Genomic DNA, 72,089 nt, shown 5'->3' on the forward strand with positions numbered 1-72,089 from the left:
AAGTGATTAAGTGGTTGCTCTGTCCATTTTGAGGTATGCAGGAACCTGACACATGGAAAGACATTTCAGTCTGAAAATTTCACCCAGTATATCCAGGTGATATGCTAATGTGCTGGTTTTGGCTAAGATAGAGTTAATTTTCTTCACAGTAGCTAGTATGGGGCTCTGTTTTGGATTTGAGCTGGAAACACTGTTGATAACACAGGGATGCTGTCATTCTTGCTGAGCAGCACTTACACAGCATCAAGGCATTTTCTGCTTCTCATTGAACCTCAACAGCGAGTGAGCTGGGGATGCACAGGGTGCTGGGAGGGGACACAGCCAGAACAGCTGACCCCAAATGAACTCGAGGATGTTCTATACCATATGGCATCATGGTCAACATACACAGCTGGGAGAAGTGGCATCTGTCTTCCGAAGTAACAGTAACAGATGATAGAGCCCTGCTTATCTGGAGGGGCTGCACACCTGACTGCCCATAGGAAGTAGTGAATGAATTCCTTGTTTTGTTTGCCTATGCATGCAGTTTTTGCTTTTCCTAATAAACCGTCTTTATCTCAGCTCACAAGTTTTTTCACTGTTACTCTTCTGATTCTCTCCCCCATCCCACCAGAGAAGGAGTGAGCGAATGGGCTGGTGGGGCTCTGTTCTGTCTGGGGTTAAACAGTGACAGCTAATTTGCATGTTCAGTTAATACATGATGGCCTCAGAATAATGGTCTTAATAATAAATGTCCTCAAGAGTTTGAAAGACTGCAATTCTACTAGGTCCCAGCTTTGGAGTACATATGGTAATTGACTGGTTCTTTCTCTCAGCTTTTAAGGACATGTATGAAGTTTCTGTGAAGCTAAATTCATAAGTTGTAAAACAATATTCTTGAAATAACATTGCCATATGTTAAGAAACAGACAGTGTTTGCTGATATCTACCACTTTCTATAGTGAATCATGGTTCTCAGACAGAAAGTACCTTACATATTGTCAAGTCCCTTTCCATGTTGGCATGCCTCCTCTTGCCAGAGTTTAATGATGTTTCTCTATATCTTTGTCCCGTCTAGTGCCTGTATAAAGATGCTGGAGGCTTTAATGCTGAAAATCACTGTGAATACACACAATATACAGCTGTGAATACGTACAACATGCAATTGTTGTATGTATACAACAATTAGTTTTTCACGGTGTTACTTTGCAACCCTTCATTAATTATGGCCATCTTAATCTTTTCCATACTGGACTTAGGTGGCTTGTTTCTGCCCTGCTGTAATTTTTACCTCAAATGACAACACTTGCTTTGTGGGTGTGCACACACTGGAAATTGCAAGCGAAATTGTAGGACTGAATAGTACAGATGGGGTTTTCTCTCCCATATTGTCATCTAACACCCTACTGCAAGCTCAGGGAAGGTAAGTCCCTGGAGTTGGCCAGGTGATGCTTCTGGAAAGCACTGGAAAGGAACTCAGCTCTGGCAGAGGGGCAGCCCCAGATGTTTCACTGACAGTCATAGGCTGTCAAGAGCTTAATAGAGATGTATCACAGAAACAAATAAGGCCATCACATTCTGTTTTGTATTGATCCACTTTCAAGCCCTGACAACAAGGACATGCCAGAGATGGGTAGGGCTGCGTTCATGATCTCAGCTTTGGGAGCTCTCTGGTGCTGCTGTGTTTACAGATAATCTGCAAGTAAGATCTGTGGTGTTTGGATGGGGTGGTTTATTCCCTGTTCGTGTCATACTCTGGAGATGTCCCAAATCCATGACACGTGATGGCAGATGAAAACCACTGTTTCTCCCCTCTTTCTGGGTGGTTACATTTGTGTTTCTGGGACTATAGCAGAAAACTTTGCACAGATGCTCTGACACATATGTCATTAAAAAAGTATTTTGAATACTTCCTCAAATTTTTCCCTTTTTTTCTAGGCAAGGAACAACAGCTTGAAGAGGAGTCATAAATATTTTTTTATAACAAGAGCACAAATGTGAGAAAATGAAAGGTGAAAGGTAAAAGCTATTGGAAGAGAGAAGCAACAGTACGTAATCACACTTCGACCTTGCCATGGGGCTGTTTAATTAATTACTGTCTACTCTTACTAGTTTATTTCTACTCAAATATTTTCTTGTGTTAGCTCTAGGCAGGATATGCACCCAAGCGGAAATCTGTGTGAAAGAGACTAAACCTGTAAACAGTGCTTACATTCTAACTGGGAGCACATGTGCTATTATAAAACAACTTTAATTAGAGGCAACTTAGAAAAGATACCATCACTGCAACAGCAACTACTGTGTACTGAACAAGATGAAACTCAATCCCTTGGAACCAAAACAAACAGGCCATCACAAGACACTGAGGTTTTAAAACATGGGATTTAACTTGGGAAGGAAATTCCAGAAAATATGATACCAGAAAAGCATTTTCTGGGTCACTCGCCAAATCCAAAGGTTTTTAAAGGGTCTGGGGTCTAATAAATCCCTATTTTATTATATTAATAATATTATCTATTCAAAAGCTGTATCTGTTTCATGTTTTTCCCTCAGGTCACAAGACAGAGACTCTTATCTCAAAGTTTTAATAGTCAAAATCATAGAACCACAGGGAAGTTTATGTTCAGTTGGACTTTTCATCTGTTATTTATTGCCTCCTGTTGCACCCTGGTGACAGATAAAGTCACCGGAGTGCATGAGGTGCTGTCTGGGCAGGGAGAGAAGTCTCTTTCCAGCCTATGGATTTACAGTGTCATTTGGAATAAGAGGCAATGGACAGGATCCTCAAAACTGGATGAAAAAGGACAAATAAGAAAAACGTGCCATGGTACAATCATGTGGGCAACTCATTAGACAGGTGCATGTACAATAAGTGCATATATGTACTACAAATGTAATGATCGTGGGCAGCTCTGATCAAAATCAGGAGTCAGTACCCGTACTTGGAAATTAGTGGAAAGAACCACAGCACAGCTTCTGCTTGCCCTGGCTCACTTGTTTTAGCAAACATGCCACCAGCATGTGCTTGTGCTTCTGAGCATGATGACTTCCACTAAGAGATGAAGCGAGCAGGAAGCCAACTGAAGCCCTACTCTGTCATCTTTCTTACAGCCCTAAGGCTGCCTGGAGGGCCAGAGCCTCTGTGAGATATTCAGGGTTGGTGTGAATGGAGGAAAATCCTGATTGTGATCATCTATTGGAAGTCGACATATGCCCTTGAACTTAAGACTAAACATTAGGAAAAGTGAATCACATGGCACAGTTTTAAATGACTTTGCTAGTGTTACACCAAACTTACCTTTGGTCCTTAAAACTTGCTAGTTTATTTAAAAAACTCCACCAACTGCATTGTAACATGTTTTTGATTTAGGTAACTGAACATCAAGATTTGACAACCACCAAGGAAATGTGTGATGCCTGGAAGACTTTGGAAGACCTTTCTCAGTTTTTTGTACTGCCCCATTCAACTGGCTATGTGCCTGGCAGGCAACCGGGAGCTGAGAACTGGCATTGGGAATAGTTTTTGGGCATTGGGAATATTTTGCTACAACAGAGGATGATAAATACACTCTGAAGAGTGGCCAGTAAGCCAATTTCACTTCTAAACTGAAAGGCTTTGAGGGAGATTAGAAGGGAACTTGTCAATCCTGTGTAGAATTTTTAATAATGGGTCCAAATCTAATATTTTTACTACAAAGAATTGAGTGTCCTGTGAGGGTATGGACTACAATGTGATGATGCTGGCATGTGGTTGTTGTGCTAATGCTCAAAACAAGATGCACATATTTTTTCCTTGGAAATTACAAATGTGTATGTCAGGATTTTTCCAAGAGCAGTGAGGACCAGCCCCCATAGGGGCTGTCAGAACAGGACCCACCAGGCAGAGTTTGTCCCACTGCCCCAGGAGCTGCAGGACAGCCAGTAGTCCTGAACATCAGCATAATTGCGATGAGGATAGGGCAGGGCTGAGGTGCAGGTAGGAAGTCAGTCTGTGGGTCAGGGTGAGCAAAATACATGGCCACGTAAAAGCACATTTGCAGTGTACCTCAGGAAGCTTCACCAAAGGCGAAGTGAGCTAAAATGAACTCTGAAGCAAAAGGAGAAAAACCCTAAGAAACCTCCTCACACAAATCTCCAAGCAACTTGATCAGAGATCCCAGAGCTGCACTGTCTTAGGGCCAGACAGGAGCACAGGAGAGCAAAATAATGTGCTCAGGGCTCTGATGGGATTTTTAGGAAGAGAATCAGCATATATTTGTTCTGCTGAAACAAAATATCAGTGTGAATAATATCCCTCATTTTAAACCCCCATTTTAACCTCCAAATGAAATAATTTATAACTATGTTTATTTACTGTCACATAATGCTTTACAGGCCAAGTATATTTTAAACACAGTTTCTGCACATCAGTGTATTAGGAATTAATTTAACACTTTATATCTATCTCATTTAATTTCCTTCAGCTTTACTTAAACAATTAATTGCTGAGCATATAGGCCCTGCTGTGGTCAGTACTCTTGAGCTGGAACTCTTCCTCCCTCTCAAGTGGGCTTATGACAAGCCCTTATCCAAGCTAAGTAGCACAGGTTGTTCTGGTGGCCAGGGATGGACTTGGAAGAAAGCAGGCTGCCAAAAAGTTGACCTTGAAGAAACAGGATGAGGCCATTGCAGATCAATGAGATGAACTGTGGAAATCCCATGTGGTAGGGTACACACACCTGCAGGATCCCTGGATCCATCCTCTGCTGCTTCTTTCCCTACCTCTTTGTTTTTGTTCTGCAAAGTAAACCACCTCCAATTTTGATTAGAGGAAGGTGTCTATCATGCACACTTTGCAATGGCTATAGAGTTCAAGATAAATAAAAAGCCAAGGGAAGAGTGTGATGATATGAAATACTCTAGTTTTCTGAAACAGTGTGACCACAGATTAATTTTACTTTCACATCAAATAACCTGCATTTTGATTTTATGCCTTTGTGTACAGGTGCAAGCATGTGCATGTTGTAGCGTATACGGGGTCAAATTAATCATAGGTCCAATCCATTTCTCAGTGGTATTGTCCTGAGAATGAGCTTTGTGCACAGTATGTAGCAAAACACCAGCTATATGTATGTGTTTCAAAAACAACTGGAACAAGCAAGCGCAGATATTGGTGACTCTAGATCTTACTGATTTTAGTGTCCATGCTGTGTGACTGCATACTTAATTGTGGAACTACTGATTTGGAGACAATCATCCAAATGACTTGTTTGAATATTGAAAATGAAACCATTATGGGATACATTACCTTTATTTACCCTTTGCTGTTTGGATCCAATTTTTACCTCTGATGATCAATACCAGTTATGGTTGCTTTAATAAGCTCAGGGGAAAGGAGCTCTAAATGTACTATTTATCAAGTTGATACTTTTCCTTTAATAAGTTTTCCTGTTACATTGCAAATCTTATACAGCTCACTGGATTTACCCTTTTTCAATTAGCAATCAAAACTCTCCATATACATGAGTGTTGCGAATCAATACCCACTGAGCCAATTGCTCTTTATAGTGATAAGAATAAAATAACTGGGAGTTTATTTCAAAAAATTGATATGCAATTGGAAAAGGCACATGGCTTTAGACTAGCTATCAGTCCATGTGCTGATAAAACTTGGGTAAGCCATTCTGAAGGGTTTTGGTGCTGAACCACACCACTGCATGTCTCAGAAGGACATACGGGAGCACACTGAAAGGAACTGTCACCATCTTCATGCAACAAGATTTGTTGCAGCCCTCAATTGTTCCTGAGACCCTGATGCAACTGTCACTACACATCTTCTATGGACAAAACTCAGCAAGGCTTCCCTTTCTGAAATGTGTCAAGTTCATGTGTGCTGAAGAAATATTGAGAAAATTTCCAAAAAGCATATATTTATTTCAGCATCTTGTTTTCCAGATGATAGTTAAAACAGGATTTTAAACAGTTAAAACAGCATTTCCATCTTTATAGTCAAAGTCTGTGTTCTTCAGTCCTATTTGTCTGACTAAGAAGTATCCTATTTTTTCCAGCCTACTCATCAGAGAGCAGCAATCCATTTCTCTGAAAGGTTTGAATCTTGTCCTGTCTATTGCCTAGGGCTTGCTTATATTAAATGTTTCATTATGTTTGATTAACTCTCTCTATAATGACTAATGGCAAAACAGAGTGATCACCTACCTGCTTTTCAGAGTAGGAATATAATGGATAGTCCTGGGAGTTAATAAAACTGCTACGCCTGATATCAGCTGGTCAAGCAGACCATTATATCTTCAACTCGCCTTGTACTTTTATCACACAGAATAAGACAAATCATGTAAGGCTTGTGAATTTCTTGGCCAGGTCTGTTGATGATTTAACTCTTGCCAGTGAACTCCCTAACTTTCTCTGGATTCAGAGCTATTAAAGAGAAGTAAACACATGGGTGTTCAAAGGCTTTCTCTTCCCTCTGCGGCTCTTCCCATGTTGTTCCTAACTGGAGATGAAAAGGAGAGGGCAAAGATTGCTCTGTCCCAACAGGCATTCCAACTAATGAAATAATTATCTTACAATGTGGTTTAGTATGGGGTAATTGTAAAAGAAAGCTTCTTGGCAGTGTTTCTCAGGGCAGGCAGCTTCCGTGATGTTTCCAGTCCTTCACCCAGGGAGAAGTTCAGCAGGAGGGATGGGATTATGAAACACAGCATGTTTTGGAAGTCCCGTCACTGGGTTTTGCACAGGGTGGTGCTAGTGTGTGTTTTTCAAGCCTTTAGTTTCTCACTCAAGTTTGTGAAGACTCGAGGAGCATCTAGTGCTCCATCTTCTTCAGTAGGTAAAGATTCATTAAAATGCTTAGCCTGTATCATATATAATATCCCCAAATCCAGTAACATTTTGACAGTCTCTCAATGGATGCCTCAGACAGAGATTGAGCTATTCCTTTGTATGCTTTAAAAAGTGAGTTGCTTCAGAGCAAGGTAGAGAATTGATGGCTAGGCTGCACAGGGTAGCCCATGCTAACTCTGGCAGCACATCACATAGGTCCTCTTGGGACTGGCAGTCTAAAAGCTGATGGTCTTCAGGAACAATAACATCAAATTGTAAAGAATGGATTAGGAGGCAGCCCAAATGTCACTTGACTGTTCAATCAGACCCATGTACTTATACTCTCTTTGATGTAATCAATGGTTGCCTTTGGACAGATTTCTGAGTTTTAGGTAACAGGAGAGATTTAGTGGGGAGAGAATGTCCTGATCTTCATGAAGACACACATATAAGGATGAAGAATGAATTGAGCAGGGACAAGTTTGCTGTCAGTTTATGAATTCTGAAAGGCTCATAAATCACAGAACCACAAGCCAGGCAAACAGTTTATTAGACATGCAACCCCATTAAACTGTGCTATAAAAGCATAGCATACTTGGGCAAAATGTTTTATCACTTGTCCTGAAGAAGCTGAGAGAAATATGCTTTGCAACTCCAGAGAAAGAATTTTCCCTTAAAAGTAGAAGACTATAATCACAGAGGGAGGAAATATTAATCCATCGGGAACTCAGGGTCCCAGATTTACTCATGTATTTGAAAAATAGGAGTGGTGTTGAAGTAAAAATTAACAGGTCTGCAGAAAGCTTGGCCCTGATTAGTCTATCTGTTCAGCACTACCTCAATACACTGCTTTGTAAGAGGAAAACAAAACAAAAAAAAAAGAAAATCAGTAAGTTAACATGCATGGTGGAGATAAATGGTCTTTATAGAAATTAATTTAGTGTAATTGTTCAGACACTTTTTCCAGCACAACTCCAAACACAATCACTCTTAAGCTAGTGCTGTCAAGTAACTGAAAGTGCAATGGTTTCCAAAAGGAACTAAATTATTTACACTGTTGGACTTTTCTGGTTTTCCTGAGGTTTGTCTGCTTGTCAGTTGGCCCATCTGTCCAAAGGTCTGTCAGACCTCTGTGCCATGGCAACATTTGAGTTACTCTCCAGTTCTAAAGTAAGTCTCCAAGATGCTTAATTCCTACAGTTATTAAAAACATAGGCTTTTTGAAACAGTGCCCCAGAAAAGGCTCAGTTTGTCTGCACAGGACTTTGTCAATACTATCAGTCTCACATATCTTTGTGGAAGAGGCTTTGTTTGGGGGGATCAGCCAGCTGCAACTGCAGTGGAGTGAGGGTGCTGCTCCTTGCCCAGCCCCATCTGTGGCTTATCCCACAGTGCTGCTGGTCAGAGCCCTGAGCTCCCGGGGGCAGCCAGGAGCACTGGGATGAGGGCTTTGGCTGTTTGGGTGTTTGCAGGTAGAGTGGATGGCTGCTGGATGTGATTGGCAAGCCAACCAACTGCTTATTTTTGGCATTAACAGTTCTAATAGATGATACCGTCATATTGTCCATCCGAAGACATCCATTAAAAAAAAAGGAATTACGTATCTATAATAGCAAAAAATCCAGCTTGTAAGATGCAATTGACCTGCATGGGATAGGGAAAAAGGGAGCAGGTGTCCAGTCTCCAGCATTGTGGCATAAGCCAGAACCAGAATGTTTTGTGCTGTGAAGAAATCACTCAAAGCAGTGGGTGCAATTCCCTATTAGGGGATTACATCTCTCTGCAGCATCTGATATGTTTATTTTGAAATCAAAATGCAACATTAGATGGGTCATTAAACTTCTGCAGTGTGACTGTTCCTGTCCCTCAGCTTCCTGTATATCTGCTCCATTAATGGGTTTCAAATCTTCTGGTCATAACTGCAGGGAGTAGTGTACTATATTTAGTGAAGCAAGTTCTCAGAGCCTGAAAATGTAGCTTTTTAAACAAAGAAGCTATTCTTTAACCCTCTTTTTTTTTTTTTTTTTTTTTTGAGTTACAAAAGCTTTTCTTTATAAAGACCTGGAGCCATTCTGAGATGAGAAAGTGTTAGTTGGTACATTAAGAAAAAAAATCACAATTTCTTCTGCATGTGTGTTTTTCTGCAAAGAAAAAAGATCCATCACTAATGAGTAATGAAAGATGAACCTGAAATGAATCAGCACATTGCTAGTGAAGATCCAGATGGGCCGGAAGACCTGTTTAACGTACCAGCAATAAAAGTACCCATTGTCTCTACACTCCAATATTGACATAATTTCCTTTAGTCTTTCAGGTCCTGGAAATGACAGCATAAAAGTAAATATTTAACTCTGAATTTATATAGGAGTTCCCTGTCCTGATCAGGTTCTGCTGCCTTCTCTTTCTCCAGATTTTGTAAGGGTTTCTCGGATGCCACTGTCATTACTGAAGAGCCCCCAAGGAAATGCTAGCCCCCATGTCAGCACAGTCATCCCTTCAATCAATGTTCAGCACAGTGAGAGAGTTATACCACTTATTTAGACTTCTAAAAGTGAACTCAGTTTTAGATGGTCATTGATTACACCCATGCTGTCACCATATCTTTCCAGTCCCACCAGCATAACAGCTGAGGGTCTGTACATGATGGTCCAGCTCAGGAGAGAACCAGGAGAGCTGAGCTGGACTGAGGGTTCAGAGTTGCAGTCAGAGCATTTGCTGTCAGCAGTCAGGCCATTCAACAGGGCTGCTAGATTTTTATGACAAGACCATGTAAAAGCCCTGGATCATTGTTCAGACAGGGAAGTTGGCCAATTTATCAGGTAAGCACGGTGCTCAGATGCAGCGCTGCAGGAAAACAGTGAGGCAAACCAAGGTAGGCATCGATCCCACACAGTTCTTCTGGTAGTAAGGAACTGGCAAAAGGTGTCCCAACGTGAAGAGAAGATCGTGCTTGTTTTTCCTTCTCTTTCCAAATGAAATAGTGAGAAATTTATGCTTTGGTCAACCACAATCCCATTCTCTGACCAAAACAGTGACCCTGGTCACTGCTAATGCCAAAGACCTATACAAAATCGTAACTTGCAATCTAGTAGGAATGTTCTGAACATATAATTCAATGATTACACCAATTCAATATCAGTAAAAGTACTAAAATCTGATTTCAAATTCAGTCCTTAAAAAACAAAAGATACTTCTGAGAAAAACTGATCTGAAAATCTATTCTTTGAATTTATCCAAAATGCTAAATAAACAGCAAACCCCCACATTTTCTACATATTATGCTTTTCAAAATAAGAACAGGTTCAACAAATGGGTAAATGAGACCGGGGGGTTGCTTTTTAACAGGTGACAGCTGAAGTCTGCAGAGGTTCAGTCTACTATATTATGGTCAGAGAAAGTTTCAGAATAATTATGCTTGGCATGTTTTTACTTTAACAAAACTGGTAAAGTTTATCTGCTTTGCTGCAACAGTGCTTCTGTTCAGCTTTTTTTCTTGAGACACTAAAATGTACAGGATAGCGAATAAAAATATTTCATTCGTTTTACTGGTATTCAAACCAGAATTTTGTCATAAATGTGTACAAGCCTTATTTTGCTATAGTGTTCATACAAATGTTTACAAAAGTACATTTTAGGATCTCAAAAAAAGTTTCTTTACCTTCTACAGATCTTGTCTTTCAAAAAAAAAAAAATTAAAAACAAGGGATTAGAATTGTGTATGCAACCCAGAGCTTCAATTTTCTTCTCTTGAAACTGAAAACTGGTAGAAAATATACCTTAAATAAATAACTTTGCAATTTCAAACATTAAATTTCATATGTAGTGATAGGCAAACCACTGGACACATAAGACAGTGAATTGTGACTATGCAGTGCTGAAAGAAATATATACAGAAAGTAACTTGTGAGCTATTCAAATTTTGTAAAACATTAAACCTATTTGTAAAAGTGAATACTTCTCATTACAGTTTGTACTTAGTACTCACAAAAAGGATCAAAAAGCTAAATTAATAATTTTTGTGATTGTATTTTTGGCTAATATTTGGCTCTGTTACAGTAGGACTTTGAATCTCCGGCTATGAATCATCATCCATTTTATGAGGGACTGTTCAATAAAGGAAAATCAATCCTTGCTCAGAGTGCTTGGAAGTCTAAGTTTCTGAGAGCTGAGGTTACATTACACAAGGACTGGACAGAGAGATGGTGTTATAGGACTGAAAATGGGGTTTGAGAAAATGAGGAAACAACAAACGAACTATTTCTGTTTAAAGCAAGACTTTAGAAACAGGTATAACTGGAGGAGCTACAGTGAGTTACAGGTTAACTCATATGCATATATTAACCCAAGTATTGTCTGTAACAGGTCCTGAGGATGTTAAAAGTGCAGAGAAACATCTGAGATTGGGCTTATGTGGCCAACTGAAACCAAAGGTAATGTAAGAAGTTGTCCCCTGGGGAAGATGTATGAGGGCCTGGAGCAGATTTGTGTCTGCCTTGTGCTTCCTGGACACATTTAATTTACTAATTTAGACATGACTTTTGGTTCTTTCTGTGGATGCCTGTCTGAATTGAGCTGAGTAGTGACTGATGCTTTCCTGTGCATGTTTGGGATTGGGCACATCTTCCAGATCTGTCATTGCTTCTCCAGAGACTTTGCACATTTCTTCCCCAGTGCCTCATTCCTGTTACTGCACTGGGTAACTGGTAGGCTAATTTTCAGTCTCAGGAAAGTTTAAGCCTATCCACACAATAGATGAACCCAGACTGACAGAAGTTTCCTATTATCAAGTCAGCACGGCTGCTATGTGAGTCCTGAGAAATGAGGGACCATCCTCTTTTCCCGCCCAGACGGTGTCAATGACCTCTGTTCAATCAGAAATCTCTGACTATAATAGGCCATTGTACTAGTTGGCACCAGTCACACTACTGCCCACCCTACCAACATTACTACCTTTACACTGGTTGAGGAAAGCCCTCAGATGGTACCCACAGATGGTACCCACACCTCCTTCCTGTCAGAGACCCAACAGTCAACTTAGCAACAGCTTCAGGTGAAAAGGAAGAAAAATTGAGGAAGAAAAATATGTAGCCTACACGGGTGAGCCAGTAGAAAATAGCATATGCTTTAGGTGGCATGTGGGTGTCAGTGTTTGGGTCTTGTAGAAACATGCATGGCATATCATGGACATGATGGATCAATGTCCAAGAAAACATTATTAAACAAATCTGGTTACTCATGGAAAAAAGTGCATCTCTACACTCAGATAGTGCATAGGTTGTGTGGCAGCCAACCAGTTCTGTCATTCCAAGCTGTTTAGTATAGCAGTGTTGACTGAAGTCACCATCCCCTCCCCAGTATTACTTGAAGTGGGCATGAACATAAGCAGGAAGGAAAAAGAATAGAAAGGGTAGGAGGAAGGAGTGGGGACATCTCAAAACAACCCAAAAATTTAAGCAGAGGCAACTGGGAGAGCAAGGGATGACATGATACAAAAGCAAAGGATGACCTCAGAGAAGAGGCTACAGAAGATAAAATAAAAGGCGTACTTGGAAGAAATATGAGAAGACAACAAGGACACTTATTGATGAAGTCACACAGAGACCCAGAGGGGTGACAGAGGCAATCTGAGCACTACTTACATGAGGCCAGGCTGGAGAGAATGAAAGACCTGGCCTTAGAAGGTGAGGGATAAGAGTGAAGTGCACAAAAGTATCAGAGAGGTTAAAAAGCATATCTGGGTGGTAGGAGGAAGGTGGAGTCATTGGAGGACCTCTCATGATGGCAAATAGTAATGAGATGACAAAAACTAATAAATAACTGACTGGTATTTTTCTTTAGCTATTACTGGAGAAAAATAACTTACAATTAATTTTCAATCTCTTCTTTCATCTAATATACTCTATGTCTTTTACAAATTTTTAGTTGTGATGGGGAAACATTTGGGTTCAGCCAAAAATTTTTGCACTGAAACTTTGGACAGTTTTGGCCATTATTTTAATGACATACCTTGGAGAGTATTTGATGGTTCCCTTAAGTGTATTCATTATTTACTCAGTACATTTTCGTAGATCTATAATCAATATTCATACTCTAGTGCCAACAATGCCAAGATGGTATTGTGAGTCTTGTTATTAAGTGATTTGCATAACTCTTCAACTGAAGAGATCAGATGATTGTAAAATCTTTACCTTTCAGTAATAACCTGCAGTTCTCCCAGCTGCGGAACAAATTTTTAAAATTTTTAAAAAAGACATGTAAAAGGTTAGAAACAAGAATAAATTAGAATTCCAAATACATTGTTTGATGTATTTTGAGATTTGGAAGTCATTATTCAATATTTAACCCAATATTTAGCATGTAAAACAATACAGATTTTTAAATTTGCTATTGCACATATTTACACAGTGGATTTTACACCTTACCATCAGCGAATGTTAGTAGTCATAAAATTTAAGAGAAATAATCTCTATCTGAAAAGTAACTAAAGACGGTAAAACCAATTTGAGCAAAGGTCAGAATAATGTTCATAAGTGATCAAATAATCAAAATTCCTTAAAATGTTTGTTTAAAAGACATTTGAACTAAAATGTCATTCAAATACAGCAAAGGGGACTGTAACTGATGTAACTGGGTCACTCAGAAGTGAGAAAATCAGCTTGATGTAAAAATATTTGCAGTCAATTAAACAGGGAAACTGAGGGACAGGGTGGATGATGTACATGAGAGTAGGAAATAGAAATGAAATACTGAAAAATAAGACTGAACTTGAATCCCTGCTGCAGGCTCCACTGACATTTACAAATGCAGTCTCAACTGTCAATTTAAAACAGGAATAGATGAGTAAAATAATCCAGAGAAAAGGGCATCCATCAAGCACAGTCAGCCCAGCCACGTGAAGCTGGCTTTGCTGCTCTCCCAGTCCAGCTGGTGTGCTGTCTGCACGCACAGTCTGACTAATCTGTTGCCTGAGTGGGTTGCTGCTGCTTGTTAAGGCAATTCTTAAAATAATGGCTGACCTAATTATGTAGCATGGATCTTAAACATATATGATAACTGTTTACATGAAATGCATACTGGATATTTTGTAATAATTTCTTTTCACGTCTTATCCATCTTCCTGTCCTGAGTACAATTAAAGTGATGTGTACTTATGCTGCAAACTTTACAGCACAGATTTAGAAAGCAAAAAAATGTCAAACTGATAACATTTTACTAGTAGGCACTGAGGAGGCAGATAAAAGGGGAGGAATAGTGATAGTGTCCTTATCTGGCTTTAATAATTTCTCTGACATAGGGTTGAAAGTTTCTAGACAGCTTAAACTGTCAGTACAGTAATACTACCAACATGTTTTGATTGCTGTGTTCATCATATAGTCTGCTAAGTTTTAGATCAGAGTCATTAATTATTCAGATAATTATTGTGAAAGTGTTGGACATTGCATGGATTCTCTTGATACGGAGCCTATTTAGCATCTTTTCTACTACAGTGAAAAAGTAGCGTATTTTCCAGGTGAAATCAAGGGAGACAAACTACTTACTCACCATCTATAGATTAATAGATTGTGGGGTACTAGAAATGGATTTGCAGATGGGTGCTACCTATTTTCTCTGTACAGAAAAATGGTTCATAGGCTATAAGCAGTAGCTGTATGCTATTGTTACAGATGGTTTCTGCAGCTCTTGTTCTCTGCTGTCTTTATTGCAGCCACCTTGGATGTTCCTAGAAAAGCTGTAGTCACAACTTCAAGTGCACTGTAGACATGGTTAAATCAAGGTTTAGACTTCCCCTACTTATCTTTATCCTAGGCTCATGCTGGACAAGTTGTTGCACAGTTGTTTTTAAATGCTGCTGGAAAAGTAATGAATTTTCTTTAACATGACATCTTTTTTAGAGTGTTTGAATTTAAGGACACTTAAATGGGTTGCATCAGTATTTTAACAACGCAAGTTCAGATTTTAGTTTCTAAATAGTCATTTTCAACTAAAATTGAACAACTGATATTAAGAGATAGAAGAAAAGTAATTAAATATTACAGGGCAGTTTAATACTGTGAAAATTAACTAAGTTTGGTGAAATAGGATGCCTTGGATTTACCCAAACAATTTTTTCTTCTTTTAAAAGTCCTCTCAAAGTTTTATATTGCGTTACCATAAGACATTCATCTCTCAGATTTATTATTTATTTCAGCACTCAATTAGAAGACCAAAGACTTTATTTATCCAGGATAGTTCGCCTCTGATGTTCCCCAGGCTTTCTACCCTCCCTGACCCTATGTACTTTGACAAATCTGAGAAGATAACAGACTGACAAAGGTAAAATGATACAACTCGAATCTACAGTTAGCCATTAGTATTATAGACATTGTGATAGGCAACTAAGGTACACTGGGATCTATGCATAGACGAAACACAAGCAAAGTCTCTTGAGTATCATAGGCTCCTTGGTTTTGTCCTATATGACAAGTGACGAGTGCAGGGCCATGTTACACCCCCAAAAAGTAGAACTGTGAGAAAGCAGTGAAATTTGTGTATCATGCAAAAGAACTTGAGGATAAAGGCACTTCTACGAGTCAAAAAGAAGCAAAAAAAACCCCAGAACTCAACATAAACTTGTTCTGGGAGGAATGAATTTGTCTCACAGGTCTATGTTAGCATGTGTACAGCAGATCCCACCTATCAGCCAAGTCAGTGGTGAATCCCATGGGGGAGTCATGAGTGCTGTTCTGCAGCTCCAGTGCCTGCTGTGCCTGTGCACATGGCGGGATTAGATAGTTCCTCTGAGCTTCACAGGTAATTAATTCTCTGCTGGGGCCTTGGGGAATAATAAATTTGGTCCAGTGGTTTGATTGCAGGTAACAGAAATGGTCTAATTTCAGGTCACTCCCTGTGGTAGAAAATGGGGTCTTGTCCCTCAGATGATGATTGGATAACGTCCACATTGCATACACAAGATTGCCAAAGTGGGAGAGGAACATCAGGCTAGGATATAACTACTAAATGTTGCTGAACATCTTAAACAAGTACAAAAAATATCAAATAAGAAAGGTCATTCCTGGCTACTGATTTGACCTGTCTTCCAGTCTTATAAGCTGGACTGACTCTTCATTACCCTTTCATGAGGAGAGCCCTGGAAAGGAATGGAAACTAGAAGGCTTAGAATACACTTTCCTCAAAATTACAACAGATTAGTCCTCTTGAAGGCAACAGTTCCTAGCTTTTGTATGGTGAATATGTGTGATATGAAAGAACAGAGTTTTTATCCGGTTTATAACATAAGGCTTAAATGCCCTATTCCAGTGGTTCCAACTTTATACAATTTATAAATATACTCAGCATACTGTGCCTAAAAATAATCTGGGAACATGTGAATATATGCAAATAATTGCCCTCCCTTCACAAACATTATGCTGAAGAGAATTTAAATTGTAGTGTTGAAAAAGCATCAGAACTACTTGAATTGGTCTTCAAAAGCAGATAAATGCTCCTCAAAAAATAAAAATTAATGTTGCTGAGTCTGGACGACTGGGACACTCAAACCTAAGGTTAAAATCCCAAAAGATTTATTTCTTTAAAATTTTTTTTTATTAGTCATACAAGCGACTAACATGATTCCTGGAGGACAGAGAAGTTCATACATTCATGAGATTTATGCTTAGAGTCAAAGGGGCTAGGTTTTGCTTAGGTTTTTCTTTTCCTTTTTAAAGGATGTTCCCAGCTCAGTGAAATACTTGGGCATGTAAGCTAGATCCTGAAGTTGAAATTGGTCTCAGCAGTGTTTGGAAACATGTTTAAATTGTCTGCTGAACTGGAGACTCTGGAGAAAGTAACTTTATAGGGGTCAGAAGAAATTCTGAGGTGACACAACAGCAGGACAAACTCACTACCAGCAATAATATAACACTGAGAATGTGTGTGGCCATATTCATGTCAGGCAACACAACAAGAAGCTAAATGAGATATTAAGTGTATATTAGCCTCTCCCGCACTTACATGCTGTAGAAGCGTGTTGATAAGGAGCAGTATATTTTGCCACAACTTTCAAACTCCTTGCTGTCATGGACTCACTGCCGGCTCAGTGGCTGAGGAACTGCTGAACTCCCTACAGGTAACTTTCAGCCTTTCTCCAGGTAATGAATCAAAAATAATTTGGAAAAGTTCAACAAGTCACTCTGTACCATTTAGAAGTGAACTAAATTAGAGAAAACCACTACAAATGAAGAGATGCTAGTGAGGTGTTTGGGTTTGGAGTTTTTTGCTTTTTTGTTTGTGTGCATTCTGATGAGGTAACATTTTTTTTCCCAAGTGAGCACTTTTCATCACATTGCCCATATTATTTAAAATGAATAGGCAAGAGATGTTTCCTCAAGAGGCTATTCCACAGTCTAATAGATCTGATCCTTCCATTTTTTAATAGCTGAGCTAATGTTTTCTTTTTGCTACTTCAACCCTGTGCTGCTAGCCATGTCCCACAATGTCTTTTGGTTGTTTTATGCTCTGAAAAGACTTAGAGTTTTATTATCCTCTTTCTTTCTCATTTAGCAATGTTAAACATATTCAACCCCTATTATCACTTTTTATGAATTGTCTTCAATCATTTCAGACGTTTTAATTTCACTTCACTTAATTTTCTCCTGAATAGTGTTTCTTTCATTCTGTTTCTAGACGTCCTCTCACTATAAGTGCTCCAATATCCATAACAGAGTATATGAGCTGTAGCATAGCCCATGACCACTGCTTAAATATGTGTCCTTATTATGCTGCCTGTTTCTGTATTATTTATTGAGTGTTGTGATAAGGAAAAAAGGCACTGTGATACATGGAACCTAATACACAGTTCCTTAGAAAGGATCCTGAACTGCTACTCCTAGTATAGACTATTATAAACCATCTTGCACAGTGCAAAGACATTTTTATTTATCTCTTCCTTTTTGTACCATGCACTGGAGTCACAAAGAAGCACACTCTTTTCCTTTCCCTTGACATATGCATTTAAATGTCTTAGTTATCTGCCTTTCCTCACATACACTGGTGATAGATAGCTTTTCTTCTGCACAACTGTAAGCAGTACTGTACCTGAAAACAGCTGACATGCTTCTAATGAGAAGAGTTGCCCAAGTCTGAAGGTTCACCTCACCAAGAAGCTGGTCTCTGAAGGTGGCCTAATTTCATAATTTCCACTCTCCTGAAATGCTGTTCTGTGGGTGGCTGTCCACCATGAACCCTGCAGTGCTCTGGTTTTGGGAATAATCCCAAAGATTAAAAAACCCTTCAACTTCATTTACTAAGAGAGCTCCTATTCTTTATCCTTGTAATTGCATTCGTCAAACCTTAGGACAAAAAATACTTGGTTGTATCTTCAATAAGCCTATAGTCCAACAAAACGGACCGTATCTGGAGAGATAGAAGTGCTGATTCCAAGCCAAATTATCTGTTCTTCCTAGAAACGTCTACTGACAAATTAGCTTGGCATCTAGAGACCTCAGAGGCTTTCAGATTTAGACTGCAGTTGAGCAGAGGTGTTGAAGGCCAACATTTTGACCATACACTGTCCCCATTCCCTGCTGAATATGGTGCAAAGATGCTCAAATACTTGTGCTGTGATGGTGCAGGGAGTGATGCAGAGTAAGAAATCCAGTTGGAGATGGCCTCTAGAGGGGTGATAGGTGCCATCTAAGGCTGATTAGTGTAGACACTAAAAAGTGGCAGTTTGAGGATGAAATTTCATAGGTCTTCAGTGCAGCTCTCTCAGTCCTTCTCCTTATTTGTATTATGGCAGCACTTAGGAGGCTCTTGGCATTTTTCATGAGCAGAAAAAGAGATAATGTAGACAATGATCAAAACCCTGACTCTGAAGGTGCTGCAGGGCTCTGCAGTCTCACTGCCTCCCAGGGAGGGCTGTATCTAGCAGCCAGGGGTGCAGCAGCATACCCTACGTCCCTGTATAGGCAGGGAAGGGGTGGAAGAGGTGCCAGAATCAATTAAGGTGATTTAAGGGCAACATAATAATGGTGGTGTTTTGATGTAACATGATCATGAGTGCAAAGGAAGAAGGAAGGCAGCATTACTTAATAATAATAAATTTATAGTATAAGAGGTTAACATTTAAATAAGCCCTAAATCTAAGCCTTGGATATGGTCTCTGGAGGTGCAGTGGAAATGCAGGAAAGGGGAAGCTTGAGCTGCTGATTACTGTACTTTTCCCTGCCTGAGCAGAAGCTATTACCCCATTTCTCCGACTTCCCAGAAACTCAGTGTAGTTAAGCCTTTGTGGCTATGGGTGCTGTTGTAGTTGAGACCCATCTCTTTCACCAGGAATGATGGCAGGAATGACTCTGTACAAGCACAGTCCTGTTGCTGTTTTCCTTCAGGTTGTTGTATTAGCCATCCTCCCAATGCCTTGATCCTGTTTTTTCAAGCCTCCTGAAAACAGGCATCCCAGAGGGCTGAAACAGTTCAATAGGTCATTACAATAGCAGGGCAAATACAGAGCCTCATGGATGTTCAGAGCCTCTGACGTGTGGCACTGCAACTAACAGCTGATCAAAGAGCTGTATATCACTGGGGCAAGGAGTGGGGGAGGTAGCAGGCATCTTATTACCATCTTCTTTTTGCTTGTTGCTTTTGGACTGACCCTCCCCATGACAGACCCAGAGTTAGAGGGGTTAGGTAGCCCAGAGGGTGTGAGGGTCCCTGCCTGTGGCTGGATATTCAGACTTGCCCTTTGCAATTTGCACTGAAACTCTATTTTGACTTTTCCCTTTGTGGAGAGGCAGACTGAGTGGTAAATTAAACTGGAAGGAGAAGGAGCAGCCTTCTGTGATCCCTGCCACTCTGGGGATGATGGTCTCCTCTTGGAGAGAGGGTCAGAGAGATTCTGTCAAAACAGGGCAGGCTGTGGGGAATCTGTGGGACAAAGGAGATGGCATCAGGGGTCACTGTTCAGTGCTATAAAATGTGACACACAGGGAGACACAGGGAGACATGTCATGCATTGTGTTTGTGTCCTTGCCAGCTGGTGTCTTTTGGAAGGAACAGCTTGTCTGAATTAGCCATGGTCTTCACTAACAAGGCTTGGAATAGCCAGGCACTACAATAGACCTTCACTCATCTCAAAAGACTTGGCAGGGAAAGTGCAGGTCCGCTTCAGCTGGGGAGGGAAATCCCTTGCTGCAGGCTGGATAGTGAGGCAGGAGGAAGGATGCGACAGCAACAAGAGCCAGAGCTGGTGTCCCCAGTGCCTACCTATGCTGAGGCCAACACACTCCTCACTGCACAGGTAGGGAACAACTCATCCTCCAGGCTGTGAGCAATAAGGGAAGGGGTAAGCGAATTTAGGGGAGAGAGGGGACAAAACACCTATGAGAGCAGGAAAAGATGTTCAATTGTATAAGTGATATGAGGGTAAAGTAATTCTGCTGGAGAAGCAATTGTACCCTATCTTTAGACGGAAGCGTTGAAAGGAAGCGGCTGAAACAGAGTGGTGTCGTTCATGCATTTGAACCTAAGATAAAAAGACAGAGTTTCCTCATTACCTTCAGTATGCCCTTGTTCAGCACTTCCCTGTATTTACTGTAGGAAATACTTTCGGTATCTCAAATGGTGAGGTTATCTGACAGCAAACACTTATTTAATCATCTAAGTAACTTGCATCAAGGAAGAAAATAGGTAGTTTAAGTAACGTTGGTCACAGAGTCCCTCAGGGGCTGCATTACATTTGCTGACAGAATCAGTCCTGTGCACCTTTGCATCACTTACCCCATTACTCATGACCCCAAGGACCACTGGGATTCACTGAAATCTCTGTTCTGCTCACTTTCTTTTTGTGTTGTGAAGTTTTAATGAGTCGCCTACTTTTAAGAAAGACCTAACCAACACTGCTTTTGAGCGTCTTCCACCTTCAGCCTTATCATACAACCTTTGAAATACTGCCTTTTTTCTCAAACCTCTTTACTGCCAGGGCAAAAGGGCATCAGAAGTGCAGTAGCACCCAAGTGGCTCAGAAAGTTGTATTTTTAATGAAGTGTTTTAGGAAGTGCAGATGGCTTTAACTTGTAGCTATCTAGTAAACACATAGACATGGAGTGCAAAATCCCTCCAAGCCAGAGACATCAGTCAGAGGAGGACACACAGGTGGCAATTCGTCACAGTGCATGTCTCCCAGGCAGACAGCTTACTGCAGTGGTGCCTGGAATGACTGCTGCAGCCATGGCCAAAGAGTCTGGTGTAGAGGCTCTGGTGAGGGATGAGTGCAGCACTGACAGACACCATTGTGGTAGGAATGTCTCCACTTTTGCCTCAGACACAGGTTGAAAATTCCCCTCTCTTTTCTTCAAACATGAATGTAAAACAGCAGCCAGATTTTGGGACATAGCTAAATTATTCTGAGAAACGTCACCCCAGCATAGTGCTAATTGTAGCATTTGAAGTATTCCTAATGACTCTAATAGCAGCATTGTTTGATCTTCACCTTTTAATAAGTACGAAAGAATCCTGGTCAGAATTCTCTGCAGCAAGACAAGTTGTAATGTCTATTTATTACAAATGTGTACAAAATGTCAATGGCACATCGTATCCAGTAGAAAAAAGGTGGTGAATCTCTCTGGTCTTACAGACAAATTGAGAACAAAGTATTAATAAAAAAATAAATGATTGAACAGTGCTGTTAAATTTCTGCCTTTTATTTTTTAAAAACTGCACAGAGCAGTAACAGCTTACAGTTCAGGAAGAACACGGTTTTCCCCTGTGCTGACAACCACTTATGGTCTATTTAACACATGGAATTTAAGTGGTGCAGAAAGTACACTTGGCCAGGAATTGCTGTCTAAAGCCTCTGCAAAGGAAAATGCAAAAAATTAGTTTTCAGTAGGAAATTTCTTAATATTCTGCAGTCACAGACTTTACTCCTCTTTTGTACTTAGACATGCAAGGAAAGTCTGTCATTTAAATTAAAATACATCGATTCAGATCCTTTGAAACAAGCAGCATGCTGAATATAAATAATTAGTCATATTTCTGTTTATTTTAATCTCACGAAACTACTGTTGAAAGCCATTGTTAAGCATGTAGTCTGTCATTGGAAAGGTTCCTATTAACTTTCACAGGCTGTGGGATAGGCTCCAGCACTTAACAGGTTGTGTAGATGAAATAGCACTCATAATCTGCATTACATGCATTTGTCCATGGCTAGATCAGACAGGTTGTGTTTATTTTGCTTTATGTGTGGTGACTGGGTAAAAATGAATGGCCCTTACTATGTGGGAGGTTAGAGTAGATATCTTAATTATGCCTCCCAGACTTGTGCTCTGTGCATTTACAGGCTAGTGAGGGTACACACATGGGGTGGGGGAATTAGGAGACCCTTGTCAGGAAAGATGTGCTAGTGAAGGCTAGAGGCATGCAAAACATGGTCAGTTCTCTCCTGTTTTCTTCCCTATCTTTCCAATAGAGAATTCTGAATCAAGGAGGCGTAATGATCAGCTGGGCAATTTATATCACCTGAGGAATACTTGCCTCATAAGAGAGAGTTTGCACGAAGCAAATGTCACTTCAGATTGAGCAGCAACAGACTGTTTCAGAAAGCAGAGGCACAGCTCTAGGAGTGACATGTTTGGGGATGAATCCATGTGCCTGCTGGCAAAGGCTGTGTCAGCACCTACCTTTCTGTCTTTCCTACTCCAGAGAAAGAAATAAGCTCGCATCAGTTGTAAAAGCAGAGATGGCAATTCAGGACCTTTATAGCCTAACCATTGTTATTTTGGGGTTCAGTTGCTTAACCTTTGTTGGTACAAGAAGATTAATGCCAAAAATGGTTGTGAACAAACAAACCAGAAGAAGGGATAGTGCCTAACTAGTAATCAGGGGTGTGGTAACTGGATGCAGATAAAGTAAAAAATGACAGGAAATGCGTAAGTCCTAAGTATTGTTATCCAGTCTATTTTCCTTTCAAAAAGACTGTCTAACAAAGATACAGCTTAAAGTATAATAATCTCTTTTGTTGTGACTGAGTATATCAGTTAAAAGATTCCCAGCTGCATTACTGAAATGCTTCAGACACCAGTTATTACTGTTTGTATTTGGCATTGAATTGATGTCAGTTGTTCACACAGTTTAGTGCTGGGCATTTGATGTATGTGGAAAAACAAAGAAAACTATAGAATAGTCTGTTCGTTACTGACACTCCTACTCAAAGATGATAACAGAGGTTTTTTCCTAATACTTTGCCTTTCTTTCGCCTTGTCACCTAACCAAGATCAACAGAACAAAGTAAAAATTAAAGGTAGTAAAAGGAAAATTTCTGTTATACTTAGTAAGATAATCTTAAACTCTCATGAAAAAAGTAAAATAGCATAAATATCAATGTATTTGCTCAGTCACTCACAATTATAGAAAGTGATTCCTAAACACCTTTTGATATTTCTTGAAGTTTCTTTGTATTTCAGTAGCAGTGGGAGACCAGAGCCCTGTTTTATTAGCCTTGAAAAAACCCCAAAATAAAACAAAATTCCCACCAAAAACCAGGGTAAAATCTGTTTCTACTAAAATTGCTTCTAATGCAAACCTCATATATGAGGCAACAGATGAATGCAGCAGCAAGCTGCAGGGTATCAAAACAACTTATCTGCAGAAATCACAATCCCTTTTAAGACAGCATCCCTACTTCTTACAGCTATATTGACTGACCAGTTGTCAACAGTGCATTCTATAGGATGGTTGCTCATTTAGGGATTTCTCCATTTACCACCACTTTAAAAATAAAAGAATCTCAAAAGCTCACTCATTGTCCTATCTTTTTGACAAATTCTTCTACTCCAGACAGATTTTCAAAAAAACTATTATACCAAGTTCCCTGTATCTGTGCACCTGCAGCACAATGCAAGCTGTCTATATTAACATCAGAATCAGGTTCTCTTGGAGTGTTTTTGACTGTAAAAATAATTAATTAATTTTGTAAATGTATTTTAAAATGAAATATCAGACTAGCCAGTTTCCTACCAATCTCACAGTAGAAATCTTTGAAACAGGAGTGCTGCATGTAATATGCAGCAATTGTCCATTATTTCAACATGCCTTGTTCATCAAAGTCCTGAGAAGAAATCTGCCATGGCTGGACTCTCTGTTTCTGAGGCTGTTAATGATGTTAGCCCTGTGCTGATGATGAGGACCAGTCAGCACTTTTTCGCTGTGATTTACCTGAGGCAGTGGGCAGTTTCTTAGCACTGCTCTGCAAGGATATGCACCAACCACATTTACTGTGTGTATGGTCAACTGTCTGTTTGGGATCCATAGGAGAGATCCTTTAAGTCGATTCTGATGCTTACTTCCCTCCCCTTCCACCTACCAAAACATAGGCTGGAGTGCTCCAGTTAGCCTATGGGTTTTGCATTGAGCTGTACTCAGCATATGCTCAGATAACCCAGCTAACTGCAAACACGGCCACTCTGTGATGCTGCTCTGCTATATGAAACCAGTGCTTGCAATCTCTGGGTACCTTATCTAAGATTTTTGCCACAGAGCTTGGATTTGAAGGTTATGGCTTTTCCAGGCATGAAATCTGGATGAAGTTGCTGTTTTTGAAAAGCCAAGAACATTCTTGTGCTTGATGGCATGAGGTACTTGGGTAAGTGTAGAGGGAGATAGCTTTAAATAATGTCTTTGGCATGGAGTTGTTTCAGAAGTTCTTTTACCCCCTTCTGTCCACCCAAGCCACTGCAACAATGTATTAGCACCTCAGGCACCTAATGCTGATTTCTCCAGCATAAAACCCAGAAGAAAGCTGCCAAGAGCAAGGGATATGCCGATTGCAACCTGGTTTCAATGTGCAATGAATCCTTAACAGGTTCTATCCTTAACAGCAGGACAAAGCAGTGCTTGAAGGTGCTGCTGGACCATGATTACCTGCCCTGCACCTTGCACTCGAGTGGCCAGAGGCAGGAGGTACCTTTGCCTCTTTTTTCATGTCAGGCTCTCAGACAGGCTGGCATTTATTCCTCTTTGGTATCTTAGGTCCTGCAGAGCCAGGATATGTTCTCCTCTCTGAGGAGTTCCTTATCCTGAACAGGCCTTTAGGTACTGCTGTAGTAAAGGCAGTTTTACTCCGTTCTATGCCGCAATATGAGTAAGGGGGGAGCAAATACAGTGACTCCTTACTGAAGGAGGCTAGATGATGACTAGCAGTGACAGTCACGCCATGAACACATGTGAGAGACCAAGGGAATGATGTCTCTCACCCATCTGGCTGAACTTCTCTACATATGCATACATGTTAATTTTAGTATAAGCTGAAAGAAGGGGATTGAAATATAGAAATTATACAAGTACTCTTTGAGATTTAAACTGTGCTTATGCCTCCAAATGTCTACTCAACCCTAGGTTTATCTTACCAGCTGCTTACCAACCTGTGCTTCAGGTTCCAATTTGGTGCCAGGATGGCTCTGCAAGAGCTGAGACTTGTTTTGAATGATGGTCCCTGCACAAAGAGAAGTCAAAAGGCACAGCACAGTAGCCCAAAAACTGAGACGGTCTTTTGTACTTTCAGAGGGAGGAGTGGAAGTTGAAACAATTTACAATGAGAGGTGACTCAATGGGATTTTCAGAACTGGTCCGCATGGATGGGTGCAAACAGGTCCAAGTTCCTTTGCTCTGACTATGTCTGGTTCAGCAACTGTGGAGCTGTGCTAATGCTGTGCTTGAGTTGACTTGCATTGTTGAGAAGCTAATAGAGTTGTGTGGCTTTCAAACCAAAGCTGGCTCATGGCCAAACAGCCTGGAGCACAGGCAGAGTGAGCTCATGAGCTCATGTCTGCCTGCATCCACACATGGAGACAGGGCATAAAGGTTATGTTTAATATAACCACAGGGATACTGTTCATATACAAGAGGCATCAGAACAAGTAAAGAGATATGTGAGCAATAAAATGTATGAGGGGAGAGAGATCTTCATACCTGTCAGGGTGCTTTCCAACAGAGTCCACCAGCAAGACGACTGAGCCCTCAACATGCAAGCAGCACACTTGAGTAGACATGAGTGAAGTGAACAAGAGGAAATTCCAAGCATCAGTGAGCATCACACTTGTGAACTAGGGCTTTGGTTTTACCTTAACCAGAAAGAATAACTGAAGTGTAGGATGTTGCAGGGAACGTGAGCTGAAGGCAATGGAGAAAAAGAAGACACTTGAATTTCTGAAGCCCTTTGAAAACCTGGGGTAAACTGCTTTCTAAGTATAGCTTATTGGATGACAGTGCTACCTCAACAGAAGATACAACTTTGTTGAAGTTTTAAATGTTCTGAATTTTTCCAAAATTAATTCTAAATTAGTTATGGAATTGTTTTGTTTTCTTCCAGTATCTTCTATATTTGTTTCTCTCTCTTATGCCAATTTGAGGATTCTAACTGGAGTTTCAAACATTTCAAAATTTGTCACTTAAGACTTTGTACATTCAATCTGGTTAGACAGAGTCTATTTATATACGCTCAGAGAGCAATTACAGTTTGCTATAGTTCTAACATGACAAAAAAGAAATTCAAAGGAATAATTGGTTTTCATATTATATTAGCTTTAATAAAACAGCCAAAGAACAAACTGGCATCTGTTTCCTGGCATTTTTTCCATTACTTAATCATAATCTTTTTTGAAATCATGAAGTTTCTCTCAAATGCTAAAGTGTGATTAGATTGCGAAATCTGAATCCAATTAAAGAAGATCCTGTGCTTGAAGCATTCACTGCTGTCATAAAGCTACCAATCAGATTTCCAAAAAATGAATGCTTAAAAAAATGGTATGAATTTACTTGCGAATTTTCGTGCAATTAGATTGAGTACAACAGCCGTGTAAATACAGAGACACTATAAAATGTCTTTTAAGTGGGAAAACTAAGTTGATTTCAAAATGGGAAAAACAGTAAGATTTTAATTTCATAATGAATTCTTCTTTAAAGTTCCTAAAGTATTAATAAAGCAATAGCATTGACTCCGTTTGGACACAGGACTGTCCTATTATCAGGTAACAAGTGTCACACTTCTCCTGTAGAGAGTGACACCAAGGTGCAAAGTTGGCTTAGGGGCATGTGGCTGCTGCCTGCCTGAGAGGTCTGAAACTCAGAGCAAATTGAAAAGTGTCAAGTCCTGGGTTCCAAGGGTTTCTGAGATGTTTTGTTCCAGATTAGGAGTCAATGAATTTTTATCACACAGGCTCCCCCAGACCTCCCTTGCTTTATAGGAGGTTTTCACCCTTGCTGTCATAACTTCTTCTCTTAGTTGCTCAATATTACTATTCTTTTCTGAACTCTGTTAAATCTTTACACACACAATGAGGTCTTGAAATAGGAAGTATCTGTAGTAAGTGTTTTCTAGAGAGTCCAGTCTGTTAGTATATTGTTTTTTAAAGTTCTTTCAGCCTTGATTTACATAGGAAGGGCAGGCAATGTATTAATCATTCTGAACCATTAATTTTTTGTTACCTCTATCATGTCCAATATACATCTTTTAAAAATAAGGACTATCATACTTCTCAAACTCACATCTTGGCCAGGCTCTCTTAATTTCTTCCCCCCAAAAAAAACTCCCAAATTTTTTTTTATATGCTGACTAGAACAGGATGTTCACAGTGAGTGCTTATGTTCTCCGAACAGTAGCATGTTTTCATCATTGTATTATGGCAACACAGTATTTTATTTATTTACCAGACTGCAGTTGAGGAGTGATCAGGGACACTGTTCCTATGAGCACTGGAACAGGTTTCCAATCTCTTCATCCTCACACATTAACAAGATTTCATCAGAGCTAGTTGTGATTCTACCATGTAGTTAGTATTAAAATGAATACTTTATTCATTTATATGAAAAGAATGCAGATCATTATAGGAATACTTTTACAACAAAGATTCTAGTGACTTTTTGAAGTCAATGTCACACCTTTCAAGGGCTGGACTTGCCTGTGTTTGTGAGGCTTGTCCGAACAATGGTTAGTAAATATGAGTGTTCTATTGTATACAAACATATATCAATACCTCCTTCAGGCAGCTATGATGAGCGTTATAGGTCATAACAAGCACCTTACATTTGAGATCAGACATAAGGTTCCACAGTAATAATAACACGTCTCCATTGTCTTTTTCTGGGTTAAGCCGGGATTTGGTCCTGGATGTTGGAACAGGGCAAGAAGATGCCAAATCAGCAACCTTTAAGAAGGTCTGTTCTTAACTACAGAGGGTATTTAGAGTAGCCTAAAAACATATGGCTCACTTGCAGAGCATTCCTGTTTTATACACTGGAGAACTAAATATATTCCATATACATGGATAACACCATTAGCATGGAAGAAGAGTAAACAGGTATGGATATGGATGAAACAGATCCTAACTCCACTATTTCTTAATATTGTCATTGAAATATGACTAGAAAAATCATGCTTTTTTGTGTTGCTATAGTAGTCAGGCTCCCAACAGGCACCAGGAACAACTAAGAGCTAAAGGCTGACAATGTCCTTAAAGCCAGACTCTGAAGATTAAGATTAGGCAGTGGCTGCCTTTTATGGAAGACAAATAGTGCCCCTGGAAGTGTGCCACTTACACTGGCACATCTTCTGCTCTGTGCCCAGACATGGGTGCTCCAAGGAAGCCACTTTGGAGGCTGGCCACTCTAAGAGCCAGAAGAAACACAGGCAGATGGCATGGCACTTCACAGAATCACAGAATCATAGAATAATTTAGGTTGAAAGAGACCTCTAAGATCATTGAGTTCAACCATTAATTGGGCATTGCCATGTTCATCACTAAAGCAGATCCCCAAGTGCCCCATCTACACATCTTTTAAATACCTTCAGGGATGGTGACAAAACTACTTCCCTATACAGCCTGTTCCAATACTTGACAACCCTTTCAGTGAAGAAATTTTCCTAATATCTAACCTAAACCTCTCCTGGAGCAACTTCAGGCCATTTCCTCTTGTTCACTTCGCTCAGGTCAGCTCAGGTGTGCTGCTTGCATGTTGAGGGCTCAGTCGTCTTGCTGGTGGACTCTGTTGGAAAGCACCCTGACAGGTATGAAGATCTCTCTCCCCTCACACATTTTATTGCTCACATATCTCTTTACTTGTTCTGATGCCTCTTGTATTTATTGTGCAGGCCCGTGGTCAGCTTAATCATGAGTAAAGCCTCTGTAGCCCTTAGAGTGGTTCTGTTGCTGGCCTGGGTATCTCCCAGTCAATCTGGCAGAAACTTTATATTCTGCCATATTCTCCAACTGCTCCAAAAATATTTGAGAGTAGCAAGGAAAGATGATCCACAACCATGTTTCACCCAGTGAGGTAAGTTGGTCTAATTTAAAATTGTCTCTAGAAAATTTGTCCTTATAATGTCTGTTTTACCTGTAAAGGAGATGTGACTGTGCTGCTGTAGTTGTTAGGTGTACCTGGGAAGCAGTGGAGTCTTGTTTGTCCAGAAGATAATGTCATATAGGACCCTGAAAAAGGACATTTAAAAGCTGAAAACATTTCTAGAAGAATATCTACATGTGTCTTCTGATCTCCAATCATAATTCACCCATTAGTTCAATAGGATGACCCAAATTAATGAGTATTTGGGCTGGTGATTTTAAAAGGGATATGGTTACAGGGGACTGACAAAATGAACTCAAGGGTTTTATGAGTAACTTTATTTTCCTCCATGCTGCTGAAGAAAAGGTTGCAACTGCACTTTTGACTCTTTTGACAGCTGCATGGGAAGTGACATTACTCTTGCTTTTCTCTCTAGATGAATGAATCAACTGTTATTTTATAACTGTTACCTGTCCAACAATATCAATATTATGTGGTAACACTTAGAGAAAACTGTTGTCAGCTGCTGACATCACAAAAATTGAATTTTGTGCCTAATTTCTAGTTGAAAAAAGCATAATGCGTGACTGGTAACAAAGCAGGGAGCTACTGCATTACTAGTCATATGATTAAGCTCCTGAGCTTCCAAAGTTGTTTTCAGTAGGAAATCTGGAACTAAAAAAGCTGAAGTGAAGAATACATCCCAGCAGTCATCAGACAGCTGCAGAATATAAGATCATTTTAGTCCTAAGCTCCCATACATGGCTTTACAAAGTGCAGTCAAAAGTGACTGCAGACAAGGAATGGACAGCAGGGAAAGAAGTGTGATCTTGAAAGGAATGGTCAGAACAGTTCAGCAGACACTCAAAGGGAATAAGTAGTCTGAGGTGTGCTATAGGGATGGTACTATAAAATCATACAAAAGTCAGTATTGGGCCAGATCAGATGTCTGAGTCTCCTATGCGACCAATGAGAGCCATGAACACAGGTAAGCAGATAACAGGCCTCTCCCCCAACTATCCTTCTGTCTCCAGCTGTTGTCATCTCAGGGACTTACCAAGTTTGATTCCCAGCACCCTGCCAAGCTGTTCATGCCACAAACTCACAGGAACCAGGAAACCAGCGAACCTGGTAAAGAGGTATATTCTCCTTAACTCTTCCTTAGCAATTATTTTCCTGTCTTCATTTATTATCACAGGTATTGTTTAAACTTAGTTTAATTGATAATGTCATATTTTGCTCTGGGTTTTGTGTACGCACATAATGTCTACACCAACTGCTAGTTAGATATAGATATATATATACACTTATGGATATGAATATATGTATGAAGTAACTAAAAATGCCATCGAATAAAGATCCTTGAACAGCCTATAACTGAGTTAAAAGAAAAAAAAAGCAGAAGAACAAAACCAAATAATATTCAAGTCAAGACTCAAAATAAACAGAGCCAAAAATGTCAGAATTTGAAATCTTATCCTGAACACATGCTACTCTGAGAGTATATACAGCTGGAGAGATTCAGAGAATGCCAACTAAGATTATTTCTATTTGTGTAATGCAATATTGAATACATTTACATTACAGATGATTGCTATTGTTACAGAATGCAAGTAATCATGTTAAGTTCAATAACATCCAATATCACAGTTCTGTATAAGGGAGGATTTTAATCTTGTCAGGAGGGTGAATTCATTGATTTTCCAGGTTTCCTTGCCACTATTAAGAAAACAAAGTTTTATAAGACTCTCAGCATATCCTTTTTCTTACATTGATTTGTTCTTTTCTATAAGCTAGGAAGATGTGAAACATTTTTAAACTCTTTTCTTTTCATATCCCCATTGGTGAATAAAAAATCAGCTTTTTGGCTGAAATTTACTGGCATGAAGCAAAGGAACATAGCTCATCTCATTTCATAAGATGCGTACTTCAGTTCAAAGCATCTCTTTCCTGAGTGAATTCAACAAGTTTAAAAAGTAATGAAGCATTTGTGTTCAAAGTGTCTTCTCTGAGGAATACCATGGCTCTAAGAGTACTTGATAGCATTTGAAAGAAGTATAATTTCAATGAGCCAGATTTTAGCAAGGTTATCTGGCAGAAAGAGAACAATGTTTGCACATGAAGTGGCCAGAAAATGTCATCAGGAGATAAAATCAGAAAATTATCCACAGGTTCATACATACTCTGTTACAGTATAAAATACCTATGAATAATATGCAGTGCCCCTTTAAGAAGGAGTGTTTAGGCAAGTGAAATGAATTAGAAGATATATTAAAAATGTGATATTCTTCATAGACAAGTTAAAGTTTTGTGGCATCTCCGGTCACTGATTAAATTTTCTTCTGAAGGGTGTTGTGTAAGCAGTAAATGGGGCCATTTTCAACCCTGGGAGAATCAATGCCAATCTCACATTAAAAAAGAAGAACAGGCAAAGAAACAGTAGCAGAGATCAGATGAGGAAGGCTTACTAGAACTAAAGAAAGAAAGGCTCATTTATAATGCATGAAGCCCCTTGGCCCTCATTAAAGGATAAGTATGCTGTCTTGGATACTGTCTTACCCCAGCATCCAAAGTCCTTGGTTTTGGAAAATGTCCAGATGAAGGCCATAAGGATAGGTAAGAGTAAAACGGAATGTGATAATGGATTTGAGGTTGTAATTTTCTCAGCCTATGGGACGTGCAAAGAGAATCCAGTTGGGATATACAAGTACCCATGAGAGAAGTTAAGAACTAAAATCTCCTGAAGTTACATCATGTGCTGCCACCACAAAGCCCATGGTGGGTGTGTGTGTGCAGTCAGCAATGAAGGTGACTGAGGACAGAGGAATCTTCTCTGACAGAAAAACAAGAACAGGAAAAGAGATGGTCTTCAGGTAGACTGTCTGCTCAGGGGCGTGCAGCAGGGATGTGTGTTGAAAAGCAATTGTTGGCTGCTACGTGTCCCTGCAGAAGAGTTTTGAGGTGAAAAACTCTGGGGAACATCTGTCTAGCCAGTTGGCTTTGCTGCCTGACTGGTCATTGCAAGGTAGAGGGTAGGGAAAGGGCAAAGAGAAATTGTGGAAGCTTGCTGTTTTGAATAAAATCTGCAGAATCTTAAACCGAAGAAGTCAAAGGATGTTAAAACTGAATCTGTCCAAGACCCAGGGAAGAATGTCATGATTCAGAGCCTGACCCAAAGCCAATTGAAGCCTGTGGGTTATGGAGCAAGTGTGCTATTGTAAGTAACAAACAGGATGTTACCATATCCCTTAGGGTTGCAGAAACTTTAAATATTGGACTGGAAGAAATATCTTAGCTCATCACTTCCCATCCCCTTTCTATATAGTCAGCCATGAAATATAACCCCATTTACAAGCGCATCAAATGGGTTTTTAGGCTGGTTTTGTAACTTCATTGCTATGTACAATATGAAATCAGCTGAGCTATAATATGAAATCAGCTGAGCTATGCTGCGAGGTGTGGGGGGGTGTTAAGTTGAATTAGACAAAAAACCACTAGATATAACTGTCAGTTACAGAAAAAGTCTGCAGTTAAGGTAGAAGCTGTTCAACAGGTTATTCAGAATAATTTTTCAGCTGTGCATGGACATAGCATTGAATGCATAGGATTGTGTGGGAATTTCCATGCATCAATGTATACATGAAAAAAGGGCATCATGAAGGATAGGAGTTTAATTCTTATACTGACAAGCTGAAACTAATGTGACTAGAAATATCACCATCTAGGAATGCAGAGGATGTTGTAAAAGAAGTTGTTAAGCTTCTAAAAAAAAGAATATTAAAATCAATTGCTAAACTGCAGGCCTAGAGAGCAATGAATTTGAAACTGAAATTTGTGGGGTAGTTGGAGCTATTATAGACTGATGAGTTTTCAGTGGGAAGCATGGTTTTAAGTAGCTCTTATAAAACAATCTAGATGAAAATTAGATCATTACAGAAATGGCACTGGTTTATGCCAAAGGAAAACCTTGCTTCCAACTATAAGGATTTGTTAAAGTGTCAACAAATTAGTGGGTAAAGAAGCACTGGCAGATATAATTATTCAGACTTTTTAAGATCCCTCAATGATATTATTAAAGAAAACCAAGTACCTAGAGGGTAAAAGATAATATTCTTCTGTGCAGTGGAAATGGGCTGGGAAACAGTGAAATATAAAGGATAAAGAGCCAGTTTTCATCTAGAAGTGAGGTTAATAGTGAAGTGTTTGCAATGCATCTGCTGTAACTGAGGCTGTTTATTAATAATCTGACAGCAGGGCATAGTAGCAAAATCTGCAGATGATGATAGGTGATTTAGATCAGTCAGGGATTGAGATATGCAGATATGACAAAATGAAGCCATCAGGCAGTGTATTATGAATTTGATGCTTGTTCTGGGGCTGTTTTTTTTTTGTTTTGGTTTGGTTTTTTTCTTTGTTTGTGTTTTTTGTTTGTTTGTTTTTTAATCAAAAGCAATGTCATAAACATTAAAAGAAACTGTTAAGTTCCTTGCAGCATCAGACTGTATTCTAAATGAAATGAACACAGTTTCAGTGCAAGCTTTGCAAGTTATTACAGATGGTCCAGAAGAACCCTCTGCTTAATACCAATGAAAGAAAAAGGGTTTGATTAAGAAAGTGACAACAAGAACAGAGCAGAATTCTATATGGCTGTTGTATCTCAGTCCTTATCACGCCCTGACTTCTAATACTGTTTGCATTTGTAGTCTGCCAGTCCTGATCAAACTGTAGCCAGTGAAGGAAATCAGTTCCACGTCAAGAGCAGCAGATATGACCTCCAACAAGGAAATATTTCCAGAGACTGAGAAAGATCAATGAAGACATTAATAAGAGGGAACAGAAGCTGAGAGGCTCATGAGAAAGAAAGGAATGCTCATCATTTTTAAAACAGCTTTAATACAAGAAAGAGCAGAAACTGGTGAAGTCTAACAGTTTTGAAATAGAAAAATAGTTATTCATGCACAGTATGTAATGAACTTGCAGAACTTGCTGCAGGAAATCTTAAAGTAAATAGTTCATGAAGACTGTCAAACTGAAAAATAAGCGTATCATCAAAATTCAGTATAATACTCAATGGATAAAAATTTGGAAAGAACTGCATTTTTACAACAATGCTGACTCTGAGATATGAGCTTCTTTTGTATAGGGTTAGAAAAATTATTTCCACTGTAAATCTTTTTTATATCCTTGTACAATAATAGTTATGGCTGTAGTGGGGGACACATTTTGTCACAGACCTTTATTGAGCTTTTATATTCCTCCAGTGAAAGACTCAGAGGCCTATGGTACCTTCCAGCCTTGGATATCTATATTTTTATTTAATTATTTCAGAAAAAATTCTAAGCAGCAATTGACGCTCTTCAATGTTCAAAAGCTTTGCCCTAAATATACCATATGAATGGCAGTTAAGCTGTCATCTGCTTTCTTGGCAGAGGTAATTTTGGAAAGACTGGATGGTGCCTAATATGGAAACATTAATTTTACAGTTATTAGCATCAGTAACTTAGAATTAAGTACTAAGGAAAAGAAATATAAAGAAGCTCCAAAATTAAATACAGGAGTGTAAGTGTTCCGAAGACACAAAATTGATATAAAGGTCAAGAGGATGAAAATGAGACATTTGGAAATTAAGAAATGCCTTGTATTAGTGTATTATCACAATTGCATTGACAATCCAGTAAGCTGTGCTTTCTGCCTTCCTTCTTCTCACTCCAAATTATTGAAAAACAGACACCTATTTCTCAGTGATTTCTCTTCCCAGCTGTTCCAGACAACCCTGCTTCCCACCAAATGTAGCAGGAGGCATCTTGTGCTCCATCTGGTGCGTTGGAAGGTCATGTAATGCTTCTGCAGAAGAAGAATCAGATGTTCTTTGTTACACCCTATCACCATCCACTCTGCTTTATGGATGTAGTGGCTCCATGTGGAGATAGGCACTGTAATTTCTATTTTGCAGGCAGAGACCTGACAGCAACGTTACTTATTCAAGGTGGTACAGCCTGTGGAAGCCAAGGATGCAAACCAGACACCGGATGCCTTAGGTCAGGCTCAGCTGTTGCATGCCTGGAGAGTTACCCGGATTTGAGTGGGAGAGAGGGGTAAGGAATGAATCCGGGGCTCATGTTGCTGAGACAGAGTTGTGTTGTTCTCCCCATCCTTCAACATTTGGAGCAGAGGAAGAAGAAGCTCCCATATGCCAGTAACAGCATGGCTAGAGCTTGCTGAGTTCACTGTATGAAGATTATATTGCTTTATGTTTTTTGTCATGGTGTTTAATTAATGCAATGCCATATCAGTATAATTTCAAGATATTTATAAACTGGAGTAGGCATTTATAAACTGAATCAGGGGGATTTACAAACTGAAGTGCCTATTAAGTACTCTACTCTGAACGTACATTAATGAAGCCAGGGAGAGAAGCATTTCCTACACTAAGGTAAAGACCTCTGACTAAATAACCTGGCAAATAAGGAACTGTTCCTAGTGCCGAGGTGCAGGCAATTACACATGGCCAATATCCCTCCCTTCCTAGGGTAGGTCAGGGCACATCTCACCTCTTCTTTCTCTTCTCCGCAGAACACCTTCCCCACGCTGAGGAACCTGCCTATGCTTGGAAAGCAAGGGGCAGCAACACCCTCTGACTGCAATTCAAGAGAACCCCAAATAGGCACAAGACACTTGTTTTCCATTAGTTAGGGTTATCCTCCTGCTTTCTGAAGTCTAAATGGATAGCAGACTACAGAAATCCTAAGTGAAATGTGGTTTTGAGAGGTTGTGCTGGGTGCACGCATGTCCTTTTTCTCTCCCTGTCTCTGAGTTTTCCACTGGAGACCTCACTGAATCTTTCATTTTGCACAAAGATTGCTCTGAAGCTGTTTAACCTGCGCAATCCTCCCAGAGGTGTACCAGGGCCTGGAGAGGCTGCATCAGAGGCCGTGTCCTCGACACCGGTGCAGGGGAGGGGAGAGGATGTGAGATGATTCCCTTCACAAACCCTAACTCCCCTGGGCTGCCTTGCACACTTCAGAGAGAACTGAGATCTGCTTTTGGGGAGGAATGTAAAAATACAGCTCTGAGTGCCCTCCTACTGCAGTTTTGATTTATCTGCTGAGAAGCCATCAGACTCCACTCAGTTGAAGCCAGCTCTATGCTTATTTATAAGCAGGCTTCTAAAAACAAAAGGTTTTTCTTTAAATTACTACTACTGAACTTTAAAAGCCCATAAGGCCCTTGAAGATACCAAATGGCACAGAACAATATAATCATCTAGTAATACTCACCTGCAGACTCATTATGTTTTTCAGATCTGCTCATTCCTCATCACAACTATTGAGATGTAAGAGAGTCAGCCAGGTTCAGATGTCACCGACAGAGCCATTACTAGGGAATGTGGTGTGAGGAGGAGCAGGATTCATGTCCCAGACCAAGGTTTTAAGGTTTTAATGACCATTATAAGAGATAGGTTCATATTTTGAACTGCAATAAATTAGGATAGTTCTGCATATTTCCAAATAGTTAGGACAATTTATATCGCCTACCTGTGATTAGCTGAAGTTGAAAGGCAGGGCAGTCATTCAGTAACAGCAATATGAATTTTGCCATTGAGGTCAATGGGATCCCACCATCAAGACTTCAAAGCAGTAAAACAGCACAGAATTGATTTCAATGTGCTGTTCTCTCCTTCCTAAGGGCAAGTTGTTCCTTTGATGTTATATTTGAGGTGTTTGTAGAAACCTGTAGGTAGCAGAAAAAATTAAATTCGAAGTTTGCTTCAATTTGACCTCACCATGGGGACAGAAAAGTCACAGTGGGAAATATCAGTAGCATCTTGTGACACAAATGATAAATCGCTTTTCTGAGTTAACGTCACCAAGCACACCGGTCTTGCTCTTTTGGCAGCAAGGAAAAGACTCTCAACCAGACTACCTTCACAGAGAATTAGAGTTCTTTCCTAAAATACGAGAGAATATAATTTCCTTTTGTGTTAGAAACTAGCTAGCACCGAGGTTCTGGAGAGAATGAAACTGAATTTAGCTGATCAATACACAAAGCTTATGTAAGCATGTTTCCTTCTGGGTGAGGGAAATTCTTCGATCCATCGTTATTCAGCTTCATTCTTCAGTGAATTAACATCTCAAATAACTATTCAGGTCACATAGGTTCAAGTCGCTAAGGCAAAAGCAGCTTTGCCTCCCGAGGACTATCAGGCAGCAGGAAAGGTAAATAAAGGGGTTTGTTTAATGTTTAAAAGAGCGTACTAATGGACAATTAGCCAGAGGATTTGAGAGTCGTTTTTAAATCTACAAAAAAGCAAAGCTTCAAACACTCAGCAGACTCTAGGCTGTGTTTTGGGCTAACGCCACAGTACACATCTCAGACTCGCAGCATTGATGGTGACGGGAACCCATGGTTGTCACAGCTTCTGCCGGGAAGCGGTGACAAAAGTTCGTAGATGTCTCGAACAGAGTAGTAGATAATCTAAAGCGAATTAAATTTGCAGGGCAAGGACACATCTAGGCTAAAGTATTTGCCTCAAGCTTCAGACTTCGACTGAACCTCATCTTTAGACAGTCATGGCTGCGATGTCACTATTTATAATATAAATGACGTGGGAAGAAACACAGAGTCATCTGGTTCAATGAAATCAATATAGTCATGCAATACTTCGAGGACTGTTAAGGTTTTCAGAGAGAGTAGATCATATTTTCAAGAACAGGGCTCGCAGCTATTTCTTATTTAGAGAAGGCTGAGAAACAGTCCACACATGTTGGTCACAGCACCCCTGCTGTGAACAAAAAAATCGAAAAGACAGAATGTAATTTTAGAGAAACGGCTTATTTTTGAGGTGTTTCAGTGAAATTCTGCCTCTGAAAACGAGGTGAGGCAGTACAATAGGAACTGTCTTTTCACTGAGTCCAAATTTAGATGGTATCCTCACTACTGAAATGAAAAGTAGAAGAAAAAAATTGAAAAAGATGGCACACATGCTTGAAAAAAAATCGACTATATTATAAGGTATTATTTTTTTAGTTTTAAGTTGCTTTTACAGACCAGGCTATTCAGGCACTAGCATGGGGCTGGGGATTGTGTTTGCTGGCTGAGGACAGGGAACAGCAATACCTGTACCCCAGGAGAAGCCTTTAGTCCAGTTTGGATGAAAAACTGAGAGTAGTCTGTTAGCAGCATGAAGGTAGCAGGAGAGGGTGCAGATAAGGTAATGCTGTGCCCCATGAAAGCACAGCCAGTGCTGGGAATCTGTGCCACCAGTAACCTCTGATTTTCTCCACTTCATCTTCCTTTGGTGGGAGGAATAATGGGCTCATGCTGCTGTCATGAACTTCTTAGCTGCTGCTGCACTTCCAGGATGCAATGCATCCTCTCTTGTCTAACACTTAATTTTTTATAATCAACTCTAACTGCCACTTAATCAGAATAAAAGTCCGATTGTAACATAGACAGGAGCAGAACAGATGTTTGGAAACAGTCTTTTTTTCCGTAATAGTTGTGGCTATGCCTCAGACAATCTCAACACACCCTTTTCCATACTCTCTGGTTTTTTTGTATGATGGTAGCCAGGTGTAAATGGATGCTTCACATCTGTAGTGCTTCTAACCCAGTCTCATGGCCCATAGGAGCCTTTTCTAAGCTGAAAACTCATTCTTGTTCCAAGAGTGACTTGAAGCTCCTGAGGGAGACCAGACCACCCCTCTGCTCACTGCTGTGCCCTGGAGAGAGTCAGCATCTTGTGGAAAGAGTAGTCAGCCTAACTTAAAGCCAGTAGGTGAGTAACAACGGAGAAGCAAACCTGAGTAATTTTTGGTGAATTACGTAAACAAAATCAGCAAGTCAGATGCTATATTATTGTTAAGGTTTATGTAGATTTTTCAGAAAGTTAAGTCAGTGTCTGATGCTCAGAGAACGGCAAAAGACAGTTTACAGTAAGGTTCTTTTCAAAGAACTAGTGTTTAAAGTATTAGAAATAGTTAAAATTAAGCAGTAAGAAAGTTCAGTGCCTTTTTAGCCCTGGAAAACTAATTTCTCACTTGGAATATTATGGGAAATAAAAACTGTTCAGAAATAAGGAATTAAAACTGCGATGATGAACTAGAGTGATGATGAACTGGAAGTGAGGCTTTCCAGTACACCTACCTTGGGCCAAGGGCTTAGCTGGCCTGTAGGTATGCAACTCAATTAACAGTTTTATCATTCTTTTATACCTAATTTGCCTTGTTATGTAGCTATGTACTATACATATTCAAAGAGTACTTGAGACTTAAGGAAGTTTGCCAATTTAGAGGGTTTTCAATTCCACCATTATCTTGCTTAGTTTACACTTCCTCCCTTTATTCCTGAGCTAATCCAAGTGTCTGCTTTCTATCCTGCAGGGGTACTTTCTCCAAACACATCACTAACTTCAGTTATTTTTGCCTCACAGTGCAACCTGTGAGCCAACATTATCTCTATTGCATACGTGCAGAATAAGGGAAAAACAGGATCGAAATAATCTGCCTGAAGATTATCTATTATTTCCATTTTCTTGGAAACTGGTTTCAGAACCAGCAGCAAACTCACAGTGGTGAGTCAGAGAGGATTGGTATTTGTAAAACATCACAAGAACCTCAAACCATAGACTCTGGAAAAAGAGGAAGGATCCAGGCAAAACCGCTTTGCTAAGGGGACAGCAGACCAGCTTTCTGCTCTGCCTCATTCCTGAAGGGATACCTGGCCAACTAGCTAGATCCTCTGCAGCCACCTCTCTTATAGCATATGTAGGGGATGGTGGTACAGGTCTGTGGCTACTGCCCATCTCATAACTGCTGCAATACCAAAGGGTATGAAATGGCCTGAGTGCTACTGTAATCCTTGTGAACTCTCCAGCTGGTCTGCCACAGCCTACCCTCTCTGTCTCTAGGATTAGTTCTCACAGAACAAGGCTGCATTGTACTAGCAAGTGACTTGCAAGCCCACAGCTCATTTGAATCCACACAGGTCCCACACTCACAAGAGAGAAAAAAAAATTTAGGGCTCTCAGTCTAGAATCTTTCATAAGAAAAACTCTCTACCCAACCGACCCCCCCCCAAATCCTGAGACTGAGTCTTTTTTTTATTGAATCATTTAAAAATTAATCAAACCTGAGAATACTACACAACCTAGAAACCCTCTGTACCTGTAACTCACAGAAGATGGGTTAATATTTCAGTACTCAGCATCAAGCACTGTGGAGTAGCGTACAAAACAGGTAAAACCTCATTTTCCCAAAGGTACAGCTGCAGACTACCATGGCAGAAGAAGGTTCATCTTCTAGTGTTTGGACCTGTGTCAAAAAGAGGAAATCAGCAGAATCACAATCTCAGATGATAAAACTCAAACTATTGGATTTCACGGATGTTTTTGTTCTTCTTTTCTTTTGTTGAAGAAGCACCACTACCCAAGTGAAAATTAGGAACGAAGCTGTGGCCTGGAACAGTAGAGTCATGCCATCTGGCTGGGGTGACTAGGGCCGGGACTAATTATTTGCTTCCTGACTGCAGGCTTGTGTCTCTACCGGGTCAGGTCTGGGCTCGGTAAACCTGTCCCATAGGCCGGGTTTTACTCACTGGCAGTAGTACAGGGTAGGATTTGTACAGTTAGTGAGGAGGCTTGTAAGGAAGCATGTTACTTGCTATGAACATTTGCCTTTTGTTTAATATGTTTGTTTAATCCTGAAGGATATAGCCTGTCACTGAAAAATCTAATATATGAGATTTGACTTTGAAAATACAGCACCATGCTCTGTAAATTCCAGCCAGGTGTATTTGGCTACATTTCATTCATTGTTCCCTATGAGAATTCTCTTTCATATTTTCCACAGGCAAAATTGTGAGCTATAGTTTACTGTATTATTCTAACGTTCAACTGTGGTAAAGCTTGAATGACCTTGATCATAGACCAGGAAACATTTCTCAGACCTCAGACAAACTTCACCGCATGAAAAATGTTATAGAAAGAAAAATACCTAAAAAACCCTGCCACAGAGACTCTAAACCTGCAGCTGGCCTGATGGAGGAAGGTTACTAATACATACCTTGAACATTCTTTTCCATGTGCATTGGACATCAGTTGATGGCACTTAATAATTCATTTTTCTACCTCAACATTTATTTTCTGGATGATTATCATGCATTTTTTGTGTTTTATGACTATTTACCTTCCAGTCTGCTAAAAAATAATATACCTGTTCCTTTTTGTTCAAAGATGTATTGATTTATAAACAACTTCTTTGACAGCTGACAGTTTTTCCTCAGAGCTTAATATAGATGGTGTGTGAAGAATCAACTGTTGACTGCCGGACTGGTATTTATTTTTAGAGTCTACCACATAAAGATGTCCACGATTCACAATTAGGGACTTCCAAAAACAGGACTTTTCATTGTGAAAAACAAGGTGAGTTAGATGTTGATGGGAGAAAACTCATTAAAATATAGTCAGGATAAGAAAACAAAAGGGGCAAACCACATCAATTTGATAGCTGGTCTCTTGCAAGACTGAATTGCTATTACTCAGTTATTACCTGTGCAAACACATGGTTTTCTCCCCTAGTCCACATTCACCATCCAGACAGACTTTTCCCTTGAGGAATGCTGTGTAGCCTTGGTTGTGCTACAGATAAGCACCAAAACCACACAAAGAACAGCCACAAGTGTATGTGATGGGATTCAATTTTCTGAGTGCAGATATGGATCTGTTCTGTACTTGGGATTACAGAAGAAGGCAACCTTTCTTGTCTTCTCTGACTGTGACTGAACAATTTAAGTAGCAACATTTAGAGAAGAAAGAGGCAAGCAAGTCTTTGTCACCAGAGTTTCATTTTCAGAAATGAAGGTACTGTGGTAAGGGGCTGGCATGAAGCACTGCTTATGTTGCTCATTCTAGAGTACCTTCTGGGGCAGAAACCGTAATGAGGGAGAATTAAGCCTACACATGGTTCACAGTAACCCAGTTTAATTTTATGCCTCTAAAGATGATTCTTTACAAGATAATTTCTGAACAAAGTGCTAAAATCACACTTTTTAATCCTGAGAGCTTCAATGTACTTAGAAGACAAGTAAGTCATTTATCTTTACACTACCTAAGACCTGGCCTGTTGAGAGCTCATGCGAGAGCTAGTTCATTCACATGAGTGCTAGCTCATCGCTAACCCTGCCAAATATCAAAATGATACCAGTCCTGCATAGTGTCATTGTGACAGAGAAAGGCGTCCTCTTCATGTGCATTAGCAGTCCTTGCGTGGTGAGAACAAAAGATCTGTAGCACAGAATGAACAATCCAATTGGCCAGGTGACTTAGTCTAGCTGCTCTGCACCTTCTCTTTGCTCAGCATCGGGTACCCTCCCTGTTTTGTTCTAAGAAATACTGAAAACAGAGCCCTACTGCTGTTTTCTTTTCACGTAGAGGCCTGAGGACTGCTTTAACAATTCAACACTATGAAATGTTGAATTACATTGCTCAGGAATGTTACCTGGCACTGTTTAATTTACTAGCATAGGCATAGCCCAAGTCCTCCCCTATGGAAATAGACCTTGAAAGATTGCATAGCTGTAAGTGGTGAAGTCTGAGCAGAATGGAGTGCTGCAGTACATGTGGGGGAAGGGGGAGTCCTCTACCACTCCAGGGTTGATTTCCTGGGCATTTTAAGTGTTCTCTGGTTATTTCAACTGTAGAAAGGGATGGCCAAAGCTTTTGACACACACACACAAGATGTCATCTCTTCTCCTTTCATTTTCACCCTTTACGAATGAAAGCCTTTCCTGAAGTTGATAACTCTGTCTGGAAAGACTCAAAGGGATAACTGGAGAGAAATGTGCCTGAGAATCCTTTTTTCTAGTTCCTGGTAATGGCAAAATTCCCACTGATGTGAATGAAATTCTACTGTACTGATTTACTGTACATTCTTAATTCCAACTGCCCTGAGGCAAGAACATCCTCAAATACTTGCATGTTTTCCATTTCCTAACAAGCAATACTTTTTCTGATTTAAAAGTAAAAATCTGTAAGGGATGACTTTTTGACCCAACTTGGCTGAAGAGAATGTTTTTTCCCAGCTTTCATGCAGATCCAAGTTCTGCACTGCTCTAGTTTTTTATTAATATTCTGCTCTCACCTTTATTGATCTCCTCACCAGCACGAAAGTTCATCTGCAAACTATTACTGTCCCACCTTTAGAGCTCAGATCAGCACATCTGTTGCTTATAAGTGGGGTTTGACGTCAGTGAGAGATGACTCCATCGCCCATCAGATTTATCATTTTGAGGGGGAGAAAACCTGCCCAGCTGAATACACTGCTAGAAAGCATATCTATCCCTTAAGTAAACAGACTTCTGTTTGTATTTCTATCAGTCTGGAGATAAACAAAATAAAAAACATGGGCTTTAATTGCTACCGATAAATCTCCCTGCACTGCTGTTATCAAGGTGGGCAGGTAATATAATTTCAACGCTTCTGAAAAGGATATACGGGAAACAAAACATTTTTTCTTATATCTTTTCAGTCATTATTTGGATCTGTTATTTGATTCATTATTAAAGTATATTACAGTTTTGTTTAGAGTTCATTTCATACTTTGGAATACAGAGGTGATATTTCTAGGTAAAGTATTTGGCATGTTCTTCTACCATATGTTGCATTATACCAATTCTTTGTTGTAGAATTGGTTTTGGTGAGAATATTTGGTGTTCACAAGTCAAAATCTGCCCACTGGAGAATATTTTAAGAAGTAGGTGAATCTATATTGAGTATGATCGCAACAATTTTTTCTCCCTTTCCTCTTACAGAAATAGGTTATGTTTGCTACAATGGTCAACAAAAAAAATACGGTGCCAAGTATTTCTTAGGTGACTAGTGCCAAGGCTTCATTTAAGAAAGCAAGTAGAAGCCCCAGTTTCACAGTTCTAGCAGTCTTGATAACAGATAGACAAGGATATATCTGCTCACAAAAAATGCAACCATATCCTCCCAGTCCTTCCAAGACTGTTAGAAGTGTTGCAAGCACTTGTGTTGGCACACTTGACAGAATTTGACTACCTGAAGTCTTTTTTTTATAGAAGTCCTTGGTATTTTGTGGCCAGCTGTCAGCTTGCCTTGTGCAGACTTCAAAGTGGCACATTAGCTGAGTCTGGCTAGAGATGTCCACTCTCACAGAAAGGCTTGCTGGTCCTGGCTCACTGTGCTACTTGTGTTTCAAAGCTTCTGCTCAGCTGAGAGCACTGGCAGCTCTCACTCGCTCCTGGCTGCAGGAAGCACTGTACCTGATAGCCTCAAAAATTTTTGGCAGCAAAATTTAGTCAGCTTCAACTGCAGAGCACCACTGGATGCTGGACAACAGTGAAAATCATTGAAGAGCTTGCTTGCAAAATTATTGACTGAACTTGTTCTGCATGAAAAGGTACTCGAGTAATGTTTTATGGATTTCCACACACAAACAATAAAGTCTGTTTTCAGATGATTTGTAAGAGGAAGAAGCTACTATTGTTAAAGCAGTTATTGCAAATGCAGAATTAGCAGTACAATAAAACTTCCTTAGTTCTTTCAGAACTGGTCAAGAAAATGTCAAGAGAAATGGAGGTAAAAGTGAAAAATGAGGTCATTCAGGGGCATGAAGATGTATGACTTTCTTGTAGTCAAAATCTCCCTCCATTTTAAGGAAGGATTACTCTGAGGTAGAGGAATGTGCAGTATATAGCTTGTATATGCACCCAAGAACGCCCAAACTCCTCAATTTTTTTCTCTGATTCAATGATTAGAAGATAGATAAAATGGACACTCACATTCAGACTTCAGTGGTGTCTATTCCAGGGACTGATTGACTAGAGACCAAAAAAAGTCTTTGGCGACATATGTCTCTCATTTGTTTGCCCTGATGTGTATGAGTGTGTGCTCAAGGGTTCTCTATAGTGTCCAGTATGTTAAACAGCTTAAGAAAAATATAATTTTCCCTTGCCAACCTTGTCTTGCTTTTGAACAAAGGTACAGAGGGGGAAAAAAATTGTGAGAATTACAACAAATATAACTGTTGAGAATGCCATAGTGTAAGTACCCAGTAGAGACCTATCATGGCCTTATGCAAGCTGAGTTAGCACAAAGTCTTATTTCATTCATGAAAAGAAATAAACTTAGGTACCTCAGTTATTACTGTTCAGTAACTGATTAGTTTGCAATATAAAATAAGTGCAGCTCCTGGGACCCTTTGTTCTGGCTGCTCCCATCATGCTTTCACTTTACTTCTATTTTCACTATAATATGTTCCTTTTACTTGCCGTTACAGATGAATGAAAGCTCAGTTATCAGCACAGGAGTTACCTCTGGTGAGGAAACGTGCACTCAGAATAGAAGTATTGTGCCACCAGCTGTGTTAAATTGCTGCCTTTAAGCTACTGCGGAACAACTCAAGCCTGTTGTAAAATAGATAGCAGGAAGTCGTGTGTGTTGCCAAGGAAACCCTTGGCTGCAAGTTTATTGTGTAAATAACACTGGGGTGCGGAAGATGTGGCTAACTAAGAGTAGGGGAAAAAGATGAAGTGTCTGGCATGTCTCAGTGCCTGGGGGAGGGTCATAAGCAGAAGCAGTGAAACAGATTTACCAGTACAAGTAGTTGATCTTTCTTCAGCTGGGGAAAGCAAGGAAAGCAGGTAATCTGTAATCCAGAAGTGATTGGGGAAGAAAATAGAGGCTGGAGGTAGAAATATGACCATGATGAGCAAGTCCATGCCTATGGGTGGAGAAGCAAGAGTGACCCCTGCAATTTCTCATACTCTCTAGAGAAAGAGACACCGGCGCTCAGAGCTATGCAAGAGAAGAGAGAGATGAGGGTTGTAGCGGCAAGTAAAAGAGTGAGTGAAATATGAAAGATGGTAGCCACCACAGTAATATACCTAAGCATTGGGACAGATTCAAAACAAACATCAAGACATTTATGTTCTCCAAAGATTGTCTGAGTATAACTTCTTTAAGGTTTGTGGACAAGATGCTACTAGAATGCAAAGAAACGCAGCAGGCAAATCCAATTCACTGCATGTCAGACGTGCCAACAGTAGTGTGTACTGAAAGCTTGTCTCTTCTTCTAGACCTTACAGAAATGGTCTATAATTCATCAGCCTTTTCAACAGTCATTTGTGAAGTATTCATTTTAGCATTCATGCATTTTAAGAGCTTTACTGATTCAGATAGAATCTGAGCACTGCGGTGCTGTGAGAAGTACAGCTTGGGTAGTGGTGTCTTTCAGAGAAAGCAAAGGGCTTACAGCTTAGGAGAAGGGCTGATTTCCTTCCTAACAGTGACAGGAATAGGTCATTTCACCTCCTCATATCTTACACACCTCACTCAGTTAAATGGGATAACATTGCTGTATCTGTAAAGCAGTTTGAGCTACAGGTCAGAAGAATGCTTTGTTAGTTGACAGTATGATTAACTTCAGTGCAAATCAGTGCATGAGCAAGAGTACTTCATGAGTACTTCAGGGTAGATGAGCAGCAGAAGTACCCACTGGGCTGTAGCACCCGGCATGCTCCAGCATGTGCTGTCGCAGTGACCAGAAAGATCTTGTTGACCTGGGCTCCTTTCTGATTGCAGATGCTTACAGACTGGGTGGGATGCAGCAAGCACTTGACACTTGGAATAACTGCTGTTCACCTTAGGCAACTGGCTTTGGCAACTGAGGGAACTTGGTGTTGCTCCTAACTGTACTATCTGCCCAGGTCTGCCAGCTACCACTTGCACTTAGTGAAAACCCATTGCTTTTTCAGTTGGGTATGTCCCACTCAGCTGCCATGGGATGCAGATAAATTGCTTCTGGACTTGTTGATGCTGATGGTTATGAAAGCGAGAGATAAAAGGTGCTGCAGGCATAACAGTCCACTTGGCTGGTCTCTTCTGGTGTGTTCTCTTGCCACTGAACAAAAAGGCTCAGAGTAAGGGAGGAAAACACTTCAGTTTACAACCTCAGTCTTTAACAGGAATGTAGTCATGGACTGTGATCACAGTTCAAGTCCCAAGATATTTGTACTCATTGCAATTGATATTATTTTATATTCATTTATATGGGGTTATTTTTTCAACCTAACCAATGCTTCTCATTTTATTCTCCTTTAGCTTTTTTGTATGAAAAGAGCTCACAGTTCTAATTAACATCCTCGTGTGAGGATTGTTGGTCCCTTTGGAAGCATTGTAGAACAGGACTTTAGCATGGGAAAACCTCTTCTGACTGTGGAAGGGCTACTGAGATCTGCTCTGGACAACTTGCAGGATTGAACCTCTGATGACCACAAATATTGTGAAACATAGTAAGTCCAGGCATTTGGAAACATCTTCCAAATGCCTCTAACCAAGATAGGAAACATCTAGTTTAACAAAAGTGGTCCAAAAATACAATCTCCCATTCAGGAACTTCATCAGGTCTCCGCAGAGTCCTATGGCAAATGGATGAGCCCTAAAGGTATTTTGCTTTTGGAAAATGCACCATACAGTGCCTTCATATTTAATGCTTATACAACAGCATTTCCTTGAAGTGGAAATAAAAGTTGCTGGATTTATTATACAATTTCATGAACTGGGCAAACTCTGGAATATATTTTAAAGTGACTTGGAAGAAAAATAATCTCTCATACTTGATTCATTAAATAAGTGAATTACTAATAAACCTATTCTCTTTCTTCAGTGAGTTGTTTTAATTTTTCAATTAAGCTGGAAATCATTCACCCAATTTTACCTTAATGAATGAACATCTCAAATGAGCATCCATTTAAAAAAAATATTTCAGAGCAAGTTATTTTTGCTAAAAGAGATGGTGGCTATTTTCCTCTTTCAGGCATGCTATTGCTCTCAGAGGTATAAGATGGAGAATCTGGGATGAAATAGATACTGCAATGAAAAGTGTATGTCATTGCCAGAAGATCTTGGAGGATTTCTTGCCTTTCCAGAGTGTCTGTCCCTATTTTAACAGAATATTTATGTCTAGGTGATACTATACTGTTCCATCCATTTCTCTGGAATTTTAATAAATACACACTTCATTCCATTTCATTTCAGTCTTCAATACTGTCAGACTCTGTAAAATATTAAGTTGAATTGCAGCTAGAAATCCTATATTTTTAAACATTAGACTGAGCTGTTCCTTTAATTCAGCTCCATTTTTCTGTCTCTATACAGATAATAAATATCAGTTTTACAGGAAGAGTTCTTTCATATACCTTATAGACATATGGGATTGTAAGATTTGGTGGTTTTAGGATTTCTCAGAAGAAAAAATATCAGAATAATTCTCAATGGAGAAGTTGGTAGGACATATATTTGCTGGACACTAAAAAATCAAGGATTTTTTTCTCAGTTTTAGTATGATGAAAAAGATTTTTCTTACAGTTTATGTGAATTTGTGCTTCATGAGAACTTTTAATATTTCATACAAATCACCACCCCTTAGTCTGTCTATAAAACACATTCCAATTTTTAATATGAATTTTGGTAAGGTTTCAGATGCTCTATTCCAGACATTTCACATGTTTTCTCCCCTAAATGCATGATTCATATTTATTTCCTCTAATATCAACAAACCTGTTAAATACTGAGGTTTCAGACTCTGATATGAATTTTGTTCCTGCTCAGATGATTGCTGAATGGTGAAGTGCAACCCAATATATGATACATGACTGGCTGTCAGGAAAGTGGGATGCTGAGTGAAATCCAGGTCACGATCAGCCTCTACCCTGTTTTGTTGTTGATTTGAGTAGGACCAGGACTTCACCTCTGTTCTCAACCCTAAGTTTCATCTGAATTTGTGGAAAGAGTTCTGATGAATTAAGATGGCTGAGGCTGAATTCAGGTACCTGGACTCAAGAGACTTATAGCCAAAACTGCTACTCATTCCTAGAACAGTTTTGCTGCAAAAATGGTCATGGTGCAGTGTGATTAAGTGCTTGGTGCTGTGGAATTTTCCACTCCTGCTGTACAAATCTTCTTATTTATACAGAATATCTATATTGTTGTACTGGTGAAGAGCAATAGAAAGCATAGCATTTGGCCCTGGTTCCTGTTCCCAGGGCATTTAGCATCGACATGAACAGTCAACCCAAGTGAAGACTGTAATAGAAATACCTATATATGAAGAGGGCAATTGTTTCAGATTGGCTTTGTCTTGTTTTTAGAGGCTGCGTGTTCTGACAGGGGCCACATATCCGATATAATGCTGCTAGTGAGCTTCATGGAGTGACATCAGTTTTTTGTGACGTTTTTATTTTCTCCTGACATTCTGCTTGCTGAAAAACACTTTCCTGAAGTTAAAAAAAAGTCAAATAATCTCCATGGAAAGGCAATAGAGAAATCAGAGTGATTATATAGGCAAACAAAGCCCTAACGACTTTTTAAGGACTCTCATTATCAAAGTGCATTACAAAACACAAAGAGATCAGCGTTGTGGTGTGCCGACTGCCAGAGTTCTCTTCCACCAAAGAGGTATAGTCAAATTCCTCTTTTCTTTGTCTGGTCAATTTTTGTATCATTTCTGAAAAGCATTCTCAAGTGCATCTCTCAAAATCGTTTCAGGCAGCTGCTCCAGCTTTCCTTTGCCTATCAGGAGTTGTGCTGGCACATTAGCCTCCTTGCCTTCAGAAAAAGTGAAAGGCCAAAAGTCCACAGAATAAACTGCAGATGAGGCAGACTAATTGGTCTCAAAACCGAAACATATGGCTTCTTTCAGGATCTTGACTTTTAAAATACTTGTTTAAAGCAAACATTTGCAATTCCTCATGAAAGGCACTTTCCTCCCCGAATCCTCTTGACCCTCAGTGACCTTTCTTACCAATTGCACACTGCTTTACCCTTGGGGATGATTAAATCTTGAGAGGCTTTTTTTCCCTTTTCTTTTATTCCCCACATTTGTCTCTGAGGACTAACTTAAGAACTAGCTTGAAGAAAGCTAACCTGGGTCAGAAGGACAGAAACATGCCAGATGCCCACCTGAGCACTCCACAGGGGTGCCTGAGGCTGAGGCTGGATGGGAGGATTTCCATAGATCATCACAGCACTTTGTATTAAAAAAAATGGACTACAAAAATAATCACTAAACACTCATTCACCAAAGCTGAGTTTTTGAGTTAAACTTCGAACTGAAAGCTAATTCTTGTGTCCTATGTGTAGAAGGGGAACACGGGATGGGGGGAGTGGGGGGGGGGAGAGGAAAGATGGCCTGAGGCAAAGTCATCATTGAGACAAGATATTTTAAAACTATGGCCTGTGGCTGTTGTCTCCTCCTTCAGCAAAAGGCTGACAAAAGTGATTGACTCCAGGCTGTAATCGCTGGCAAAGGCAGACAAACCCTCCCAGTTTGTCTCCAGAGTGTCAGTACATGTAAGTTGATTGAAATCTCTCTAAAGTCACTTTATTTATAATTTATGTTCCAGTCTCAAAGGCACTCCCAAACCCTCATAAGGCAGTGTCAGAGCTTGTGCGAGGCCAGGCATTGCACCCACTCATGTCCTGGCACAAAGGGCCTGATGCTTGCTAACAGGACCAGGAGGAGTTGTTGTCCCAGCGCGGGCAACAATTATTCCAGCTTTTCTTTACATTCTTGTTTGCCAAGAACCTGGAAGAAGATTAGTTCTTGAAAGCACTTAATTTTCAAAATCTCTTCTGCCTAACACCTCTGTCTGCCAAGTTAGATGCCAGCCTGCTCCTGCGATCCCCAGTGCATAAACAGAAATGTGCTGGCGGGGCAGCAGCCTGTGACAAGCAGTACCCACTGTCCAGAGCCATGCAGATGCAGCAGGAGCATCCCCACATCTCTGTAAAGAATGAGTGAAAACCATGAAGGCAACAAAACACAGTGCTGCCACAGTCAAATAGCCATGTGGAGGAGAAGGTTGGTAAACCAGCTGGACCTGGAGAGATCTGCATTTGCAGCCAGTTCATGCAGCCCTGTGTGACACTGTGATGCCTCATGCCTGACACTCCGGAAAATCCCTAGCCCTGTACCTTCCTGTATGCTGTACAGTGGGAGATCAACTGTCTGCACTGCACCTGACAGTGCTACACATACACTTACCTGAGCTGGCTTCAACCTGCCTGCTGAGTAGGTCTGCTTTATGCAAACTGAATAGATATCTTGCCTAAACAAAGAGCATTTTGCTGGGTTTCATTGTCTGCTGAGAGCTGCAACTTGACTGCTATTGCAGTCTTCTAGAGATCTCTGTACCAGAGTAGGAAGTCCTACTCTGAGACCCTACTCTGAACAAGGTGGGCAAGAACCTGCAAGGCCTGGCAGGAATACTTGTCAAGAAGGTAGTTGATGCCTAGGTATGGGCACAGACTATATTTGGGAGGCATCTGCTTTCACCAGCAATTCTTCAACTCAGCTCCAGTGAAGGGTTCAAACAGAAAAGAGACATCATTGCTACAGAGGGAGGGTTCTACTTCACAAAGACCTGTGCTATGCAAAAATTCCCTATTCCATTCACTTTGAACTAGGACCTTGATACTAGATTTCACATGTTGACAGAGAGTACCCTCACTTCTGTGCTGGATACTTTGTCCTCTTGCTTGAATTTGTTTCCAGTTTGTGTAACTCAAGATTCAGGGAAGATACTTGGCTTGTCCTATTGCATTTCTGCCAAGTGCTTTAAACACTGATCTGATTAATGTTTATTTTTCTTGAATAGTGGACTCATTTCAAAGGAAGACCTCTCCTCTCATGCCCATGGCCTAAATGCTACATATCCCACCAGATCTGACTTTTGGTCCTTTTCTGAGCAAGGTAAAATGTGGTATCCTAGGTTGCAGGTGTCTTAAGCTAGGAGGGAAAAAAATGTCAACAGTTGTTTTGTTATCAGGAAGACGATCTGAGCAGATGAAGTAGAGCACGTCTTTCAAGCAACTGACAGGGGAAGAAAAGTCTGAGCATCCTTCCAGTCTTTAGGTATTTGTCAGGTCTCTGCAAAGCTTGGCAGTGTCACAACACAACTTGTCCATGTCGATGGAGAAAGTATTGGGAGTTTAGGGACATTAAGAGTCAATTGATCACAAAGAATCTGAGCAAACGTCTAAAGCCAGATCCAACAGAGATATTGATTTAAGGCATGAGACTGATCTTTTTGTGGACCTCCTCTGTCACACCTGTGACCAGGTGTGGGTTTCTGTTAGAAACATATGCTCATTTCTACTTTCTCTCGTTCTGAAATATTCTTGTATGTCAGTGCTGGATAGTCTTAGGAAGAGATAGTCTTATACCACACACTGGGAGAGTTTGCTGACACTGGGAGAGTTTAAATGCATGTGATACTTGAAATGGATTCAGTCTTCAGGAAAAATAGTATTTGGACAAGAAATAATTAGGAGATAGTTCAGCGAGAACCGTATTTAGGATTTAGAGCTAGAAATTTAACCCATAGTTATCAGACTCCTTTGGGACATGTTCTGATGTCTCATTTCTCCTCCATCTGTAGAATAAGGGATTGTCTCTCAACTGTGCCCTAGGCATGACCACAGCAGAGCCCGAGAAGTGATATAGTCAACCTGATAGCAAGCAGGGTTTTATCTGATCTTAAAAGCAAGAATCAAACTACTAGCATGACCAAATGTGAGGGCTTGCTGAGACTTAACTGAATATATTTATAAGCTTATTTGTCAGTTTCTTTGATATGCAAAGTCTCAAATGTGGTGCATACAGCCACACCAACTAGCAAAAGTATCCAAAAAGTGTTCAACATAATACGCCAGAGAGCTGCACAGCCATTTCACAGGGAACATTTCTTTGCAGAGCTGAAAGTATGCATGCCTACGCTTACCTACTATCTTTGTTGATGAAGTTATCCCTTCGATTTTTTTTTTCCTTAAAGGATCCAGCATTTTCTCTCACATTAATATAAGTCCTGGAACTAGGTGGGAAAGTTCTTTCCTGCATGCTGATAATGAGGCTCCACAGTTCTCTTTTTCAGTTGATATGGAGATATGCATAAACTTGTCTCTGACCATAGCTAGTCTGCAGATCTCTCTTAGTCTTTTATCTATATCTCGGTATGACTGGAGTGTGTTTTAACTCCTTGTAGACTGCATGCCTGAGTTTTCTGCTCAGACATTTGGGAAAAATTGTGTAAGTCCAAGACCTCCAAGTCAGGCTCCGAGTCAAGAGCCTGGTTGAGGCTGGAACGTCCTCTCATAGCCTTGCAGTTCGGGGAGGAAGCTGATGAACATCTACACAGCAGGAAGAGCATCCTGAAGCTTTACAGGGTAGTACAGGAGAGAGTTATTATTCTAAAAGTTTTTATAGAAAATGCTACAGTTTCGATCTGAATGGAGGTTGCATTACTTCGTCGAGTGTTGGGGTTGCCACTGTATCTGTTGGATGAAGAAGTTGTAAAAATAAACTACAAACTACCTTGGAAGTAATACACTACAGATGTGCGAAAAGGTTTTTTCATCTAAGTTATCTCTTCAGGTGCAGATAAGAAATTTCTTCTTCTCCGCTCCTACCCAAAACCTCATCGTAAACCCTCAGTAAAAACAACTCTACCAGTCTCCCAAGAGGTGAGGCAACTCCCTGCACTCCACTTGCTAGCAGTGACATTAACATATTTTTACACATATTCTCAAATCAGCATGGTTCAGGTAGTATTGAATGAGGAGAGTATCCACCTCTGGGGCTGTCCCTGAGCCTCCAGGCTTCCCTGTGGTCATAACACTGACCTTTAAGAGAATTCTTTTAATCTCAGAGGACCACGCTGGGAGTAGGCTGTCCCGATAGATGTCACACATACACACAATTTCTCTGACATAATTTGGCAATACAATATAAACAAAAGACACACTTCATGGAAAAGGCATGAGGCACACCCTGACCCAGTTGCTCTGCACACTCACCACCCTGCATACGGAAAGGTTGCATAGCTAGACTATTTCCATTAGCTGAAGTAAACATCACTTGAGTGAAAGTGGGAGGGAGACATGTCTCCTATTGAAATATTTGAGTACTTTCTGAAATGGAGGTCTTTCAAATGTTTACTGTCTTTTTCCTAAGACCCTGTTTATAGTTACTATTAGTACCACACAGTAGCAGTGCCACCAGCACCTCTATTTTCTCATGAATGAGATTTTCAGATTTTCACTGGATTGGTTTAGATTGTCTTGCTGGGGGAACATACCTCACAGAGAAGACAAATAGCAGTTTTGCTTATAACTTGAGATTTTCATTTTAGTGTTAATAAAACATCATGTTTAAAATTGATCCCGTTACAGTTTTCCCTTTGTATCAGCTTTTTCATCTCCCTTAAATGACAAATGAAACATGTTTTGACTATTCTGATAGTCAGAGAATCAATATGAAGAAGACTGCTACTTCTCCAAACTGTATCAGCCAGAGCTCAGGGGCTGATTCCTGGGCTGAGAAAGAGATGTCTAGAAGGTGCCTTCTCACCTTTCATTGCCCTTTGAAGTTCCAGTCCCTGTTGTTATCTGCACCACTGACTACAGCCTATAAACCTCTTCACAGAATAGGATTAGCAGGAATACTCATCACTTCTAGCATTTTTTTTTTGACATTAAGGTGGGGAGAGCATGCATATGATCCCGAGCCCATGTAATGTTAAGCAATACAGAGTCAATAATCTTACTGCCTTTTTCAGCAGCAGCACTGACTAGGGCTCTTTTAAACTGCTGTAAAACACATTCTGCCTTACCAGAGGTGGAGTTTTTACTCTGGTTTTCTCACTGGTAGTCTGTGAATGTATCGCATCTGTAGAAGCTTTCCCAGCAGTCAGTGGCAGTCATTCCTATAGCTGTGCTGTTGGCTCTGAATGGCACAGAGTGGTTGAGTAGAAATTAAATGAGTAATGATGCAGGTAATTCACAGTGAGAATTTCTCCATATGGGAAATCAACAGTGAGCAGTCTTCAATATAAAATCTATATTAATATATGTCTGCCTGAAAATTACAGTTAAATAAGGAATATTAATTTTACTGATTAGCTTTTAGATGGCCACTAAGGGCTTGGGCTTCTTGGCATCTTACTGGCAAAGAAAGCAGCACAGAAAGCCTGGCTTTTCTGTACCAGCCTTCTGTGCAGGTGTGCTTTGCCCTGTGCTCCACAGGGCACTGGCTCAAGCCTTTACCCAGGCCTGGGTGGGTTTTGCTGCAGCAAGGACAGGGAGCTGAGACAAAGGAACAGTGAAGAAGAGCACCTTCAAGTGTTTCCCAGATGCTGAGTTGTGCTCTGTTCCCACCAAGCTGAGCAATTGCCACGAGTTTCTGAGCTGAGCAACGTCATGACTTCATTCCTGGGTGCTTTTTTCTTGCAGTCAACACTACTCTGTTGTCATTTTAACTCCCAGGTCTGCTCCCATGATACTCACATGCTTTCCACTTTGTTGACATGTGGGAAACATAAATTTGTGGATGACTGAATACTCCAAACTCTGCTTTGATATTCTGGCCATCTACAGCCAACATTATCCCTAGTTATGGACAAATGGAGTAGCTGCCTACTGCCACAGCCTGAGCTGACCCTTGCATCCCTCTGCATGTCTGTGTTACACTCTCAGTCCATAACAACAACTCTGAGCTTAAAGAAACACAAAAAGTGTATTAATAAAGAGTCTTTTCTGGGTGATGGAAGCCTCCCTAAACCCAAAGCTGTGGAACTGCCAATAGGATGCTGCTGAGGGCACCCCAAATCATTCATATCCATGTTGAATTAGAGGCTATTAAACCTGGGCCTGGAGCTATATTAATGCAATTGAACTGCATCAGTCTATTTTGTAGTGCGGACACAGAGAAACTTCTGCCATCGACACTGTGAACATGCCTCAGGGCATTTTATTTCTAAAACAGGATAATCCCTTCCGAAAAACTGGGATGTTGCAAGTAACATTTGCAAGGCTTTAAGATGCAGTTCTGATTGGGGGCAGATCAGCAATAAAATTTCAGATAAGTAGATTACAAGGTGATGACTGAGTTTGTGAACATCTAGCTTACCTTGACTAATCTCTATATGTAAAGTATTAAAGAATTTTGCTACTGAAAATTTGCAAAAACATTCATGTCTCAAATGAAAATGTTTGTTACAGCAAAGGGAAAAAACATTAGAAATATTAGAATGACTGATTTCACTAGAACAAGCACAAGCTATTGCTGTGTGCAACTAGCAGCAAAATTCAGCAGTGCAGAGGGATCGATGGCAGAAGATGAGAATATAAAGTAGATAAAATCTATATCACTAGGGTTGTGTACCACAAATACACGCACATGAATTATGTGATGCAATGAACACCCAACTGAAGATTTCATCCATAATTTGATAAGCTTTGAGTAGTTCTAAATAAAGGTGAACAGAAGAGCAGCGCCAACAAATTGCAGTCATATTTCAGATTAGTTTCTCTTAATATGTATACATACTTTTAAAGAGGATGAGTGCTGTTACGTAGAAAGAGAAGAATGAAGAGTGACTTTATGCTGTCTGTGAAGAATAATTTTGGCTGAAGATGTTAACAAATTACTGTTGTTTTAAGTTTGCCTCTGACCTATCTGTTAATTGTTGCACCCTTAGCACTGTAACATGGTCTGTTTTGGTTTTTTACAGATTTACATAGCACAAGAAGGCAGCACACTCCAGAGTGACCTCTGAAAATAGCTTTGCAAATTCATGTTCCACATCTCTGCCTGCCATTAGACACTGGTAACCACAAATTAACCTTTCAGGGCAGTTTCATACTTTACAAAACTCATGTGGTTGCAAAAGTGATGTGTCCAAGCAATAAATACATTTCTGGCATTCACAAGCAGTTGCACCTGTGGAATCAGGCAGCTGTTTTCAAAACTTTGGTCATAAATGAGAAAAGAATGACTTTCTTAGCTGATACAACAAATGTTGACTTAGTTGAATGTAGTATCTATAGTTCAAAGGTGAATTAAACAGACCAGGGAAGGGGCACATGGCTTGGAGCCATATGGCTGAACTCTTCTATCCTTAAGATGTTGTTCAAGTCTAATTTTCTGTTTGGAACAAGCTTCTGGCCTATTCTGTCTCCCCAAAATATGTCCATCCCTGTTCTGGGAGAGGCTGATCACCATGACACCAAGCCTAACTGGGAAGCCTAATATGCACACATGCCACTGCCCGAGCCAGTGCCCTGGTCCTGTTTGGCTCACTGGTGTAAATACAGACACCGGTGACAAGAGATGATGCAATAGTAAATCATGGCTGCATCACACAGCACCAGCAACATGAGGCATACATTCAGTGGTGTCAGGAAACCAGAGACTGCCCTGTAAACTGTTATAGAGCAGTGTGGGGCATATAAGGGAAATGTCTTAAAGCCCTTTCTCCTTTCCTTGGTACTGACTTGCTTTCAAAGGGAGAAAGGGAAAAAAAGGCATCATGTAACAGCTGAAATACTGACCTTGCAATGTCTATACACAGTCTTAACTTAGTATATAGGGTATAGTCTGACTTGACCTAAATGTGATATTAGAAACACTTAATTGGCCATGTAAGAGTTTATCATTGGTGCAGGAAAGTCTCCTTCTGTGTGTGCTTTCAAAGATAACCATGTTATTGATTCAGGCTATTTTTAATAAGACTTCCACAGTCATCTCTTTTCTTCAAAGAAAGCTGAGAGACTGACCAAATCTTAGAAATGATCCCTCTAAGCCTTTAAACAAAAGTGCAATATTGACACAAGGACATGTGTGTACAAACCAGGTAAGTAGTGATAAGGGGGTACCCAGGGTGAAACAGCTTTGTGTGAAAGTAGCAGGGTAAAACACTGTATGGCACTAGGGGTGATATGGTTGCAATAGCCAGGGACTGGACTTTGAATTTCCAAGGAATACTGCCCTGATCCTGTGAGATCATTCTGTAAATAACTTCAAATTCCACACACAAGTTTTTATTGTCCTGAGGCGTTAGACCACCCAGTCTTTGCTCCTCTGCATCTTCTCTGTACAGAGAGAGAAAAAAAATAAGAAAGAACATTCTTTCTTTAAGAGTTGTAGTGTTATTATAGGAAATATAAGTTACCCAGTTTACATATTCAGTCTCACACTGGCCTTGTAGGTTGATTTGAGATATAGAGGACTAATATCACAGTTGTTTAAATTCAGGGTAGAAGGAAATTGCAATTTCTGCTCACTAAACATTTGTGGCAGAAAGAAAAAAACCCAGGAAAGTAAAAAAATATTAAACATATAAATTCCCCAGAAGAATGAAGGAAGTGTCACCACAGGTCATAGCTACTGTGCTCCCTCCCAGTGAGAACTCTGGGTGCAGTTCACAGGCTTTTCAAGGTCTGAGACCATTACTGAAGATAGCCTTAATATATCAAGAACATTTCTCATCTTTATAATCTCTTAATAACAGGCTACAGTCTCATAGGATATGCTAGGGACATTATCTTCTGCTATAAATTGCAGGAATTGTATCGTTATTTTCTTATGCTCTGAGCACCTAATTACTCCCAAGGAAGAAGATGAGAGCTATCCATGGTCAGTGATGGCCAAAGCATTTGCATCCATGTGGGTCATCTTAGAAAGCATTACTAAAAATAAGCACAAAATCAGACATTTTAATTGTAGGTGTTCCTAAGGGTAAAAGCCTTTCAAAAACACGCAGGCAACTCCATTAATGAGATATGCAAAGTAAGCACAGTACTGCTGTGAAATTACTGCACACTCCCTCTTGAGTGACCAACCCACCTGAAAAGCAACTGAGTATTCAATTGAAGTACAGTCAAAAGCATTATTTTCCAAAGACAATTAGTGCCTTAGGCAAGGTACTTTTTCTGTTCAAACCAGAGAAAAGAATTTATATGCATCCCAGCACAGCCTCGATTCTGTAGTAAGGATCAAGGGACACTACAAATGCCAAGAAAGAACAGAGAAAAGAGGTTACCTTGTGCACTACCGCAATACTTTGGCCCACACTTGCATTTAGCAGGTTCTCTTCTCACCATAAATGACAATGGCACTTTTTTTTTCACTGAAAAATGCCAGCTTATACAAAACAGAATTTCTGTGGTAACGCACTCATGTTAGCTAAATTTCTTCAGGACATTGATCACAGGAACGTACTTCCAGCTCAAACAAGGAAGGGAGGAGAAACACTCTAGAAGACCCAAGCACATGGGAGTGACAGTGCTCACCTTGGCTGAGAGCAGAGTGGTTCAGTGAATTCAATTATTCAAAACAAATAATTATTGATGTTTGGCCTGGGGCTGAGTACCCTTCGGACCAGAATATGTCTGGAAAGGAGGAGCCAGGAGGAGATACAACACACTAACACTACAGTGCATGTTTGATCAAGCAAACCTAACAGATTAATTTATTTCAGGACTGGATTGAAAAAAGGGCAGACCATGTCATGGGTAGCTTCCAGGTTGCAGGGAAGGGCTGAGACCCAACAGTAGCACACTTGCTCTACACCTTTCTCAGACACCACTTCTTCACAGTCAGTATTTCACTAGCAAAGGAGAGCAGCCTTGTGTAGCTTTCTCCAAAACTTTGGTTCCAAGGGCAGCCTTAGACAGTAGAATTTCAGAAGGAGAACTACAGTCAGGAAATGCAAAACAAGTGATGTTATTTGTTTACAGAGGAAAAGCATCTGATTGATCTGGGAGAAGAATTCCTAAAAAATGAAATGTAGGCACTAGTCTCTTGTGACCCTCAGGACAGCCTATTACAGATGTTTGGTTACACTAGATTTAAAAAAAAAAAGAAATAAGAAAAAAAGAGAGGACTGTGAATTTAATATCGTATTAATCAACTGATGTAGTTCATTCTAAATTCAGGAGCCCTGTGTAGCATAACGAGCAAAATGATTTCTTAATAGGCCAAGTCAAACCCCATAATCTCCCTTTCTGGTCTGTAGGGGGTGTGTCCAAAGAAACAGGGGACACACCGAGGGCAGGAAAGCCCAAGAGACATGCGCTGAAACAGACAACCCCATTGGTCACAAGGTCACATGGTTTTAAGGGATAAAAAGGGCGCTGAGTTTGAAATAAAGCTCTTTGATTACCATCTCATCGGAGAGCTCAGTGCATTTCTTTATTATATAAAGACCACCATGTAACACTGGTCCTTACCTATTTCCTTTCGATGGCCTAATGGCTTCCCCTTGAAAGGTGTGACAACATTGCCCCTTTCTATTTCAAAAAGCACCTTTTGTTTATGAGTTAAAAATTTACTAGGAGCCTCAGGTAGTTCTTCTTTGTAAAAAAGGCACGGGCAGTCCCAGCTGCAAAGTCAGCCCTGGCACTGTTACACATCCACATCATCATTAAATCACCTTACAGCTGCTCAATACAAGGTAAAAGAGCCTGGCCGCTGCATCCCTGCTTTATCAGCTCTTGTTATTAAAATAATCTACCTCTATTTACAGGCATCCTAAGGTGCGTGAAACACTCATCTAACTTTTGTACCAGGACGTGGAAAGCAGGTCTAAAATGGCTGACAGTCTCTCTGCTTTTGCAGCTTCTGCTCAGAGGATCCACACTGTTAAAAAGTAGACCTTGGGGTATTTACTGTCAAAGCACGTGGAAATACAAGTGGATGTGCCCTGGCCAGGTCATGTGAATGAGAGGTGGGACTGTACTGTTATATCATACACCTATGAAAGAAAAGGGCTGAAGCCCAGGTGAGCCATCCTGCTGAGCAAGGTCTTGGGGGTCTTCAGTGTGGAGAGTAAAAGAGGCCAATTTACAGAGCAGGTTTCCAGCCACAAATCCCATTTGGAACACACAAGAATGGTTTCTTATATAAAAATGCATGCCAATGATGCGGCAAGGAGAAGGAATGTGAAACTTTGAGAGCTGAAAAGAAATAGGTAAGGACTGCTAAGAAAATGGGTGAAGGTGGTCATAGATATGGATTGCATATGTCAGGCCTATTTTTATGTGAGAGCTGAAGATTTGCTACTTACATTTAAGCATCAACTCTTTTGAAGGGCAAGTTCTTTGTTCCCTAAAATTGGCATACTGATACTTATTTAGTTGTTTTGGTTTTTTTTCATGCCTTTTCCTGAGGCAGATCAAGTGTTTTCTTTTCAAGCTGGAAATTATTTAATGATAGAATTATTAGCTTGGGCACATTTTACTGAAACATAATTACAAAGGATATTCTTCAGGGAGTACATTTTATAGGAAGCCTGACTATTAATATCACATACTATGCATCACAGAAAGGCCCATTACTAGAAATTATGTAGGAAAAATCTCATTGATGTGATTTACATATTCAAATATAGAGGCAAAATGCAATAAATGAAACCAAATTCACATGCAGCTTTACTGAGATGAAGATTTTGGTATGAAATACACAGTTTGAATGCTCTAAACACTATTTTTCTTCATAGTTACATCAAATGCTTCCTCCCCTATGTCCACTACATGGGGAGAACAAATGTTGTGTAAATAAACAAAATTCAGTTCGTGTCTATAAACTTGCCTTATATGTCCAACACTCTGAAAACATAAATAGTCTTGTACAAATTTTGTGGGGGTCATTGAATATTAAGTATTAAAATTCAGAACCCACGTACATGTATGTGTATATATGTGCATATAACCGTTCTAAGCTAGAAATGAGTGATAGCTCTGGTCCAGGATGAGCAGTATATTATCTAGAGGAGAGTTTCAGTGTTTAATAAAAGCTTTTTTTCTGTCAAGTTGATTTAAAAACTGCAGCTGCTGCATTTCTTGAGAACTCATTATAATACCAACAGCATGTTTTATATTTGAACAACAGCAGAGCATTCTAACACCTTTTTGCTTACTTGATTTTACATTACACAGAATACAACAGATTTTTGCTAGAATTTGGAACCCACAAAAAGGGACAGATGTCTCAAAGAACTTGTAGGTACCTAGAACATTTATAAAAATCCTTAATAAATTATATTTCTCTGCAATATTCCCACAAGAGCCAGATTTTTTTAATAGTCTCAGTTGATTGACCTTTAGATGAGTCCATCAGTCTCCTAGATGATGTGTAAACCTGAACCTGATTTGCAAGGGCTGTTTTCTGTAAATTAATTTTTTGTAGCTATTCCGTCATTATGAAAGAAAAAAAATGGTGTGACTGTTTTTATTTTGACAAGTTCTACTCTATAACATTTTCTAAATTAAACTATGTCTTTCCTCTCCTACACTTTTCTTTCCCATCTTCCTACCATATATTCTTTTTACCAGGTGTAATGTATTAATTGATATCTTCATGAAATTTTCCTATTACTTCTCCTCTGTCATGTAGTTTATAACTTTTCTTGTTATTTACACCCCCAGGACACACACTCTACTCACACTTTTTTCATGGTACAAATATATTACATTGAGAGGACAAGAAAATGAAGCCTTTGCTTCATAACCCTAGTCTTTGCCAAATCCCCAGACCCAGACATATAATACAAATTTAAGCTTTCACAAAATAAGAGGCTCTTTAAAGACAGAATTACAGTCTGTATAATCTATATTTTGCCACACACAAGATCCAATAGGTCCTGTGACCACAGCTGATAGAAATAAGAAGCCTTAATGCTACACATGAACTGGTAACGTACCTAGAACTGCCCTGACAGATGTAGCATTAAATTGCATTTTTAATGTACTCAAATAAGCTATACATAATTAGGATTAACATTTCTATCCCCTGACTGATTAATGATTACTATATGTGGGCTTTAATATTGCTTAGGAAAAGGATCAAATGACCCTAATTTTATCCATCTTGCCTATTTAAATGCTTCATTTTTTTCTGAAAGAGTTGTTTATATAAATAACACAATGAAGGGAAGCTGATCTTGTTCTGATTAAGTTTCTTTCAAACATGGTGTAAATTACAATTTCAGTTTTTAATGTATTTTGTAGAATTGTACTTCAAAACATTTCACATTAAAATTAATAGAGATGAGGAGGCAACGCATGAAAGAATAGGAAATGATGTTCTGAAACCTTACTTATATTCATCAGTATAATTAGTCCAGCATGTAGAAGTGTTTCTTTCTCTTTGAGCTAAATATTTTCTTTTCCAGTTCACTGTTAAAGCAAACAGAATATGTATGGTTTTGATCTTATTGTTGATTAAGACAACCCTCCTAAAACCCTGCACCAGACCTCAGAAGCATCATTGTGCAGCGACAAAAGCTTTTTATTGCTAATTGTAAAAGCAGGGCAGTCTCCAGCAGAGAGTTGCTGGGTTGCTGACTGATGCCTTGACAGATAACAGACAAACAGTGCGACACTCCAAGATTCCCGGTGGAAAAACAAAAGACGCTTAATTTACGAACAACAACCAGGCATCCATTTAGGGATACCATTATGCACTGGAAAAGACTCCGTGCCACGCAAACATACAATGAGCTTGCTACGAAGCAGGGAAAGTGTTGGGTTTGCCTGTGAAGGAACGGCCGTGACACTCATTAAAAGCCCTGAACCTTCCTTTCCCAGCTCGGGTGGGGCTGTCTAGTATTTACACAGCAGGTCTCGGCAACAGCGTAAGGGTAGACTGTGTTCACTTGCAGATTCAGACTTATTTTAAGGGATTTTCTATCCCTCAGTTTGTCTGAATGGGGCAATTGGGGATTTCAGCCCTCTACCTCACTGTAGCAGGGGGGTGACAACAAGGAGGACCTCATAGGTGAGGCATGAACTACCAGGACACTGGGGACATGGAACAAAAGTCCAGTGATTAATGGAGTTTCCAAAGCTTCCCAGTAGCTTATTACAAACAGGCTGTGGCTGCATTCTTTTTCCTTTGAGTTTAAATCTCACAGGAAATGCAGTGCAGGAGCGTAGTATGTAATACAGAGTAGTGTCACTAGCAAAGAGCGCATTTTCCTGAAGCAGCAAGGCTGATCTAAGTTTGTCACGTTTGCTTACTCTGTTAACAGCCCCTTTTCACCCTTCATCAGATCCCTGTTGTTGTTGTTATTATTATTACGTGGATGCTCACTGGGATGGCATGACTGTGTCAGCCACAGGCAAGAGGACGCTGAGGAAAATGCAGGCAAAGAGGCAGAGAGGGTCCCCGCCCCACAGCACCTACCACATGTGACAAGATGCCTTGGGCAGATGCCAGGGAAATGTACGAGAAAAGTCGAGTATGCCAAAAATTTAGCAAACATCTGAGGGAGGCTGAGATCTATAGATCTTTTAGAGCATGAGCTGGCTCATTCATAGTGCATGAAAAATTTTGAGTAGGGCAGAGCTATCAAGGCAACCCTGAAAATGCAGGGTCTCTGTGCACAGCAGTTTGGCTGCTGTCATTTGTTTTATTAGGTCTTTTGCTTTCAATTTCACTACAACCTTCCTAAATTCTGTTGTCTCATTGAGCACTGAGCTGAGTGTGAAGACTTTTGCCTTGTGGAATTATTTGTGGCTACAGAGCATGGGAAGAGGAAGTGAGGGATAAAGTGCATCTAAGCCCTGACTGGTTACAGGAAGGACTTGCTCCCACACCTGCTGACTATGCAATTAAAGCCACATATAGTCTGCTAGTGCATTATGAAGCACTAGGATGGAGGCTGACATATCCAACAGCTTGTAATTAAACCAAAGGTAGATTTCTCCAGACATGGGAGAAACAAAACGGTCAAATCCTCAGCATAGAATGACACAAGCTGAGAAATTTCTGTAGAAAAACAGGGGCTTTACCAACACATAGCCAAAAAAAAGCCACTTGAGAAATAATTATAAAGTGACTGAGGTTTGATTATACCAGGCACTCTCCATCTGGTGCAATGGCAAATCTGACTAGAAAACTCCTCCTCCCCAATATTCCCATGCAAGTACATGCAGCTTCTTTATCATGTTTTAGATGCTCTGCAGGACACTTGAGAGAAATTGCAGTTTTTGAACTGTCCTTGGAGTGGAACTGAGACACAAGCAGTGACCTTTTGACCATGTTTGGTGGTTTTTAACACTGTGCTGGAATGTACACTGAACAAAGAGAGCAGTTTCTATGAAAACAGGTGCATTTGAACTGGTCAACCAAATGCTGCTGAACGAAATGGAAATGCTGCTGAGATTCCTGCCAGACCCCCTGGGTTGGAGCTTTCAGTTAAGACCAGAGGAAGCTATCTCTTGCATAAGATACAGTTAATTCCTGTGGCACCCTATAGCTGAATGACCTGCCATGAAAAGCTGCCCTTCTCCTCTGGCATGCAGGAATATTGTCCCTTCCCATTCATATGTACACTAGGAGCTCATGGAGCTTGCAGGAACTTGCTCTGAAGTTTGTTGTAATTTTTTTTTTTTTTTAACTCTCAAACAATATCCAAATTACATTCCAGAGTTGAAACAAACACAGCAGTGCAACTCCCAAAACTATTCAGCGGTTTCCCTTACTGAGTTACGAAAGCGCACCTCTTACTAAAGGAAAAAGAATGCCTATTACCTTTATTCAGCCTACCCAGAGGAGTATCCTGCTGGTAAAATCCCTGTCTCTGGGCCCATAAGCTTTTCCCCTTTAAACTCCTTTTCTTCAAAGTTTGCTTTTCTGTTTTTACTGTAAATTACATCACAGGGCTTAAAAAACTGAGTATGTGTGCATGTCTGAGTAGATTTTACTGTAAATTTTTTTACACATTTAGTATCAGCAAATGGAATGAGATGCAGTACTTCATGCTTAGAGTTTCCTTTTCACATGGATATTTGCGATAGGAAATCTGAGTTCATTAAATGAAACTGTGTGTTTGGGTAAATCTGCAGAGGTTTGATGGTAATTCAGACTACTGCAAACTGTATGAAGACAGGTCAGATATATGAAGGAATTAGAATAGCCATAGCTGTGGGGAGGTCCTTGTGAAATAGGCATATTTCCTGTTGACAGAGTATATATAGGACTAGTAGGCATCCAGGATACCAAAGACACACTTTCTGTTTCCACTGAACAGTAATTATTTTTTTAATTTCTTTTACCCAGAATTGAAGACTGTTTGGTCATTTAACTGTCATTCAAAGAGAAAGTCTGGTTTACCTTTTTTTTTTTCCTATCAAAAGAATGTAAGTTTTCATTCCTTTGCTTTTGGAACAGCGTAAAGTCATATGAAAAAATATCCATGTTAAAAATCAGCTGAGCTTTTCAAAGCCTGTGAAAACCAATTATGTGCAAATTCCCTTTGATTTGATTTAAGTGACTACATAAGGTGCACAGGAATGGTAATCTCGCCTATTTGATTCTTAAACAGATTACTGAGCAGAACTGTAACTGAAGGCACAAAGAAAGAGGGACACAGCATTATGTGCTAAAGTCTAAAAGGGTAGATGCTGCGACTTTCTGGACATTATTAGGTAATACTGAGTTTTTGCAAGTCTGTTCAAGATTTAGTATCCTCTGGAGTAAAAAATAATTCATCACCTCTGCAGAAGCAGAAGAGGAAAGAAAAGCATGGGTCCAAGGGATTTTTAACGTAACAATTTTGGATTGGTAGATTCTTGTTTCATTTCTTTATTCTTAGATTAATCTAGGGTTTGGACACAATTTACAATGTTACAACTCTGTGCTGTGTACATGCTATGGCTTGCTCTTACTTGTGTCATCTGTACATTTATGTGACGTGCCTACCATGAAACTTATTACCAGCATTGCCAGCACTTTCTAAAATAGCTCCTTTATAAAAAATCCAAAACATATTAATCCTCTTCCATTTCTTCTAATAATTCCTTAGCTAGCTCAGTGACAGCCACATACAACGAAAAGCAGCTACCCACTACCTCAGAAATCATGTGTCTAGTCTGATGTTACTGATGAAAAAGCCAAGTATTGCTGAACTGAGTAATTATGGCTTCTTAACAGTCAGTCCTTCCCAAAAATGATACAGCCCACCTATCTGTGAGACTTTGTTTGGAATGAGGTAATTTCGTTGCTGGTATCTGTGCTACTCACTCTCTGCTGGCAATACAAGGTGACTAAGAGACTGGTTTAGCCCAGATTCCTAAATTTTAGATGCCTTAAGACAGAAGTAACAAATTCCTTCCTAAATCCATTGATATTTGCCTTTAAGGCATTGGAAGAGACTTTTCCTCCTAGCTTGCTGGGAAAGTTTTAAAACTGCTTTGTGATCTAAGCGTTGCTCTCCGCTAAAAACGGAAATACTTTATAGGAAACAGAATTTAAAGTTCATAGACTAAGGCTCGAAAGGATTATAGAAGGATTTAGTCTGACCTCCTGCACATTATAAGCCAAGACTACAGATGAGACAATAGAGAAAAATATTTTTTTTTCCGAATGACAACATGGGAAGTGTTACTTTTAGAGAAAAAAGGTCCTTTAATGAAATTGAATAATTTCCATTGAAGGCAAATTCCTGGCAACATACAACTTCACTTTATAATCTTCTTTCTAACGTTTAGCTGGAAAAAGCAGCATATTCTTCTAGAGATTTGGTTTAATCTATCTTGAATTCACAAATGCTTGCTGACATGCTGGAGGTGAGTTTAAAAAACAGAAATAATTTTGGCTCTTAGTCCCTTTAAAAATCAGGTTTGTTTCAGGAAAGATTTAATTATCTGTTTGCTTCTTTAAACATAGTTTTATAACTTCTCGGATGAATATTCAAAGAAAAATGCAATTATTATCCAGAGCTTTTTATTAAAGGAAGCCAAGTAAATCATAGATAGGAGACTTTGTATCTCAAAGACAGACCTTTAGCTTTACAGGAACAAGATGCTTTTCCTACAGGCATGTGAGTAAGTGAGAGCAATTAAAACTGACGTGGCATTGTGTAGCTACTCAGGCCAAACATACAATGACTTTATTATATATTACAATAGACATTTTATTTGTTGTTTTCCTGCTGTGGATTTCTCTTAGCAATACATGTCTAGTGAAGAAGTAATTATCCTAACTGCTTCCTTACAGTCTTTTATAAGTCTGTATACTCATAGTATACACAGTAAATACTTTTATATATATATATATATGTATGTATGTATATAGTATACTCTTTATAGTCTGCATACAGACTTGGCCTCCTTATACTTGAAAAGCTGATGTGATCTAAATCCATAGGGAAATATAAACAGTGGCCCTTTATTGCAAGCCACATTATCACACTGAATTTTATTATAAAAGGTGATTTTATTCAGGGCAATTTGGGCTCAAATTGGTCTTTGTATACACAAAAAATAGCACTCTTCATCAGAGAATCAGGCAGTGTCAACTTCAAATTTAGAGAGAGGCATCTCAGGAAGCAAAGTCTGCTGTCATAAAGGAAACTGCAGGTCATGTCTCTGTTTCTCAGCACATGTTGGGACAGACAGACACCAAAAGGTGTGGATCCTGGCTTCCACAGCTTATGCTCTTACCTCAGCAGGCTGGGGTGGCCATCTCAGAAAAGGCAGGGAGAGCACTGTGTAAGGGGCAAAGTGGGAGAAATTAGCTCTGTAATTAGAGTATGTAAACATAGGTGATGGTATAGAGAACAGTTTGTATAAAACGGATGTATTTTGTTTCTAAATAAGCCTGTGGAGCTTTCAGCACACACCAACAACGAGCTTGATCTTCCTGCAAAAAGGTGCCAAGGAGCTAAACTGATGTGATGAGTGAGGACACTGAGGGGTAGTATGTTGAGTGGGGTCATTCTCCCCTGTACAACATGGTCCCAACGTGCAACCCAAGATGTGTGGTGGCTGCTTTGCATAAAATATGTAGTTACACCTGAAAAAAGGACAATGGAGGGTCTAGTTGTTGCCTTTTCAGTTTTAATTTCTAGCCTGAGATGCATTCTTCTCTGCTGTAGCTTCCCTTGCCATCTAGGGCAGTTAACATCTGGTGTGCCCAAATGACATACTCCAGAGACATCCATACAAATGAACATGAGCCATGAGAGTAAGTTTCTGAAGGCTGGTTGTGGTGAGATGGCCCGACATTTTCTTTTTAAAAGTTCTCTGCATGCTCTGAGGCTAATTTTTATAACTTGATGATTCTTCTAGAAAAAAATAAATAAATAAGAGAAATTCCTCTGGAGAAAGGTTCTTGGCTGCAGGCACAGGACACAGCAGCCAGGGAAGTGACAGAGGCTGGGTGGAGGGGATGGGGTGCCAGAGAAGCCTGGAGGGAAGGTGACCCCCAAGCAGTTGACGCCCAGGCTGGGCTTGGGAGGGTGCCTTTGGCTGCAGATGATGCAAGTGTATTTGAGATACTTGGCTCCTAACCCCACGAGTTTCTGTTACTTAATGTGGGAGGCTGCTCTGATTATATACCAACCACAGTGCTAGAAAATTATTAACCCTCCTATAATAACAGAGCTTTAATGTCCCTTTTTATCACTCTGCCTGCCTGTCTTGCAGCCTGTGTCAGTCCTCTGCACTTATTTAACACCATCTGTGGAGAGCTTTTCCCTTTGATTTGTATTAACGTATTATCAGACTGTGAAATTCTTTTCCTCTCATCTCTGCTCTCCTGGAATTCTTCCTATTTTTGGTTTTATAGATTCATTCTGAAGTCCTCTTCATCTTGAGCACCTAGGAGACAATATGTGGACTTTCAGCTTTTTTCAATTTGTGAGATCCTAAAAAATTTGGAATGAAAGTTCACACTGTGGTAGAGTGTAGTTAAGCCTGCTGGCATTAGGCTTGCTGTTCATAGTTACCTTTCTCTGACCTCCTAGATGCAGTCTATGCGCTATAAATACTGGTTATAAAGCTGTGGTTGTAGGCATACCAGTATTGTATCAATTTCAGTGCCCCAGTGACAACAAAGGACCCAGGATGAAACATAATCAAAATCATAGAACCTACATGTAGTGTGAAGAGATAGAAAAGCCATTATGTAATCATATTCATTTTATTAGAGGTAATTTGAACATGTGCAACATAAGCCCACTTTTTTGATAGAGGGAGTAAAAGGATCAGAAATTTCTAATAGATAGCTATGAATATATTTCAGATGATTCAGTGTTCAGGTATAAATCAGGTAAGCACACAGGAAGCTTTCCTGAACATCTTGGTTTAACAAAAAACCCCACCAAATTATTTTCAAGAAATTTAGCCCGCTCTAAAATCATATTTGTTAGAACCATCGCCAAACTCATTAGCTTCAAGGGATCTGATGAAAACAAAATAGGGAAATGTTCACAGTACTAATTTTAATCAGCAATATCTCATTCTCACTACCTTTCCAGTTCTGAGACCTTGTTTTTTCTGAAAATAGACTCAGAGTCAGTGACAAGATAAAGTAGTCCAAAACCCTTTCTGCTTTGATTCCAGTGCAGAATTCCAATTCCATTATGTCTGTGGACATAATCACACTCACCCATTCACAGAACTTCCTCTTCCCAAATATCTGTATATACATCTAATGCTAAGAAGGTGTACAGCAAATTTTCACTCCAAGCAGTAACTTCATAAACCTTAGTCCTTACGAAGTATAGAGGCTTCTATGCCAAGGTGAAATTCTCATCAGTCAGAGGCCACAGTGTAGCTGACAAGCACCCTATTTCCCAGTGCCACAGTGGAATAGAAATATTGGCAAGACAAGAGATACTGATTTGGTTATGCACAGAAGGATGGTGAGCCACACAGTTAGCGAGTACATTCAGTATAGAATCAGGAAAATCTCCTTCCCTTTGGGAATAATTTATCTTCATGTAGTCCTTTGCCGTAACTTGCATCTGAGATAAGGAATTTGTTTAACTCCAGTAATCTAAGCATAGGAAAACTTGGGTATACCCTAGCCATTAACTTCTTCCACATTCTTGCCATTGGATAGGTTAAAAAATGGTTTTCTGCACTGCATTTTTAAGATACAACCAATTTTCATCCTGATGACATATGTTTTTGGTCTTGCCCTTTTGTGTGTCAAGTCAGATGACCCTCCTAATGAAAATAATGAAAAAGAACTTCTGCTTCCCTTCTTTTCATTGTATTCTTAAGGGAAGGTTAAGTAGAAACCAGGGAAAGATGGATAAAAAGCCATACTATTGGCATTTTCTGCAAAACACTGTATACTCAAACAGTGGTTAAAATGTTTTCATAATTGAACTTCTTGGCTTTCATGAATGAATGAGCTAATAATCTTAGAAGATGTAAGATTTTATTTGTGTTTTAGCATTGCAGTGGTCCAGACAAAGTCTTGAAGTTTTATATGTTAAATAGCAAAGATCTTGTTGATGGTAAAACTTGTCTTGTGGGGTGCAAGTTTCATTTCTGGATTCCTGCTGAAGCATACTTGTTGTTTAGAATGTCATTGTCCATATCATTCCATCTTGTAAATTGTAGAAGAGTTTGGTAGAGTCTTAAACATAATGATGTATTGCATGAGTTAGAACCTTTAGCTTTTTAAAGTCACTTTTGAGGCGCTGGAAAGGTGAGAAAATATTACATGTAAATGTAGGACTGAAGGTTTGAAGTAATGCATATTTCTCAGAGCAACTTGCTAGACTGACATCTCAATCCTGGGCTGAAGACTAGGCATCCAGGGTAATTTGACAGAGCTTTTGAGAACATCCAGTTGTTCAAGTCTGCTGAAACTTAGATTCTTCTTTTGGGGCTTATAAGTCTAGTTTGGGTTCACCATTGCCGGATCAGTGCTGCCCGGTCATTGTGATCCATGGCCTTACTCCTCCCGATTTGCAGCTTTACAGAATCAGCAGACTGCTGACACTCTTTCAGTTTGTTTTGAAAACCAGAATAAACATGAAATGCCATCACTGTGCAAAGCCCTAACTATCTCCCCTGATCCATCACTAACACGGATGTGACATGGCAGCAGCATTCTCCCCAGCCAAACGAGCCATAAACACAGCTATTTCCACAGCCTGCAGCCCAATTAAGAATGAGAGCGAGGTCTGAAATCCTCCTACTTTTCCATCTGTCATGCCAATCAACCCACTTGCTGACATCTTGACAACAGCATGAGGGGGCATAATGCGGGGTAGCTCCAGTGACATACCAGGAATTGTGTCATGGGTAAATTCAATCCCCTTGATCTCTAGTTACAAATGCTGAAAGAGGAAAAGAAAGGAAAAACATTGGAATACTT

The 72,089-nt window shown here is 39.9% G+C and overlaps 1 long non-coding RNA gene across 1 annotated transcript; it reads left to right on the forward strand.

The window, feature by feature from the left end:
* Positions 1-9,446: 9,446 nt before the first annotated feature.
* LOC113942851 lies at positions 9,447-35,816 on the forward strand. The gene is made up of 3 exons (XR_003526079.1): positions 9,447-9,617; positions 11,161-11,228; positions 35,683-35,816. It is a non-coding gene; the product is annotated as an uncharacterized LOC113942851 (long non-coding RNA).
* The last annotated feature ends 36,273 nt before the right edge of the window (positions 35,817-72,089 follow it).

The sequence above is a fragment of the Corapipo altera genome, unplaced genomic scaffold, assembly GCF_003945725.1.
Source record: "Corapipo altera isolate COAL_440 unplaced genomic scaffold, ASM394572v1 2b, whole genome shotgun sequence".
In the NCBI taxonomy this organism is placed as follows: domain Eukaryota; kingdom Metazoa; phylum Chordata; class Aves; order Passeriformes; family Pipridae; genus Corapipo; species Corapipo altera.